The sequence below is a fragment of the Lepisosteus oculatus genome, chromosome 12, assembly GCF_040954835.1.
Source record: "Lepisosteus oculatus isolate fLepOcu1 chromosome 12, fLepOcu1.hap2, whole genome shotgun sequence".
In the NCBI taxonomy this organism is placed as follows: Eukaryota; Metazoa; Chordata; class Actinopteri; order Semionotiformes; family Lepisosteidae; genus Lepisosteus; species Lepisosteus oculatus.
Window position 1 is genome coordinate 29,123,743 of NC_090707.1, and position 72,089 is coordinate 29,195,831.

A 72,089-nucleotide genomic window follows, 5' to 3' on the forward strand; every position below is an offset into this window, starting at 1 on the left:
ATTAAAAAACAAATAATGCTGCTCCTGGAATCTGACTGGCTCACACCCTTCTGAAGTGGTGCCATAATCTCTGGTATATGCACACTCCAGAATTTTGACTTTTTACTGTGTGATAAAGACATTTTAAAGACTACTTCTTAGCGTAGATAAGAAAGTGTATCTGATACACATCTTTTTCTGTTGTCTTTGTTGTGCTCTTGAGGATTCTTGTGATATTTTGAGCTCTGGTTGAATAATAAATGTCGGAGTTTAAATCGTTTTCGTTGTTAGAAATTATGAAACGCTCTGTTAAAAGCAAGGGAGTTTTTATGTCTGTTATAGTAAAAGAAAATGCCTGACGAACTAGGGATTGGACAGTTTTTCAGTGCTTGTACAATCGATGGAAATGTTCAAATAAATGTGCTAAAGAAATAAACAAAAAAAGTCAGTTATTCCTTTATCATATTGGCTAGGTAATGTCCTGTCCTTGTTAGTTAGATCAACGAAATGCTGTGGTGTTACTTTTTGTCAATGAAAAAATAAAGTATTTTTGTTTAAAATGACGGTTACAAAGAATGTTGACCAGCATAATACTTTGAGTTTACAGCTTGTCCAAGGTCATTCATTATTAATACTATTAGTAATATCTTCGGTAAAGGCTTTGATGCATAAAATGTTTCTGCATAATTTAAAATATTTATGATAAAGGTAGGTTTTGTTCTTTTGCCCAACTGAGCAATCTTGCTTTCATAAAATATACCAACTTTTTAATGACTGATGATTAACATGCTGTAATACACAGTTTAAATTTAAAAGCTCAAATGGTGTACATAAGAGGTTAAGCTTTATTGGCTCCTTAAGAAAATGGTTATTGAGCATATCTGGCCAACCAGAATTGACTGAGTTCAATTGACTTTTCTTGCCACAACTCCAGAAAGGAAGATAGACGTTAGATGTTCATTTTTATGTGGTAGACCCTGTGCTATCCTTAAGCAGGGGATCTGTCACGCCCACCAAATTATAATATAACAAAATTATTGATATATTATAGACAAGGGGTCAGTAATAGAAATACTAAAAACATGCAAACAAAAACATGTTCATGAGCTAACCTAGAGTTCCATCTGCTTAGACCAATAAAAGTCAGTTAAATCCACAGTCTACATCTTCCCTTACAAAATTAGGGAAAACAAGTACTCGGTCCTTCTAATCAGATTGACAAACTCACACTCCATGCTTCATTCTGTCAGCTTTTATATAACTCTGCAGCCCCTCCTACTATTTCAACACTGTACAGTACCTTTGAGATCTAAAAATAATAGTAAAGTGCAAAACAGAATAATGTTGATTATATTCAGTACTTATCGTTGTATACGTTTCCCTTCTATCACACTGATGTTAAAAAGTAGACTGGGGAACAATGCACACATGTACATGCTCAACTATTTCACTCCAAAGGATAGCAAATGGTAACTTTGGCCTTACCAAAAATCAAAGTATTCTCTTTAACATTATCTCTAACATGCATGTTGAAATAGAAATTAAGTAACATTCTAGCATCAGGAAATATGAAATGTTAAAATACTTCCTTTTTCTTTCACTGTAATATCACTCCCTCTCCTGCCTTAGTCATGGATTTACAAAAAAATTCAAAACAAAGATCAACAGAAAATATAATACAACATGATAAGTGGGTTATTAGAACTATAATGTTTGCAATTCACATCTTATTGCACTACACAAAGCCTTATTCAAATAAAAGGTAACATTTGAGATGAGCCAAGAGCAGGTAAATTTAAATGATCAAATGAGGTGCTTCTGGTGAATTACTATGGTTAATTAACTTCTTGGAAATTCATTATAGATTTCAGCCAAGGCAGCACAAAAGACAAGTACAGAACAGAGGAGAAATGAGACAGGAAGGAGAAGGGGGAGAAAAACAGAAAGGAGGCAGAGAAAGGAAGAAATACCATCTACTGTACCTTCTCTCCCTCTAAGCTTGTTTCATGCAAGAGGAACTTTTTCTGATCAGTCTTGGAATACAAATTAAAGCTATGTAATCTGAATCTGGTTTCATAGAGCTTGCTGCCCTGTTTAATGAAATTCTGATTTTCTGTATTAAAATACAAAACAAAAAACATTTTCTGCTGGTTTGGTGATGACTTTTTAGAAGATGGAAATAGATTCACATTTGCATTTGGGCATCCATGTTGTAGGGATATGTAGTTCTAAATAATCATATTTATTTAGCAGGGTTTGTTCTTTTTGGTCTGTTAAGGCATTACATAGTATTTCAGGCTATAGGGCAAGCATTCTGGGTTTTATGGGTCTTTTGAATGAGGCTTGCGTCTACTTCAAGAGTTTTGACTCAGTGATTTTATTACACTTTAGTTTCACCAGACAATATTAAAAACTTATGTGCCATTTCTCACACTGCCTTCAACTGTTACCTACTAATAACATACATTTACATGTTTATGTAACCACTCTCTATTTTCTTCAACACCCCCCCCCCTCCCACACACACACGGGTTTTGTAACACTATAAACTTTATATTGTAAAGTTCAATTTCTGAATGCACAGGAAGAGTTTAAACAGTAACGTATCTTAACAAAGGTGAGCTAGTGTTATCTGAATTTCTAGAAGGAGCGGGAAGCAGTAAATAGTTCAGAATTGAATCATATAAGTAGCATCATATTAAATGAAGATAACAGTATGTTTAAATTTTCAAGAGCTGAATAGCCAAACATGTGACCAACACTACTTAAGAGACAGACTGCATAAAAGTGGGAGATAGCACCGTTCTATAGCAACATGCTGTTGCTCTGTTTTTCTTGTTATTTCAAGTGGAAGATTAGATTTGAACTTTCGGGTGAGTTTGTTGTTGAAAACAGGGGCACAAATTATACCAGAAGGAAAAAGAGGCAAGTGAGCTGGGGTCCTGGCATGACTGCGGCATCAAATGCATCAGACTCCTTTACCAACTGTATTTCTCTCCAATCTCTGGTCATTAGCAAACAAGAGAGAAGAGATGTCCCTTCTTGGTCATGACATGATTTCAGAGTCTTCTCTGTGATGTGTTTTAGTGAAACCTGGCTTAATGCAGGCACACCTGTGTAGTGGTCTAGCAACCTGGGTTTTCCCTACATTAAGAGGATCAATAAGAATGGATTTTTGTGAATAATCAAAATCAGTGTGTGATTATTAAATATACATATTTCAATACTGCTCTCCAGAACTTGAAACTAAAGTATTTCATGCAGACCATTCTAACTACCCAGAGAGTTTGCTTCTGTTATCTTGGTGTGCATGTACATTACACCTCAAAAGTCCTCTACATCAGCTCCTCAGCTTTTGCCAAACAGATTACAGAGATGGAAAATACATACACAGACTCAATGATTTTCATTTTGGACTATTTAAATCATGTGAATCTTTAGAGTGTTCTTCCTGGATATAAACAACAAATTAACATTACAACCAGGAGGGAAAAACTTTAGATGAATGCTACAGCATTATCCCGGATAACTGACATGGGTGTAAATGAACTTTATGGATTTAATTTTTTTTTTTTAATCAGACAGAAGGGAGGTAGTCAATGTATAGCAGAATGTCTCACAGCCACTAGTTTTAAATACAAGTGGCCACCAAGGATACAAGGATATCGTGTGTCACCACATATACACTCCTTGTACGCTAGTGATTGTGTATCTATTACCAGATGCGTGTCTACTACCAAATGTGATATTAGTCAAGTTTGCAGATAATACTACTCTGGCAGGGCTAATAACAAAAATGATTAATCTATGGTATGTGCAGAAAAAAGGTTACTGTTTTGGTAAAACAATCTCCAGCTCAATATTAGTAAAACCAAAAAGAAGTAATCTTTTCAGATTTCAGATGTGACAGATATGATTGATGGTCAGATAGTAAGGGTAAACTGTCTCAGCACAATCTTCTCCGCCTTGAATGGGAAACTAATGAACATAGGGTGTGTCCAAGGGAGTAAATCATTGGGAATGATTGGATTTAGTATTTTGAGTTCAAGAATTCACTACAATTGTACAGTTTGTAAATATTATTTTGTATTATGTTCTATACATAATAATTTTTAATCTACTGGCTATTTATTCCTCAACCACCTAATCATTTACTGAATATTACAGAATATAACTTCACTTACACTAACAACACTTTTTAAAAATGTTGTGTTAAGGTGATGTCAGGACTCACTCATAATGTAACCATATCACCTCTGTTAACCTCATTTCTATTAACATCTCCACTGAGAATTACAGTATCAAAGCCAAGGTGTTGTGTGTACAGATGTTTAATGTACACTTGTGTGTACATTTCCCCAAAAAATATTTATGGAATGTACATATACTATATATCATTACTTAGTCATATATTGAAATATCCAGGCATCTACTGTATTTTATGAACTAAAAATCTGAATGATATACTTTAAATATATTATGTACAGAACCATAAAAATGAAGGGATCTAAATCAAGAAATGTATTTGTGTTTGTCTGGTTCCTTTAAACTTTATAAATTCACAATGTAGGATTTATGATTCACAACTTGTCATTATTTTTATAAAAAGGACAACTGTTCATTGACTCCCAACCATTTTTCTCATCTCAGTATTTAATTCATTACCCTCATGAAGTAGGTATCAGTATGACACTACAAGCTAATTGGGAACCAGATAGTCTAGATAACACTATGTTGCTTTCAAATCACAAAATATGTATGGCAAGGACTTCTCCTGTTTCAAATGCAATAATCAGTTATTAGGAGGGTTTACTTGTTCTCTCTTTAGAATTATTAATAGTTAATTAAATATCATTGTAATAAGTTGTATGCATATGGATTCCAGATCACATGGCACAGTGGCACAATGGTTAGCAAATGGGTTCAATTCCTGCTGTGCTGTCTGAGTGGAGTTTGCATGTGTTCCAATTTCCTCCCACACTCCAAAGACATACTGGTAGGTTAACTGGCTTCTGGGAAATTGGTCCTGGTGCAAGTTTGTATGTGTTTGTGTCTGTGTGTGCCCTGTGATGGACTGATGTCCCAACCAGGGTCTATCCTACCTTGTCTGTTGCTCGTTAGGATAAATAAAGCACTTAAAAAGTGGATGGATGAATCTTATATAATTTCTGAAAATGAATCTGTACATTTTTTATCGTATGTGAATTAAAAATCAGATATTTGAAATATGCAGGTGAAGAGTCAATTACTACAAACTAATTGTCATTTGTATTCTATTACTTTGGAAATGCCAGGTATTGGCTGCTTATGAGTGATATTTTTTATCTAAATGGAGAAACAGGCTGATTCCTTTTTTATTTTATGGACAATTGTTTTGAATATTTTATGTTTCTGAAATAAAAGTAAATATGGCAGCAATTTTACCCGAAACTCTGTTAAGAATGATAAATAAACATTTCAGCTGTGCATTTCTGCCTGACGCCTGTTTCCGTAGGATAATTGAAAGTCTGTATAAATCTCTTGAGACAGCTCAGATGGCCATGCTAGGCATGCAGAAAACATGGCTAAATAAACATACTTCAACTTCTGTGAAAATGATTCAACTTAGCTGGCATATAAATTGTGTAAAGTAAGAACATTTGAAATAATGAAAAGCCCAGTAACCGCACAAGAATTAGTTACAGGTAGCTTCTCCCACACGCAAGGGAAACTCAAAATTCTCAATTCATAGTGAGCTTTTTTGTTTTATAACAAATGCTAGAGTAAATCTCCATTGTATGCGAAAAACACAAAATATTAAAATTATCTTCTGTTAAAGGAAATGTTGCTTCAATTAGAAATAAGTAAACTAAACTGGAAAATGGAAGCATATAGTTATTAAAATTGAATGTGATAATAACGGCAACAAAGCAAGACGTAGCATTGAACATATTTGTTTTTACACACCCTTATCTCCTGTAGTCTATTACTACACATAGATAAACTGAGTGCATAAAAGTACAGAAACAAAATTCACACTTCATATTTCAAAAGATGTTGGTGGCAATAATTATAAATGTTTTTTTGTGCAATAACTGTTAAATTGGAAAAAAAGAAGACATGCATTTAGACTTCAAATTCATTAAAATACTTAATAGTTTTCATGAAATAAGACAATTAAGATAAATCTAATGTCTGATGTTGTAGAACTTTCTTAATTTAAAGAAATTGTAACTATTGTCTGCATTATTTTTTAATATTGAATATGCCTAGTTAAAAGCATTAACAGTTTTAGTAGTCTGAATACAGCTAAAACAGAAAAAAATTACATAAACATTTACAGAGACAGTTAACAAAAGGTCCAACTTGTATCAAAGCATTATCATTAAACTTGAGAATTCATAAAAACCAAACAATATCCGGACCTACATCAGCAATATCAGGAAATTAAGTGTTTTACATGTAACTACCAATTTAATTCCAATTTTACATATTGGTAGACATACCATAAAATACTGTATATATTTTTTAAATGTAATTTATGAAAAAACGTAATTTTCTAAGGAATTAGATAATCTACTTCTTCAGCCGAGGCCAACAAAATACAGAACAGTTCACATTTTAAAATTTCATTTTAAATGTCATCATTTGTTTAAAACATGGAACTGGTATTTGTGCTAAAGAAAACTCACTTAAATACATTCTACAGTATTTTGATAATTTCTGCCATGGTGGCACTTGAATCGGAGCTAATTGCATTTCAGCACAAAGTAGTAATTGCTTTGCCTTTTATACATCTTTATAATCATCAATAAGAGAAACTCTTTGATTACTAGATCTACCATGCATGTATTATATTAATGTATATAAATACATTTATATTTATATCTATATTTACATTCATATGTGCAATACGATTGTTCTGTGTACTGTTCTGTTCTAGTTTGTTCTTTGTGTGTCCTGGACTGTGAGTAACTCTTTTAGTGCACCCCTCACTGTACTGATTGTATTGTATTATTATTATTATTATTATTATATCATTCGTTACACTGTGGCTGTGTTGTCTGTGTTAAGCTATTGTTGCACTACAATTTCCCTCACGGGATTAATAAAGTATCTATCTATATGAAAGCTGAAGAAGATGACATGTGTTAGATTAGAACTCATACCAGGTAGGCCAGAAATTACAATACATTAAACATGGATAAGTGTGGGAAAGATAAACCAAATGTCTGGCTAAAACCATTTCCTATGATCTTTACAACACAGATGATTCCATAAATGTGTTTCTATTGTATGTAAAAGAAAGCATGTCTTTTTTACTAGACAATAAGCATGTCATTAAGAATGCAGTAGTCCTGAGTCCAATAAACAGTCCTAATGCTTACTTATTGTCCCCAACAGCATAGTTTAAATGTGATGGTAACCCAAAAAACACTGTGATCTGCAGTGGAGGTGGATGTGTGAATGTGTGGGCATGCTTCTCATGGTTTGGACAAGAGCCACGTCTTGAGAAGAGAGTCTTCTTGGGAGGGATCATGAATGCTAATAGCTAAAATATTATATTTGTCAGTTTTGGAACAGTATACAGTACTCTGAGCATTAATAGAACTTGATGGTGAGAGATCATATACTTATTAAGAACAAGAAGTTTCACACTACAAAGCTTTAAGTCTACCACCTTAATTAAACGAAATTGGGTTTGAAAACATGTAATGGTATGTTCAGCGTTCAAGCCTCAATCTCATACAAGTTAATTCCAATCTGTAGGATAAACGTAAACCATGAATCAAGAAGAGACTGCAGTGGCCAACATTAAATATGGTACTGCAAACTGTATGACTGGTGGAATGCCAAAGCATTCCTATGTCCATCAATCAAATGTAGGCATTTATGAACCCTAGGGGTGTTTCACGGATGTTATGCTAACATAGCCTTTATTGACATCTCAAAAACTGTTATTTTTCCAATCTCAACATTATATCAATAACACTACATTTAAACATCATGCCCACAATGGGATATATTAAAGTCACATTACGCAAAGATCAAATCAAACATGAAAAAATTACAAGTGAAATTATGGTAATCAGTGCTGTGACCTGAGGTCACCTGAAGAATTTCAGGCTTCAAATAAAATGATTTCACGTTGGTAATAATCATTATCAGAACGGCTTCACCTCCAGTATTATTCTGAACCACTTGATTAAATTTGTTGTCTAAGTAGATTTCATGAACGCTAAGGTGATTAAAATCTCCAAGAATTACAAGTCCAATATCTGGATATTTAGTAAGAAGCATATCAGATGAAGCTATTAAATGTTCAATGAGTTAATTCTGGTGCAGTGATTGAGGTGGACAATACACCACACATACGGCAATAGCAGATATGGAACGTGGTATTCTCAAAGGTCTCACTTTTACCCACAAACATTCCAGATAGTCAAGAACACTGATGCAAGTTAAGGGAAATGATGGAACACAGTCTCTAATATACAATGCCACACCTTCACCGCGATGAGTAGTTTGACTTTTGGTAAACACATTATAGCCCTTTATATTACAAAAACTCATCAGGTAATTGGGGAGTAAACCACGTTTCTGAAATTGCAGCCAAGTCCACTTTATTTTTTATCAAAATTGACTGGAACTCATCAACCTTATTTAAAAGTGATCTAGGGTTCATCATCATCAAGAAAGTTGGTAAAATACCATAATTAGACGGTCGATTATTCACTATCTTGACTTTGATTAAGTTTGGTTGTGATTTTAATATATCCTCGTAGTCCCCAGATAAAGGTTGAAGCTCTGTGAAGTCAGATCGAGTGCGCGTGCGTGTTGCAGACCGGGCAGCTAACGTGGTGTCGTTTACCCACACGGTGGTGGCTGACAGGAGTGTAGTTAGAGTGGAGAAATGAGCGACACTGAAGCAAATGTTGTGCTGCCAACGACCAGCTCGAGGACAATTACATCGTCGATAAAAAAGGTCATTCAACTTCTGTAATTTGGAGATATTTTGGCTTTTTACGATCAGACATAAAACAGAGCACTTTAAACTTTGCAGTCTGTCTGAGCCATCTTCTATGTGTGTTTTATCACACTGCAGTATTTAATTTTTCTATTAAGATATTTATTTTGTAAATTTTACTCATGCATATTTTGACATAAAAAAGACTTGAATACTCTCTACTTCAGATTTGTTTAATGTTTCTGCTGTTTGGCAAGTGTTTGCTGTGTTCTTAAAATAAAGAGTTGTTTAATTTACCAATTAACTGTCTGGTATCTTCAACTTTCACTCAGGAGAAAAAAAATTGCCTTTAAACTTGAAAGAAATAATGATTTGACATTTATTGTGATAATAATTTTCATATCAGTCGATATCGATAATCGTGATAATGTTTTTGGCCATATCGCCTAGCCCTACTTCATATTACTTTGTACAAGATTGTCCACTTCCAAAAAGTCTATCAAAAGCTGTTCCTAAAAAGCCTGTAAACAATTCTCTAAAAATATCCACTGGATGGCCACTCCAGAAAAAGATATTTGTTAGATTCAACATCCAATTTAACATGCACAAATGCACAAGGCGGCCATCTTAGGTGCCATCATCTTTGACGCCATATGTTGAAAGAAGCTTCCTGCATGAACTCCACACAAAACAATAACAAAATGTGTTCTTGTCTAGGATAAATCCAATAAATCATTTATTTTATATAACATAAAATGCATTTGTAAATGGAAAATGCAATCAACTGTTCAATAAAACACAGAGAAAGTTAGTATGGAAATAGTATTTTCATTCAACATTTTATCAAATCTATTTCACTTAAAAAAAGCAAAGTTTATACAGTGTCAATCTCTTTAAGTATAAATAAGCTGAAGCTTTAATAATAGAATTGTGTTACAAACTGTTACGTCCCAGTGTGTGGTTCATGTGTGGTTTTGTTGCTATGTTCCACACTTCCTGACTTTGATTGTTCTCCCTCCCCCATTGGTCCATCATTACACCATTGTTTCCATATTACGTTATCTTCAAATAACTCTCAACCAATCAGAACTAAGCTTATTCAGTATGTTACTTGGAGGTTTTCAGAATGAAGGGGCCTTTCACTTGACTTCAGTTCTACTCAGCTCTGCTTTGTTTTGCTTTGGCTTAGTTTCTCTCCTTTTTCGTTTGTTTCGTTTTGTGTGTGTGTGTTTTCTTATAGCTTCTGCTTTTGTTGGTTTCTGTTAGTCTCCTTGTACTTTAGTTTATTTGTGTTATCCTGTATTTCGCTATTATCTTATCTATAACATGTTATATCAACCTCTGTATTCTTTTGTACCCTGTTCCTTGTGTCTACTCTTTTCCCCTTATTTGTATTCGTAGTTTACCTGTGTATTTGTGTGATCTTTTGTGTATAGAGTTAGTTTAGGTTGTTGGGTACATTCTACACACGTAGTTGGTCTCTGTATTAGTAAAACTAGTTTAGGATGGGTGAGTGCCTTTTGTCTTGTATGGTTTTTGGGTATTTAGTGAAGGTAAGCTAGGGCATTAGAAGACGCAGAAGACCGAGTGTTTCGGGTTTTATTTTGGTAGTTAGGTCAGCTTTCCTTCACTTTATTAGCCGGCTCCATTTTGTTTGTTATTTTCTTTTCTTTGGCACCGCTCTAGTACCCTTTCCCTGTGCGTTATTATTATTTAAAATCACTTTTGCACAAAAAAAGTTTTGTCACGCTTCCCAAGTCCCTCACCAGAAACCCACCTGCATCCAAAACCATCCTAAATGTTACACCCCTTTACCCCTAGACACGTGGGGTCGTAACACAAACATTTTGCAAAACTAGCTGGTATGGAGTATTAAAGAAGATTTGTCTCCTAATTCTAAAGAAAGTGAGAGATGAGACATGATGATAAATACACCCCTACTCTTTTCGAGAAACACCCTGGGATTTTTAATGACCACAGAGAATCAGGACCTCGGTTTTACGTCTCATCCGAAGGACAGCACCTGTTTACGGTAACTATGCTGGGGCATTAGGACCCACATGGACCGCAGGGTGAGCGCCCCCTGCTGGCCCCACTAACACCTCTTCCAGCAGCAACCTTAGTTTTTCCCAGGAGGTCTCTCATCCAGGTACTGACCAGACTCATACATGCTTAGCTTCAGTGGGTTGCCAGTTGTGAGTTGCAGGGTGATATGGCTGCAAATTTAAGTATGCACTGTGACATACTGTCAATTTACTTTGTAGTTCTTTGAAGTTTGTAACCTTTCTATAGCAAGGCTGGTTTTCGCAAAGCTGTGGCACTGTGACCCCAGTGCCTTTTAGTCTTGCATCAATCTTCTGAAAAACTGACATTTTCAAACTGATCTTGATCCACCCACCCACACCCTGGTACGCCTTGCAGAATTGGTCCTCACACTGAACGCATTCTCTTTCAATAATCTTTTTTACCAACAGGTCAGTGGAGTTGCCATGGGCACCAGAATGGGACGCAGCTATGCCAACATTTTTGTCGGCTGGGTTGAAGAACGCTTCTTCGCCTCCTACACTGGCACTGTCCTACACTGTCCCTGACCTCTACAAACGATATATTGATGACTGCGTCGGTGCCGCCACATGCTCCAACGATCAGCTTGAGTTCTTCCTGCACCATTTCACCAACTTCCACCCGTCCCTCAAATATATGGTTAACATATCTTCCACCACTCTTCCGTTTCTATACATCCACTTGTCTGTCAACTACCCCCGACTGTCCACTTCAGTTTATTACAAACCCACGGATTCACACAGCTACCTCCTGTACAGCTCATTTCACCCCAACCACACTAAAAACTCTCTTCCTTTCTCACAGTTCCTTAGGTTACGACGACTATGCAGCGACGATATCGACTTCGAGAACCAAGCCCTCGAAATGTACTCATTTTTTATCAACAGAGGATATCCCAGCAGTGTGATTGACAGGGCCCTTGCCCGAGCCAAAACCCCCCCCCGGACCATCAACCCGATCAGGAACTCCCGCCGTAACAACCGCGTTCCCTTGGTGCTTCCTTACCACCCTAACACACTTCCTATCCCCAGGACCATTAACCAGAACTTTTCCATCCTACAGGATGATCCCTCCATTGGGGCCCTCTTTTCTGATCGCCCTATCATCTCATATCGCTGACCACCTAATCTGCGTAACCTCCTTGTTCACAGCTCCCTTGACCGCCCTCAACAACCATCCACACCAGGCACTTTCCCTTGCAACAGAGCTCGCCGTATCACCTGCAAGTACACAGCCACCACCACACTCATTCAAGGCCCCTCAGGACAATTCCGGATCACCCAGACAGCATCTTGTACCTCCAGCAACCTTATTTACTGCATCTCTTGCAGTAAATGCCCAGCCATCTACATTCGAGAAACAGGAAGGAGACTCGGAGACCACTTCAGAGAACACGTCAGGGCTGTGAAGATTAAAGATCTCTCCAAGCCCATTGTTTCTCATTTCACCTCTGACGGCCACGACCACACTAATCTCTCCGTCTGTGTTCTCAAAGACGGTTTTCCGAACTCATACATCAGAAAGACCACCGAAACTAAAATTATTCTGCAGTTACAGAATTCTCCCTTCCCTTAACGACAGATTACTGTTCTTTTAAATTTTCTCCATTCATTGGAAGTTTCATTTCACACCTCTCTGCAGCCATTCTGACTTCACACCTCTTGATTGGCCTCTCTTTCTGTCCCCTGCTCCCGCCTCTCACTCCTCCTCCCTCCCAACCTTTGTTCTCCCGCTACTTTACCTTTGCCTACTGCCCTGTCTCTCTCACACCTGAAGAAGGCTCCACGGCCGAAACGTTGTGTTCTCTTTCTTCTTTTTTTCAGCATGGAATAAACCTATTACTTGTTCCTTTGCAGCCTACGCATGCTGACACAGCTAGCCACCTGAACTATTTTCAAACTGGTTTGTTTTCTTTGTTTTCCTGATTGTTCAAGCTGAAAATGTATTTTTCTTGACACATCTTCTCACAATCCACCTTTGATTATGCCAGTGATAAGCAGATGATCGTCTTTACTCAGTGTGTGGTAATTGTCTTTTATTGTTTTTGTATAAAATTAAAATTAAGTATTTTGGATGTCTGTATAGATTAGAAGTTCATTTTAGAAATTTCAACTGAACTGAATTACCTGAAACTGAGCAGCTGACATTTCATTATGAAATCATTTATACAATTAAATGCATTTTTAATATGGAATGTTCATAACTGCAAAGTGCCCATTATTAAATTTTACATAAATGTTGCATTTTCAGTGTAAGTAGTTTTAGCACTCACAGATCCAAAGGTTAATACACGGATAAGGTAGCTATAATCATTGCCCCAGCATTACAGAATTTAGAGGGACAGAGTGCAAATTATCACTATGAGAAATTACATTTTTTTTGTACAAATAATGTTGGTATTACCATTTGTTAATTAACTCAATATCCTAGAACTTAGGCTGTATACAGATGCACCCATTCAAAGTGCGCAGTACAAACCTGTACCGCAGGCAACTCACTACGTCATACCACGTCATAACACGTCATACCGCGGTACGTGATTGGCTGGCCAAAATGACCGACAGGGGCACTCATGGTGCGTTGGTCGGTCGTGGAAAGATTTAATCATTTAATCTCTTTACTGTGCATGTTTTAATCCGCTTAATATTTAATATTTATATGGAATTTTACAACTAAAGGGAAATTTTAGCAAAAGAAGAGGAGCATAATGCATCTGAAGGTCATAAACGATATTAATTTAGGAACATAAACATATTACTGTATGTAAACTGTACTGTATATATGGTAGTTTAAAGAAAAACTACACACCAGTCTTCCATTTCTCCCTAAACATTTTTAGCATCAAAGTTTTATAAAATGGTCCTCAAATATGCGATTGCTGTATAGAATGAATTTTAATTTTAAAAATGTATTTAACATGAAAATTAAGCTGTTTACGTTCCTCCGCCTGAGAATATAGTCCCTCGTTGCTACGCAACGCAGAAACACTGCCAAAAGTAACTAGCAAAGAGAGGACATTAGCTAGCCAATATGATAAAGGAATAAATGACTTTTTTTGTTTATTTCTTTAGCACATTTATCTGAACATTTCCATCGATTGTACAAGCACTGAAAAACTGTCCAATCCTTAGTTCGTCAGGAATTTCTTTTACTATAACAGACATAAAAACTCCCTTGCTTTTAACAGAGCATTTCATAATTTCTAAGAATGAAAATGATTTAAACTATTCAACACTTATTCAACGAGAGCTCAAAATATCACAAGGATCCTCAAGAGCGCAAAGACAGTATAAAAAGATATCAGATAATTGAGAATCCAAGCTTTTTTATCTACGCTAAGAAGTAGTCTTTAAAATTTCTTTATCACACAGTGAAGTCAAAATTCCGTCGTGTGTGTACAGTATATGAGAGAATACACCATGGCTTCGAATGTGTGTCAGCCAATCAGATTTCAGGACCAGAATTATCCATTTTAGAATAGGGAATATAGTGAGACACAGAAGATATTATTATTAATGTTGTGCTTTCGGGCTTGTGGTGTATTGGTCATTAGTGAAAAGATTTAATAATTTAATCTCTTTGCTGTGCACATTTTAATCCACTTAGTATTGAATAGTTATATGGAATTTTACCACTTAAGGGAAATTTTAGTAGCTGAGCATAAAAAGAAGAGGAGCATAATGCATCTGAAGGTCATAAACGATTGAATGATTAATTTAGGAACATAAACCTAATATGTAAACTGTATATTGCTGGTATTGGTATTTTAAAGAACAAATACACACTAGTATTCCATTTCTCCCTAAATATTTTAAGCATCAAAGTCTTACATGTGGTTATTTCGGGAACACTTTTACGTGCTCCTTCTCACCATATTACTGTACGTTTATATACTTTGTGAAAAGTGATCGTTTTAACCTTTTCTGCGAATATGCTCGTTATTGGAGGAAACGAGGCATACTTTCAGAATTGGATTAATAGGGAATATAATATGGAATCAAGTATCTAAAGAAATTAATAACAATATAATTACATTCATGCACTGTAACACAAACAGTAGTATATGATAACCTGATAACTTCTTCCAGATCCGGTCAAGAGGGAACGCTGGCATGTTTGGCTGCCACTCCTCTCACCAGTTTTTCATTTTTTATCTACTTATTTAATTTTTTTTCTTTTTCTTCTCAGCGACACTGATTTCTAATTTATCTATTTTCATCTGCTCCACGTTACAAATTCACAAACGCGACTTCCACTTGCATCGTGAATTTGCTTAACTGAAGACCTTCACCATTTGCTACCGCCTTCTCTGGATTTCCTTCCCGTCTTGATACATCGATCATGTCTCTGAGGTACACTGCACTGCAACTTCTTCAACTAAAACAAAGCTACTTCCTGGTGAAAGACACATTCGATTATTGTCATTTTACGACCAAGTCCATCCCGTACCGGCGCCAACCTTAAAAATCTTCTCTCACTACCGCACCTGGAACACACTCCGCTTCCCCCAGAATCCCAGAGACTGGCCAGATCAGCGCTACTCAATACCCGTTCCATAAACAATAAGGCTCTTCTCTTATGTGACATCAAAGAAAACAAAACTGGACCTTCTGTGCTTAACCAAAACCTGCACAAAGAAAACGATGGACTCCTGTTCAACCAACTAGTTCCTCCTGGGTATAATAATATAATAATAAACTATAGCGCCTTTAAAGGTGGCTTCTCAAAGCGCTTTACAGGATGACAATAACAATAAATAAGAAGAATACACAAGATAAGACACAATTACAATTACAACAATAACAATAGAGGAGACCGTGGAAGGTGGTACTAAGATGAGCAGAGGGGTGAAGAATGGAACCAGTTAAGTAAAGGCTTTTTTGAAGAAGAGGGTTTTGAATCTGGATTTGAAGGAGTTTAGAGAAGGTGACTCTCTGATATCCTTGGGCAAAGAGTTCCATAGCTTGAGGGCATAACAGGAGAAGGCCCTGTCACCCATACAATGTAGACGGGCTTGGGGGACAGTAAGGAGGGCAGAATTTGAAGAGCGGAGGTTGCGAGGTGGGGAGTAGGGCGATTATAGTTCAGACAGGTATTGAGGTGCCAAGCCATGCAGAGCCTTATAGGTGAGCATGAGGATTTTAAAGTCTACGTGGAATTTGACCGGAAGCCAGTGCAAGGACTCCAGGATAGGAGTAATGTGAACACTTGCTCTAGACCTGGTCATGATTCTGGCTGCTGAATTTTGGACAGACTGCAGTTTGTTCAGAGTAGATTTAGATACCCCAGCGAGTAGAGCATTGCGGTAGTCAATTCGAGAGAATACAAATATGTTGATCAGCTTTTCAGCCACAGTTAATGATACACCTGATCTTCTACTCAAAAGATTTCAGTGATTTGTGTATATTCTAATCGCAGTGGGGGCAGGGTGTGTGGGGACAGGTTAGGTTGAAATTGCATTGGGGATCTGTGTTCTTCACACCTGAAACATTTTCTCTTCTTCCCAGTTTAACTGATCTTTTGCTGCCTACACATGCTTACACAGCTCCCTAGGTAAATTATCATACTTGACTGAGAAAGCTTTAGAGAACATTTTTATTATCAACGAATTATAAATACGACATTTACGCTGGCGTTATTAATTTTTCACTTGAGTGTATGGAGGAGTGTCAGCTGTGTCAGCCTGCTATATTTCGGCTGTGAATCCTTCTTCAGGTGTGAGGGTCTTCAGCTCAAAATGAAACGCTTGGAGTTTGTAATGTAGGGCGCTCTGAATGAGTTAAACTTTAATGCAGGAAAAATGTATTTCCTAGAAGCTATACTGATTCTTATGGAAGCCCGTTTCCGCCAGGGAGTAAAAAAAAAACGCGCTATGGTATCTCTCCAATGCAGTGCAGTTAAAGAAATATCTCTGATGCTGTTCCTAAATTAATATCGTTTATGACCACCAGACGCTTTATGCTCCTTTTCTTTTTTCCCAATGGATTGAACAGGGAGAGGCATTTCATGATGTACTTTTCACTAATGAAACAACAGTGGCCCAAAACATCCACCGAAGGTTAGCCTATTCTACTCTGAGAAGAGTAGAGGGGGTGGAAAGTGCCCACGGTCATTTAATTTTTATTAAAATTTGCACTGACTCCCTTTGGAAGATGTGGACATAAGAATATTCGTGCATGGTACGATAATAGCTAAAAAGGGAAAATTTGATATAGGACATTTTGACTAACATTAAAATTATTTAGTCTTCAGGCGCTGATTTGCTTTCTTAAAAATAGTCTATATTCTCAGTGTATCTCGGTATCTGTTCAGTATGTGTTCCCAGATATTTAAAACTTTCTACAACGTCTACAGACTAACCATTGAGTACTATTGTCTGCAAAGATTGCCCATCATCAGTTTAAGCATTGAAAAGAATGTCTTTAGTCTTTGTAACTATTTTCAACGTGCTAGATTGGCACTAGTTTACAAAAATATTGATGAGTTTAAAGTAAGTTTGCTCATCTAGAGTCCCACAAGAGCTCTGTCATCTCCATATTTAATAAGACTGGTTGTGCAACTCTGAATCTACATCTCATTAGTATATATTGAGAACAGAAGAGGTCACAATACACAACCCCAGGGAGCGCCTGTATTTAAAACCAGTCCAGCTTAAAAAACACCTTTCATGTGGACTGAGGTTCATCTGAGGTTGATCTGTAACAAAATCTTTAATATTCCCATTCAAGTCATAAAGAACTTGTGTTGAAAGCAGAGTTAGCTAAGTTTATTTACATTTGCATTTCCCATCAGTACAGAAACTATTCAAAAAGCTTAGAACAAAGGCATCATCATCTATCATCTTCTCTTCCGTCAAAGAGCCTTGCAAGAAATCCTCATTCAAATCAGCTTCAGACACCAAATTCTGACTAGGTAATCTGAACATTGTTATAAAGAATTAGCCATCTTCTTAATTTTAGAAACTTCCAATTTCTTGTATTGAGGAATTCACAGGATAAAAACATTCTCTTCTGATCTGGTCATTTATCATTGAAAGATGGAAACTGGTTCCCATTTACTTTTGGACATATTGGTAAAAAGGAAAAATTACTTAGGACACAGGCTGTTTCTTTCCTTGTAAAATATGGTCAATTGGCATATTTGGATTGCAGAAGCATAATTCTGATTGTCTAGGGCTATAGAAAATAGAACTCCATAATGCACAGGCCATTAATACCTAATGTGTCATAGTGAAATTACTGTATAGTTATTTTATTTTTTTAAATGTGTCTTGTCCAGGTTTGATCCTGATGTATTACTCTATCATGTTATAAAGTTAATAGTTATGAAATTTCTTAAACAGGTTTACTCGATGCTTGGTTATTTACCAACCCCATTATTATAACACAATATAAAATTTATTGATGCAACAACATAACATGCATGAGAAACTAACACGCGTATTATACTAAACCGGGGTGATTTAATTACAGGTATCTGTATGAGGACCTCTGCTCTTTTTATTTTATAACAGTTATATAGTTTCTATATAACTGGAAAACCAGTCAGGTTTGCAAATGCTATCAAATTAGGAGGATGAGCAAACACATAGAACCAACAAACGAATTAAAAAAAGATTTAGATAAAATTCAAGATTTCATCTTCAAGGCAAAAACACCAGACAGATTATGCTTTATAGAAAAGTGCAGGGTACTGCACATGGATTTTAAGAAAAATATGTATGCTGTTATATCATTTCAATCTTCTAGACAATTTTGTGTTTCTAGAACATTTTGGTTACCATACAATAGAAAAATATTAATGTGAAGTACAACTATATGCATTCTAGGACAAGATGAAGGAACTGAACTGTCTTATTTTTTAACAAAGACACTGAGAGGACCTATTTCAAGTATTCAAAAATTCCAAGTCAACCCAGCTCAGTTCTTCTGAATGAACAGTGAAAAAAGAATCAGAGGACATAAGTGGAAACTACATGTAAGTGCACTTACAACCATGGGTGTGTTATTACAGGATCTTTAAATTAGGCGGATCCAGGCCAACACACATCTGTAACTTTCAAAACAAACCCTAGTGCATTTATTCACAGAGAAAATCAATAACACCATGACCTCCACAACCCAAAAAAAAAGCCTAAACTCTTCTATCTAAAAATCTTCTTGAAGTCACCATCTAACACAGCCAAGCATCTAAATTGTTATCCACTCAAAAATACAATTCACAGAAAATGGCTACAAAAATATTAGAATGACTGTTAAGTATCCCACAGTTTATAAGATGAGGAAAAAAAAAACATGAGTAGAAAATTTCATGAACTGGAATTGCTTTGTAACTTAAGATTTTTTGGTCCACTTTTGATAACAGACAACATGCAGGAAATGATACTGAAGAAACAAAATGCTAACACTGAAAATTCAGTGTTAAGAATTAAGTGGTAGTATGATTGGCTAGAAGGGATAGAAATCCAGGGATTTGGGTGATGGGAAGTTAATACTTTTCGGTCTTTGTTAGGGTAGATTAGATAAAGTGATTTTATATTGAAAGAAGTTTAAAACACAAGCTTGGTATTTTAGATTTACCATGACCATTTACCATTAATAGCGGTTCTAATATTTACTAGTAAAGGAAAATTAAAAATCACATAGGAAAGATTCAGTATCTGTGAGTCAGAGAACACAAGACTCTATAGGAAAAGTCAGTTCTTTAAAGATATCACTTCTATAACAACCAGCAAATCATAATAGAAACCAGAGAGCCTTAAAATAGTACACAATCAGCTTAAGATGGAAAAGGCTGTGTGAGAGTCACTATTGAACTAATTGGGTTGCCAGTTTTACAGCTGACCAAAGTAAGTAGGTTAATAAAGACCATTAGTTATCATCAAGAAATACTGTATGGTACTCAAATTAGGCAGGCTCCATCAGGGGTAGAACTAAATGTATCTGCCACCTTTAGATGGGAGGCGGAGGAATGTCACTAAAGAAAAACTTGTGTGCTAGCCCTCAACAAGGGTTTTGTTTATGTTCAGAGGCTTCACTTAGCATCCTACTAGATACATCAACTCCCACACATGGTGGCAGAGTGGGCTTGTGTCCCTAGTACCTAACAAAAGTACCAATATCCAAGCATAGCTGAAACAAAAAAATTTTTAGAAAGAGCAGGTAGAGGTAGAATTATGCATGAATTGGTGTAAGCATCAGTGCATGCTATGAACATCCAAAAGGAGTCCAATAAGATTCAGTGAGATGTGAACAGAAAGTTGGAGGAGGCTAATAAGTCACAACTGGCAAGGTATAAGGTGCAGTTAGAGCTACAGAAGGAAGCTACCCAGACCATGATGTTTTAGTTACTTGTGGAACAGTCACACAGCTAGCTTAACCCACATAACTACTGCAAATGATCAATCCAGAGGAAGATGAAAAAGTGTGTATTGAGAACATTTGATACATGTTAAAGTAGATGGAAAATAAAGTCACTATCAAACAGGCTGCCAGGTTTGTAGCTGAATAAGGTTTATGCAAGTCAGTAGATTAATAGTGAATGTGGTTAACATCAAGAAACACCCTTCATCAATTATGGAGTGTCCATCAATAGTAGTATGGGGTGTGATCCTGCCTTATTAAAAGTTTTTAATCCATATTCTGTGGACATACAGTACACAGGTTTCTTTCCATATGAATTACTATATAATGGACATTCCAGCAATACATTGCAAAGGAGATGAGGCAGGTTCTCATGGAAATTTAAAGGAAATGTTTTGATTATATACATTTATAAATTATATATATATTTATAAAATTATTATAAACAGAATTTCTCAGAATACTGTATATGTACATTTTACACTTTTTCTCAGTGTCCCAATTACTTCTGATTCATAAATTGTTTTCATGTTTCAAAAGCAAGATTATTGACTGTGTTCAATTTTTACATTTTCTACAGTACTGTTTGCATTGTTTTATACAGTGACTTTTTTATTATTTAGTTGTCTTCTTAGAAATGTTATGATATTAAGCAAAATATCACCATGCAATCCTATACCCACATTTTCCTATAGTATGTACTCCTATTGAAGGTATACTGTAGTCCCAATTTCTAGGCCAGTTATTAAATCTTCAAAATAAAATTCATTGACAGCTTACAAATTTACAAAGCAAAAATACCTGGAAATGTCAACTATTCTGCGATGTAAAAATGGAGGTTTTACAAGTTACTATTCACGTTACTTTTATTGTGGTTTGAAATGCACTCATTAATGCTGATTCTTTCTAATCCCAGAATATACAAATATCATTGTTGTTCCCCTTTAAAAAGAACACAAAAAAATGTATTTTGAAACAAAACAAATAATCCCTGATTAACAAAATAATGGTGGAGAAAACAAATTATTTATGAATTTATTCTCCGTATCTTTCACTGAAGTTGTTTTCATTTTCTTTGAATAGTATTTTACATGCATTGATGAACATACACAGAGACAGAAAAGGAATGCTTTTAGTGTTAATGACTGCAAAACAGAGGTGTGCATTACCTGGCAAAATAACTGAATTGCTGAATCAAAGCAATATCCAGTTTTCATAACACACAATAACAGCATTTATTGTCATTTAATTAAAAACAAAGATTTGTAAAAAATGACAACTTTCCAGGAACTATACTGCAATTTGTTAAATTAATTTAATTTCAATAATGCCTAAACATAAGTTACTTAACGAACACTCTTTATATAAAGTATTTAATTAAGAGTTTTTATATTTTAGCATTTCTTTCTAGCAAGATATGTTACCATGTACTGTAGAACCAAGAACACATTAAAATATATTTTCCACAAAGACAGAATTTTTTGTCTGGGAAAGAAATCTGTCTCAAAACAGTACGACTGATGCAGGTTTAGCAAAGTATGGAATTATTATGTGGTACTTTTCAAAGTGAAATGTCACAGAGAACTGCTAGCAACTATTGTTGAGATCATACAAGAATCTCGGGAAAGTATTCAACATAACTGACTCATCAGGATCAGTCCCATGTAAATGCACTGTGGTCATCTTCTGGAATGAGTAACTACTTGAAGTTAGATTTCCTGCGTTAAGTTTAAGTTATGCCATTTACAGTAACTTAAATAGCTTATAGACTTACACAGTCTGATATTACATCAATCACATTAGATTTATCTAGAACCAAAACAGTTTCTCATAAGCTCAGTCCATAAAGTCAATATTTTGAAATAGTGTTCATATGAATACCTATTTTTTATTTTAAGCAACAGGATGTATTTTTGTATGGTATTGTACAAAATAAACAATTAATTTATGGAATCATATTGTAACGCTTTGGGGTTCACGTGGGTGCCCTCGCCGCTGCCGCATCAGGTTGGCCCCCCAGCCTCTTGAGCCAAAGGGTAATCTCCCGTCAGCCTAACGGCTGCGGTCCCTGCTACTCACAGGGAAGGTTGGCGATTTCACCACTCTGGTAAACCAGTTCTCACAAGCAATGGACGCCGTATGCGTTACAATATCATACCTTCATCTAATTCAAATTTTCAGCAAGCCTACAAATATTCTTGAAAACATATAGTAACAGACATGTTTTACTGCATTTCATAACATTTTTATTGTAGATTTTGGCAATCACAACTTGAGGCACTGACACACTGAACAAAGCATGTACAGCATAATATTGACTTATTTGTGATTAATTTTATTGTAATTTTCTCTCAAAGCATTTCTATGCAGCTTACTGTAATCATTTTCACACTTGTTTTTAAGCTTACTTTAAAACATCTAATAGGCTTTAACTAAATGGTCTGGAAATACAACCTTACTAGGGAATAAAATATAAAATATAAAACAAAAACTGACTGAATTATATAATCATTAATGCAAAAGGGCTGTGGCAAGTCTTTTCTGATTGCAAAAGAGCAGTACCTGTATGTTTGTAGAAGTTAAAGACTTTATGTATCTAATTCAGATCAAGTGCTTTTCACAAGAAAAAAATGATACCATCTGGACATAACCGAAGAGTATGAATTCCAGTTGTCAAGACAGCTCATCTCTTTTGAAGAAGTATTAAACAGAAATACATTTTCATTTTGCTCTGCAGCAGCAGATACAAGAGCAGTGCAAAACCTGATTTATTTCAACCGGTTTTGTCCCGCTCACCTGGCTGAGGAAATGGCAGCTCTGGCCTTACAGTCAAGACTACCAAAACCCCAAATACTGTAGGATTAAAGCATCCCAATGTGGTCCAATACATTAAGCAGGACTCCTCTGGACAAAAGCATGGTACCCAAAGAGAAGTGACACAACAAGAAGAGAGACATATCTACAAAAGCATCTGCATTTCCACAGAATTGAGTTTCCGAAATTTGACAATTAGTGTACGACACCTAAAATTGAGATAGTTCAGGTGGGTAGCTGCGTCAGCATGCGTAGGCTGCAAAGGAACAAGTAATAGGTTTATTCCATGCTGAAAAAAAGAAGAAAGAGAACACAACGTTTCGGCCGTGGAGCCTTCTTCAGGTGTAAAATTGAGATGTTTATTTGCATGACAATGATCATAAATTTGCATGACAAGTTCTAGAGTACGGGAAGAAAGTGCTAAAGGCTAGAAACATTAAAGATCTAGGAAACCTAAAGGCCTAGGACACAAAGTCATTGTCATCCACAAAATAAATGTGAAAAAGCAGGCAATTCTGTTGTAAGAACTTTATCACATGACAGTCTTTTCAGAGACTTAAAAATCTGGTTATGAAACACAGTATCCCAAAGCAGGGCAGTAAAATGGGTCTGCACACAAAGCAATTCCTGTAAAACATGACATTTTGAATGTCATCTCAACTATTGTTTTAATTTGAGAAATATTTTCAACTTTACTATACTTGCATGTGATTACAACTAAAGTTGGACCAAGCAAATAAAGAGTCTGTACATGTACATAAGCTATCAAAAATACATTTTATCCTTTTTTCTATTTCTCCTTCACAATAGGAATTTTAAACTCCTAGTATGTATTCTTAATGTGAATTTCTGAATTTACAATTAGTTAATTTCTGTAATACTTTTAGACACAATTATTGATAGATTCATTATCTAGGATTTTTTATCAGTACATACTGGAGACAAAAGTGTACAATTTTGAAATAACATTATTTTGAAATGGAATGGGTAAATTTCATGAAACGCCCATGTACTCATCGTCCATTCTGAAAATAAAACTTAATAACGAATCTCAGTGGGCTTCTTCTCTTGTAAAGCACATTATCTTTCTCCATCTAAGATGTTAATGATTTATTTTGTGTGATCAATGTACTACATATGTCCACAATGCGTACATATAAACCTTGCAAAGCATCTATTTTGAAATGAAACAATACCCACATCTACAGTATGTGTTTTAACTACACTCAATTGATAAGGTAATTCTTCACTCAGATTTTTCTCTGTTTTTCAGCCCACTCTGCCTAGTTCTCCTTTGCATTGATGCTTGATGCTTTACTGTATTAGACTGTTAATCACATTATATTAAGTAAATGTTTAAAGGAGCTTTGGTACATCACAAAATAGTCCATTTTCTTAATGCACACCAAAAGTTTATTAGAAATTACAGTAATGTACTGTAAAACATAGGGAGAAACTGCTGGAAGAGTGTTTTATTAGTATGTCAATAGATGAGTATCATAGAAATCCAATTTAAAAGCATGACTAATTTAGAGAAGAGAGCCTTTTTGAAGTAACATCATATTGCTTCATGTAAGGAACGAAACTGCCAATTCAAAATCCATTGCACAATATTGATGAATATTCAATAAAATAAAATTCCTTACTGTCACAACAAAATTATATCAGCAAATGTTAACATTCTAAGAAAAAAAATACTTTAACTTTACAAGTCTAGAGAAGGCCTCAAACATAATTTGTATTTTTTTAAAGGCTTTACCTAAGCATACGTAACCATTTTTCTGTGTAAGATTGTGAGTGATCATTCTATAATAAGAGGAAACACATCATTATCACCAAATAATCACTTAATTTAATATAGGGGGTTAGGGTATTAATTCATAAGTTCTACTCCATTCAGAAGTAGATCATGACACTTAAATAAGAAGCCAGAGATAAAATCATATCCAAGGTTATCTATCCTTGGAGGTACAAAACACATAGATGTAACCCAAAGAGCATTCCTAACTCCCAATTCATCACTGTCTCTATGATAACACTGTATTTAATATTTGTTTATAATTTCCTTTGTTTCTTGAAGAAACTTTGAAAACAGTAATCTGCCATCATTGGACAGAATATGTCTTCACTACGTCCATGTCTCAGTTTGGGGTGACAGTACAATGTTTGTAGCTTTTTTCTGTAAAACTGAGAATGACAGATCTAACAACGGGCATAAATGGAGGTTGGGAACAATCCGAAATATGAACTAAGTAACTAATTTACATGAATCAACAAATTAATAACAAAAATGATACATCAAATATGTTAAAAGTTTTTTACCAAAATGGGCTTGTTGCTCAATGACAAATGCAAAATTAGATAAACTGACTGAAGCTCAGTTTTACCCAAGGACAATTCATGTCCCATTAAACTAAAAAAGTAGACATAAAGCTAATGACAGTTTCCTTAACAGCCAATGCTGATGACAGTAGGAATGACAGGTTTAGTCATGTAATTGTCAGGCTAATCACTCTCTAATACCACTCTCTATCACAATTATGTTAATACTAAGAACATATTAACTTTTTATGAATTGAAAGTACAGCAAAACATAACAATATTGGCATATGCCTCATTAAAAAGATCAACAATCACACCCTTAGATATCATGTGTTGTATTTGTTTTTGTTAACCACATAAAAGAGTGCTCTGATTATGAAAAGGGTCCATGAGACAGTGTATACAGATATATTTTCATGCATCAATGCATTAATTTCTTGGGTACTGCTTCTTGCTATTTCACCTTCAAACTAAGGAAACTGGGAATTACCTAAAGGGCTGAATGTGTCCACCACCATTTGATATTTTTTATGTGGTCACATAATTTAGTTAATTAGTTTATTTTATAAATATCAAACCACAGATGCACTATATCAGTCCTTGAGATCCACAATCTAGAAGAATGCTTAATGCTTCTAGATCTCTTTAAATCATCAAAAGCTGAACATTTTTAAAAAGTGTTAAACTGGTCCAGTCCAATTATGATAAATGACCAGCTCAATTTTGTTAAGAGGTAAACAGACTGGACTTGTGTACCTTATGTACCCCTGGTTTAAATAGTATTTTTGATTAAACAAATTAATCAACTTACTGTATGCTTTAGAAAGCAACTCAAATCTTCTTAGTGTATCATTTATGTTCAGAAATATAGCACTTACCAAGTTAAATTTGTATTATTTATCTGTATCAGTAGTATTAGTATACTACAGTAGAAAACTGTTAAATGGGCAAATACTTGCAGGATCAATACTTGATTTTTTTTTAACTTTAATTTTTTGCAAACATACAAATGGTCAGAAATTACTGTGTTGGATAGTCGTCTTCTCATAGGAACCACAGAAAAAAAAAGACCAACATGAACGCGCGTGCCCACGCGTGCTCACACACACACACACATAATAAAAATAGCACTTTGTTAATTTGGATCATACTGCCTTGTAGCCATTTTTTGGATGCTAACACTAGCAGTGCTGTCTGTCAGGTTTAACAGAACAGCTAGAGCCAGTGGCAGATAGGGTTAAAATACATCCAGATTTTCCCAGCCATGTCCTTTATTTTGATCCTTATATCTCCGTCTGGGGGAAATTTTCAAATATCCAGAATTGTCTGGGATTTCGACCCCATTATTTTCACTTTGAACAATAATTAACAAAAGTTCTAACAAAAGATTTTCAGAAAGAGAGAAAATTTCTTAACTAAGGTGTCAATATCGGTCTTTACTCAGTCTGTGCAGTGCAGAAGCATTCCCCCGAAAGGCTCCCTATTTTGTTTCTCGTCTTCCTACCCTCAAACACAATGCCAAAACGAAAGTGTAAATTCACAGCAGTGCTTTTTTTTAAAACTTCAAATATAGAAACCCTAGTGGCCGATATATAATCGTCCTCGTTCCTCAACGGTTGTGTGTGATATATCGTAGCTGGCATCAGTACTCTTGGGATCTATTCTTTTCAGACGTGACTTAATACTTGATTTTTGTAAGGTATTCATGTTCGATCACTTGTTCTGTTGGCGAATGTGGTGCTAAGCTGCGTCTCTGAATGCTCGAGAGGAACACTCAAGTATTAGCGCACACTGTATCAACATAGCTAAGTACTTGGACTTTGCATTTGACACAAACTAATTTTATTAAAATAGAAAATATGAAAACCCATCTCAAACTTTCCAAAACTGATTAGGTAAATTAGAGATGAAAATGTACATAATTTTTAAATTATTCAATTTTCAATTCCCAATTTTTCAGTGCACACAACAAATTTCCAGGGTCATCTGGCATACCACCTGGAGGCGCACTACATAATACCAGTTGTATGCGTACCACAGTTTGAGAACCACTGTAATAAATGCTAGGAGTTACCATTTATCATATTATTGTGATAATAAAGCTTACCATTAATGATGGATATAAATGTAACAACTGTTGAAACACACTGTTGAGAAGAAACAAGATAGATAGAAGATAGGCATTGTAATGCTATATATCAAAAGACGCTTTCAGGTTTATGAACTAGAACTAAAGGATTCAAAAGTCTTGCAAATCTATATTACAGTTTCAGGAGTATGCTTTCAACTACCAATTGTAGTTGTAGATTGTAATTCCACACTGTATAAATGGACATAAAAAGCACTTTTTGCTTGAAACTTTCCCCACATAGATTGGGAAAAACCTTACAGGAAAGTCAGCAGCAGAAATAAAAACTGTAGACATGGTTAATGTTTATTAGAGTACCTACAAGAGAAAATCCTTGAATAGATCTTTTAAAACAATCAGGATAGAGTGAGTCAAACAGAAGTGAGAGAACCATTAGGGAACAGTGATCATAATATGGCGTTTCAAAGTATATTTTGAAACTGAAATGGTTCAGTCCAAAGCAAATTCTTACAATTTCTGGAAAGCTGGCACTGAAGGAATGAGAAAGAGTTTAAAAGAAAATCAGATAAGAAAGATATGGAAATGGATGCAACAGTTTAAATTTAACTTAAAATTTAATTTAGACCAAGAGGTAACAAAAAAACAATATCTCAAATGGTTCAACAAATTAATTAGAAATGAAATAATAGCACTTTATAAAGTGTTAACCAAATCCAATTAAAGAAAAGGTATGCAATGAATTGGTAAAATGTATAGAAAGGCTATTAGGAAGGGCTGAGAGTGAATTGGAAAGGGATACTGTAATGGAAGAACAAAATAATACTAAAACATTATTTTGGTATTACCACAGCAAAAGAACCATTAAGGATGAACTAAATTATATTTGGGCAATAATGGAAAAGTGAAATGACTGTTCTACAAAATGAATATTTCATTCAGGTATTCACTAAGAAAGAGGGGAACAACATGCTTCAGGCATTGGAGGGACAACGATCTTTATTAAATAGTATTCACATAAAAGAGGCATGATTGGTCATGTAGTACTCATCCATAAAATGGGTGACACAGCTTAATTCATGGGATACACAAGGGCTCTGTTCCGCAAATCTTTACGTAACACAAATCTTACATAAGTCAGAAGTGACCCTTTATTAGCCATTGCATGAACGCACACAGAGAATTAGAATTACAATTCATGATATTACAGCAATCCTCCACTATTTTCCTATTTTCTCTAGCTGTGTGGGCGAGTGATGAAGGAGTAGAACTGCAGGCTCACCAGGGTTTATTGTCCTTTAATACTTAAAATGTGTGTGTGCTATTCACGGAAGAGAGCAAAAGAGAGAATGTAGCAGCAGCAGCTAGCAGGCCGTGAAGTAGAGAGAGAAAGGGAACTTCCTCCACTTATGTAGGAGAAGAAATGAAATAACAATGTGTAAAAAAAAAATTAACATATAACTAAAATAATTAAACACCAAATGTAGTACACTCATAAAATAATACAGTAAATACATAAACATTTAAAAGACAGAATTGATCAATTCTGTACATTTTTTAACCTGCATTGTACCTTTCAATAAATAAATACAAAATAAATAACACAGTAGATTATATAATAAAATCATTTGGATGTTTCCCTGACATGATTGCAATACAGGCTACTCACAGTTTTCAGTTAATGCAGTATTTACCACGCATATGCAAAAGCAAAGTAAGACTTTCTGTAAAACAACCTTGGTTGATGCTGCTACACGTTAAACTTACAACTCCATGCTATTCATCTTTAGTAGAAACGTACCATACAACTTGTTCTTTATGTATGTTATGCAAACGTTCAATAACTAGAAATGTTTATTATAGGACCCATAATAAAATTATAACTGGGCAAACAATTTGAAGATAAATGTTCAATGTATACACATACAGAGTTTAGCATGCAGGTAACAAAGACAAACCACATACAAAATGGAAAACAACAAGATAGAAAAGTTAACAAATTAAAGAGATTTAGGTGCTTATGTTCACATATCATTTACATCATCTAGACAATGTGGTAAAGTAAAATGTCAGTAAATATTATTAAAAGCATAGAAATATAACCACATTATAAATATATATATATTGATGCTTTAGAATCTGTCCAGAGAAGAGCAACCAGATACATTCCGAGGAAATGTCCAATACCGTCAGGCTGACTGAACTAAACATTTTACTGTTGAACAGAGAAGATTATGAGGGGACCTATCCAAAGTTTTTGTTTTTGATTAAAAGCACTGACAAAAACAATCTAGCAGGCTTCTTTAGAATTAATAGTGAAACAAGTGGAAACTGTGGAAGTGTATTTAAAACTGAGAAGGAGAGGCACTTGTTTACTCAAAGGCTTATGAAAGTAAGGAACAAGCTACTCAGCAATGTTATTGAAGCTTTCATTAAATGGATGGATGAGATTCTTGGATCAGTTAACTACTACTCTCATTAATAATTACACTTATTTTTTTTAAATATATGCATGTAATTAATGAAAAATAATTTATATTATATTCTACTTAGCATTCATATTAACCTCACGATCACAAATACAAATTACTTGACCATAAAGAAAAACTTGAAACAATTAATTTGCTTCCTAATACTTTTGGATGGCACTGTATGAGAGAAGCTAAAATGATGTATTGTCTAGTAAAGGACTGCATACTGCAGAGAGACAGAAACTGAGCTGGTATAAGTCATTTCAAAGTCCTGACTACCTGGTATTTGAGGATCCTAGGCATGATCTGTAAGAGTATCTGTGATAACAGTGGTGTACTGGCTGAATTCCATTTTAGCCCTGGACTAATTTCATCCACCCATTAATTTTCTAATCCCCTTTATCCAGGGCTACTTGGGGAGCTAAAGCCTGTTCTGGCAAGCAACAGGAACAAGGCAGGATATACCCTAAATTGGTTGCCAGCCCATCACGGGCACACATAGACAAAAACACGCAGACACTTCTACCAGGGCCAATTTTTCCCCAGAAGCATGGTAACCCACCAGTATGTTTTTGGACTTTGGGAGGAAACTGGATAACCCAGAGGAAACTCATGCAAACATGCGGAGAACATACAAACTCCACACAGATAGCTCCCCAGGTCTGGAATTGAACCCCAGGACCCCAGCGCTGAAAAGTAGAAATGCTAGCTCCTGCTTTAATTCAATTTGTGAAATTATTTTTTGCTTCTCTACCTAAGATGCTGTGTTTGTGGGCAATGCACTTCAGTGGCAGATGAAGTAGATCCTATCTTACATTTACTGCAAAGTGCTTTGGGAGAATTTGAAATAAAAAGTATAATAAAAATGCAAAATATTTAATGATCACATGCAGATTTAATTAACCATATGCAAAATAATTAAAGGCATCACATTAGGACTAATTCTAAGAATTTGCAAAACCATTAAAGAACTGGTTTACATTTTTAGACACTTGACTACATCCTTGCAATCATGATCTCTAGTTACAGAAGTTCAGAATCCCACATAAATAACAGTGTATGCCATCCTTGTATAACCTGATCATGATGAATAATATTATGATCGTTATTATAATAAATAATACAGATCAGTAAAATATAAAAAACAAATATAGCTAATAATAATATTCAAACACTGCTTCTGAACTCATTATAAAAGTATGTTCTGTCCATGGGAAATATTTCAAAACAAAATCGGCTCCCTCGCAAGTCTGTTTAATTTGCTTACAGTGCTGCCTTAATCAAAATGTGGTGAACGTCTCCATAAAATATTTCCAATGCAAAGGCAGTAACACCTTTAAAAGTAACTTAAAACAATTAGAAAGGTAACCGGACGAGTTACCGGACATATACAGTAGTAGTATCTAATAATTTAACAACAGTAATTTTACAGTACTACAGTTCAATCTACGTGTTGCGGAAACATAAGTCAGTGTTACGTTATCCTTTTTAGGCGTGACTGAACCTCCTATAAGCAAGACAGATATTATTATTCTTATTTGAATTATGTCTGGTTGCTTTAGATATAATGACATGTTCGCCCACTTAGAATCCTAAATTGTGTTTCTATATATACATAGCTTGAATAGGAGAACAGTGACCCCTAGTGATAACCAAGACAACACTTCGAATTTCTCTTAGTTTAATTTCGATTTGAATTTAAAAAAAATAAAAATCTGTACATTAATAGGAAGTCTTAATAAAGCGAATGCTGTTTTAGTTTTACAACGATCCCTTCTACCTAACAAAAACGCCTGAAGAATTGCCTTATATGATAAGTCCCTAGGCTGGTTCGGTTTGTCTAAACTAAAAGAAATCACATGATACCACTGATAGTTTTATTATCTGTGGTAATTCTAACAAAACTACCAGAATTACATCGATGTCCATTTAATGGATCCACAACATTTTAGGTTTTAACAGAATTTAGCGCTATAAAGGGGAATCGTATAATCGGAGAACGTAGTACTTTCTAGGCAGGGAAAGAGGGCGCTTCACCTTTTCTACAAATACATACGCATTGCCAGATGACAATGAATAAAATCTCCGAGTTATTGATGTAATACCATGTTTAAAAGGAAATACGTTATTTCCTTTTAAACATGGTATGTTCAGTTCATTTCAATACTTATTCCATTGCTTTATATATGATTTGAGATTGATAATGTACCTTTCAGGCAATTTCAGACAAAAACAGGTTCATCTATAAACTTTATTTGCCTAAGGTACTTAACCTTATTTGTGTTAATTTATCACAATTAACACTGGTTTCCAGATAAAATCACGCAATCATCAAGTCGACAGGTTAAAAATAGATATAAATTAGAATTTAATCACATCGCCTGAAATTCAGGCAATTTATGTCGTTAACCTTTTTAATATTATCGAACAATTAAGAAATTACAATATATTACTAAATTTTTAAACAATCCAATCGTTTTCCCTATAATCTTAAAGACTGGCACCAGCATACTCCTTGAAAAGTCATAGTTGGTTTTGTTATTATTTTGCTAGCTTTTTTTATTGAAATAGAATAAGAAAGTTTCAAGTTTCGACAACAGAAAAATGTAAATAACGACAAGAAATAAAGTCAGCATGAATAGAGTAGTATTCCATGAAAAGTTAAAAGCAATAATAGCAGTTACATAACACAAAAACAAATGTATGCATTTAGTTATATTAAGACCGATTCTCTTATTAACAAAATGCCAACCTTAAACGGCTTAACCAAGATAAATATATCATGTAACAAGACTGACAAAAGACAAAAACATAAATACAAATACTTGACATCTATATTTAGTAGAGTAAAATAAGTTTGGTGCTTAAATACGTAAGACATCACATGAGTTTTATCTATTTACCGCGTAATTCTTACATTAAAAGGGACGCTTTCATTTACACATAATGCTTCTTTAACTCGCATCAAAAATAAAAAATAAAATCAAGTTAGAATTTTAAAACATGAAAGCTATCCATAATGACAAAAACACAGCGCAAGTAATCATTATGTCAAATCACTGATGTACTCACAGATGTTCGCTGCCAAAGCTAAGGTGCACGAAGTAAACACCGCTATGCTGAACAGATAGGACCAAGACATGGACCTGGATTCCATCACTGCCACCAGATAACGAATATCCAGACTGGTAATATCCCCACTCTGCGAGAAAATAACTCCGATGTGTGCTTCTAATTGTTTAGTTCCAGTGGCTCCTGTACTGTAGCCTGCCGCAAGGAGTGCCACTGATGAAATGGTAAGGACACTCCTCCACAAACCCTCTTAAAGACGCCGCTTCTCCCAGAACCACGCGCTCCTGTTACTGTGTTTCTTCTCTCATTGGCAAATATTCTTGTTCCGCTGCAAGCCTTTGGACAGCTCCGCACAGAGGGCTGGATGAGGCCCGCCTCCCAAAACCTGAACACACCTTCACTGAAATTAAAGAACATTTCTCCAGCAAGCTAAATGCGCAGAACACATTTTCTTTTCGAGTCAGTATTTTTTAAAAACTAAAGGTTTGCATCTGAGTGTATTCGGAACTATAATTATTCTGGTGCACAGTCGGTTGAGGTGAAGATTGTGAAGATTACTATTCGTGGTGGATCATTCAAAAATAACATGGAATGCTTTTTATTTTGCTAAATTCAGATTACTGTATCGATACACAACAGCGGGACAGGAGCGAAATCTCTATAACAGAATATCGTAATTCAGCTATTGTGAGCACCATTGATATTTTTATAAAGTCACTTTATTAGTGAACGTGGAATAGTCACAATTATTATACAATAATAAGTGTATTTTCACATAAATAAAGGTTATAGTTTTTTTTTAATTCTTGACGCACCGTGGAGAACGAGTGGTACGTTAACTTTCAAGCCCAAAATGTAATAAGGCTCTGAATGATTTCGTGGCGATATACAGTATCAATTGCGTTACGAATTCTCGTGTCGATATTGTTAAAACGATTAAAAAATCATGTTGTCAGAAAATTAGAAAGATAGATTCATGAATAGATATACCACAGACAATAGTTTTCACAGGCAAACGTTTGCTTTTTTTGTCTTTGTGCCTTTGAGTTTTTCCGCTATTTGCTATTGTTAAAAAATTAAACATACAGTACTAAACGTGGTATAAAACGTTCAGAGCGGTGCCTCTTAAATGTAACTACCAAGAGCCCCGTACGCGTTCATTTCTTTTAGAATATTAGAGAAATATTGACATAAAGGACAGTGGAATTAGAGTTATAGCGATCAGTTAAATTGTGCTATACTTTCTACTGTTTTACTAATGTGATTGCATGTCAGTTTAGTTGTTATTAGTAACTATCTTTGCTGGTCTAATGTCCTTCAAAATGACAACTCAATAGTTTTCATGTTGGTCTATAATAAGACTGTGAGAATCCATTTGTGGCTCTTATGACTAAAGATTTGTAATTCTGTAACATGAGAGAAATATTTCCTCTGTGAATATTACTAATATTATTTAGTGGTCTGACTAAACAGATGAATTTAAGGTCTACTACACAGGGTGCTGATCCGTGTTTGAAAGAAACGCCTAGTAGGTGAAAAAATGTGATGCCGAGTCTTTTGTCATTTACAATGTGTTATTTGAGTGATGATATATTTTCAATTGTAACTAATGTTGCCTTTTGTCTGTATAACTTGAGTGTTTACAAGCATTAAACGTCTTAAAAATAAAGCAGTTTAAATTTTTATTTTTATTTTAGCAAAAGTTCTGTTTTGCTTTGAAATGATTGTATTTGTTCCATTTGTTGCCATTCAGTAAATTGTTGTGGCAATGCTGTGTGTATGGTATGTGCATTTGTTATGCCATGGTACAGTGTATATCAGTTGTTATTCTGGTAGTTCCTGATTACATGAACCACCTACAAATTAACTATAAAAGGAATGATGATCAAGAATTTGGAGACAGAAAGCAAACCATTTAAGTTATCTATATCTGTTTAAAAGTAATGCCTTGATACCTACAGTAATAGAACTGGCCTTCCACTTATTTTTTACTTGTAATTGTAATTCAATTTTTTTGTGTCTTCTATCTCTATTGTAGTTTTACTCCTGTTTGCGAGGGAAGATTTGGAAGGGATATGGGAATGAGATTAGAAATTCTGTATTTTTCTTTTTCATAAATTCTTCTCAGATGATATATTGTACCTCAATATTACACCCTGTAACATATGTAACTTATGCATTGTTTATTTCTGTTAGTTAAAAAAGATAAAAATACAACACAAGTCCTAAGTAACTGAATTAGTTTTCCCCAAATGAATGGTGTATTTTATCTGATGAGCACTCACAGGTAATGCCATATTTAATCTTTTCCCCACATAATTCTGATGAAGTTGTATGGATTGATTTGACCTGGAGTGACCCGGTTATGAAAACAGTCAATGAGATAAATGTTTGAATGTAACATCAATCCTAAGGAGAGGTCAAACTTGCAGTCAGACTTAGGTGTAGTACTTCATGCTTGTTGAACGGCTAGATTTCTATGTACAGAATACTGTATGTTTCATTGCTGAATGATAAATTTATTTAATACAATGATTTGAGTAAGGAGGGCACAATGTGGTATCAGCAAAGGATCAAGTAGTGATAAATTCTACACTGAAATGCAAAGAAAAAACACTATGTTTCAGATGTACAACCTTCTTCAGAAAATGAATGCTTTTTCATACACCTGAAACAAATTCCATAGCTGTTATTGTCATGATCACTCTGACCCTTTTGTATTAAAGTTTTATGCCATACACCTGTCCCTGGTTTTTCCCTGTATTATTTAAACCCCATTGCCTCCAAAGCTCTACACTCAGCATTGGAAGACAGATGCTGGGAAGCACGCCTACCAGCTGGTCCAGGAGAGATCCAACGGCATAGGTTTCAGAACAGCGTCCTGACCATCTGAGTCTGGGGCACAGAGTGCCTGGCTCGGTTATGATTTTATCTTCTGTATTCCTTGTTTCATCTTTGGCTTTGGATCTCCCGGTATTTGATTTTGGACTATGCCCTGTTTTTACCCAATTGGACTCCACTTGGACTCATTCGCCTTCGCCACGCCCCCCGAGCACTGGCTCACTGCCGTCACCTGTCTGTAATCCCGTCCTGTTCCAGCTGTGTTTTCCCTGTTGTCCTTCTCCAGTCACTTCCGGATTATACTGTCCACATAGGGTCCGAAACAACCCACTTTACGGGTATCTGGACCGGCTCCCGTGACAGTTATATGCTTCTACTTGTTTTCCAGTAGTATTTATGCTTGTTCATAAAATATGAAATTATCAATTTAATTGGGATCATAAATGAAGAATCTTTTGCTATTTTAGTCCCACAGTTTAGAAAGTGATAAACTTGTTGAGTTCAATGCACCTAACACAGTAACACAGCTGTTGCTTCTTACCAGGCATGTTAGATTCAGAGGGAGTTTGGTTTTGTTCTTTGGCCAGCAGACAGAATGTATTTGCACTAAAAAACAAAGGGTTGAACAATAACATCAAATGTTAACTTCTCAGATTCTGAACCCGTGAATGATGCAGTAGTAAAATTATGTCCATGTTTTGCTCTTTGAATTGGGGAGACATTTAAATCAAATGTGTACTTATATAGAATCTGTCATTTGACTACATTTATACTAATATCAATCCTTACATAAATTACTGCTCACACTTTAAAATGTATACTTAAAATATATTTTTTCATCAGATTTAAAAATTATTCCATATTTGAACATGGTTTTATGTTCAGTGTTTAAGCAAGGCTGAATGTCTGCTGGAAGTGCTATAAATTGACAGTACACAACACTACTCACAATTAATCACATATTATAAAAGGATGCCACTGTTATTGTGCCACTGTGCCGTCTGCCAAAGTGCTGTATTTCCATGAGGAAGTAAACTGAAGTCTATTTCACAATGTGAGCACTAAATATCAATGTTTGGTTTTGCAAGAATAAGTTCCAACACCAGGTTATAAAATCCAGCATACCTAAGGTCACCACAACTTAGAGTTTTTCATGACACCTTCTGCACCCCTAGTCATCCTTAATCTTAATGGGAGATCCAGTTTAAAATAAAAAACTGAAGACAATTATATTTTGTTAATGCAATGATTAAATTAATATTCAAGGTGACAATACTTTTTAAAAGGTGTATTCAGAGTAAGATGTATACATGAAATCTTATGCATTACAAAATACCTCACATCTACCCACAAGCAGAATGTGGACACTAAATATAATTTAGAACTGGTTAATTAACTTGTTTTAATGTGAAAGGATAATTGGATCAACTAATTTGAGCCAAAATGGTATTAAGTGTATACAATGGTGTATACAGCAAAATGGCATAGTTAGACAAGTCATATTTGTACCATGTCCTTTATTCTTTCAATGTCCTTAAAAGAGCCTACAGGCAGCCATGAGGTCTATTTGAGAGTGTGAACTGAAACACAAACAATCTACCTGTTGATGCATTACCTGTTTGGAATTGGTTTGTTAACTTTATTTTTAATTATCAAAGTTAATTTGCTAACTTTCATAGCTTTCCACTAACATATTACTCAATGGTTTATTATTATATGGTATTTACAATGTTATCAAGACTTACCAATGAGCGTTTGATGATGTGCATTATTCCTTAATGAATTTGTTTAACTGTTATGCTCCTTTTTATGCTAGATTGATTTGCTGTTTTAATCCACAGTGATTCAGATTAATTCAATGTCTGTTTTTAATTGTACTGTACCTCAATGAAAATAAGACTTTCTAGATTACTAAGAAATGACTGCATTCATACAGTCACATTTTTTAAGTAAATGTATACATTTAAGATTTTGCATTTAAATTCTGACCATTAAGCTGTGAGAAACATCCAAATGGAAATTAGAGTAGACAAAATCTATTTAAATCATACATTTTTTACTTATTTCTGTGAATAGTTTTTAATTTGACATGTATGACCAACTCATAAGCTAAATTCTGAGGAAATGCTGATGGAACTTCTTTGATCTCAAATTTTGGTTGATGAGTGATTTGATAAAAACCTGCAAATATGTAAGTAATAAGACAACATCTTCATATCGGTAACTTCATACAACATACAAACTAAACTGTGGTTCAGCAGGCAAGAGACTATTTTGGTTTCTAGGTGTAAAGTGATCAGAAAGCACATTACCTCACCTTGGATGGGACACATTCCCCCAGCAATGTGGGTTCCTATTTACACAGTTGTGTGGATTGGAAGAAGTAAGTTGAAGTACCTTACTCTAGATGCAACATCAGTGTCTGCAGTGGGGACTTGAATTCAGAATCCACCAATTATGAGTTCAGAGACTTACTACACTACATTGCCCCCACAGTATCTTGAACTTGAAGCTAAATGTACTGTATATGATTTGTTCTTTCCATATCACTTCCTTTTTCATGTAAAGACTATACAGTATTAGTATATAAGTTTTCTTTTCTGACTTCTTACTTGCATAATGTGGTGCTTAAATCTTAACCACCACTGCAAGTACATTCCGTCTTGGATCTAAAGAAGCTATTAATAATTAAATATAACTTACTGAGGGACATTAAGATGTAACAAATGAGTACTGTAAGCAATATCATTTGTTGCTTTTAATGGTGATAAACCTTAATTATGTTAACATGTAAAACATCTGCCTTAATAATGAGACTGTCAACATTTTAATATAAAATTTAATCAGTGCTGAGAATGCATAAAAATAGACTAGTAAGGTTCAATGTACTTTGGACATAAAAAAAGAGAAATAACTTAAGATCTCTTTGAAGATAGCATGATGACATAGTGGTAGGTTACCGGTTAGGACTATTTCCTGTGTTAGTGTGGATGTTTCCAAAGTATTCCAGTTTTTTTTTGTACCGCATAAATAATGACAGCAGAATTACCTATGCTATATTGTCCATTCCATGAGCTTCTTGTTCACCCCATACTGTCAAGAGTAGCTCTGCTACAGAAATAACTCCAAAATGACTGGGATAACTTAAGATGAATAGATTACCAACTAAAATGAGATCATACTGGAAATAAAGAAAAATGTGAGTTGTACAACCCTAATATTCTTTAAGTTATGTCAATAATGACTTATAGTACATACTGTATGTTAAGGATTCAGCCAGTGAAACCGAAACCAAGTAGTGAACCCACTTGCGGGAGCCGATAGAGACAAGTCGTGATCCAAATACCATAGGCGAAGGAGAGAGCCGAGAGTCCAGGGGAAGCCAGTTATACAAACAGGGAGAGAGTAGCCAAAGCCAGACCGTAATCCAAAACTGTAGACGAAGGAGAGAGCCGAGAGTCCAGGGGAAGCCAGAGAACCAAACTAGGAGAAAGCAACCGAAGCTGAGCCGTAATCCAAAAGACGTAGTAAAAGGGGATAAACCAAAGTCGGAACCAGAACAGTACAAGGAGGTAGAAGGCGTAGTGCAACTAAGTAGCTCGAAAGGGAAACCAATACTGAGCGAGGGGGTAGGGAAAGACTAATGCTTAAATACCAGATGAGACGGAGGTGTGGTGGTGAAAGCGTACACTGATAGATGGACTAATGAACTAAGGCTACACCTTCTTCTGCCTCTTTCGTTGCCGAGAGGCAGGGATCGTAACATTACCCCCCTCTCTACGGGCGGCTCCCGACGCCCTAGCTGGACGATTAGGGAAACTCTGATGAAAATCTCGGATCAGGTTTGAATGCAGTACATCTTTTTCCGGTACCCACGACCGCTCTTCTGGACCATAGCTATCCCAATCCACTAGGTATTGCAGGGATCCACGAGACCATAGGGAATCTAAGATCTTATTTACGGTGTAGGCGGGGAGTCCATCAATTACTCGAGGTGGTGGGGGTTTTTGTTGCGGTGTAGACAGAGTGGATCTGCGAAAGGGCTTAAGGAGGGAAACATGGAATGTAGGGTGAATCCTGAGGGTAGGAGGCAAGGCCAGCCGATAAGTTACAGGGGTAACCTGGGTGAGGACACGAAAAGGACCGATGAACCTGGGAGCAAGCTTGCCAGAAGGTTGCTTTAGAGGAAGGTTGTGGGTAGACAACCAGACAAATTGTCCACGTCGAAATCTGGGTATGGTTCGACGGTGCTGATCCGCCACAGTCTTCTGCCGAGCTGCAGTGTGAAGAAGGGCGGCTTTAGCCTTCTTCCAGAAGTCCTGCAGGTTAGTGATATAGTCCTGAACAGAAGGAACTTCTGTGTCCGGCGGGGAGTCTGGGAAGAGAGGAGGCTGATAACCTAAGGCACACTTGAATGGTGACATGCCGGTCGAGGAAGTATACAAAGAATTATGAGCATATTCTGCCCATGGAAGCAATGACACCCAGTTATCTTGGGGAGATGAGATATATGCCCGTAAGTAGGTTAGCAGTTCTTGATTCATATGCTCAGTTTGACCATTGGCCTGAGGGTGGTAAGCTGAAGTAAGCGAAACTGAGGCTCCCAGTGACTTACAGAAGGCCTTCCAAACTCGTGAAATAAACTGGGGGCCCCTATCGGAAACAATGTCTTTAGGAATGCCATGAAGACGGAAGACATGCAGTACGAACAGGTCTGCTAGTTCCCTAGGTGAAGGCAAGGAAGGTAGGGGAATAAAATGGGCTGATTTAGAGAAACGATCTACTACTACCATGACTGTCGTGTATCCTTGGCTTGGTGGAAGGTCAGTAATGAAATCAACTGAGAGGTGGGTCCAAGGACGGTCGGGGATAGGTAAGGGTTGAAGAGGGCCTGCCACCCTGATGCGAGAAGACTTAATTCGGGAACATATAGGGCAGGCTTGGACATACTCCTTAACATCTTTAACCATGGTTGGCCACCAGAAATCTCTAGAGATGAAATCCAAGGTACGTCGGAATCCAGGGAGCGGCGAAGCAGGAGTCATGTCCCCATTGTAAGACAGAAGATCTGACTGGGAGAGAAAAAATAACTTGTCCTGAGGGCACTGAGGAGGTACAGTTTGTCCAGCCAAGGCGCGTCTAACTACGACTTCTATGTCCCATCTGACAGCTGCCAGGAATTTACCAGAAGGGATGATGGGTTCAGGAAGCAGGTCAGCCTCATGGGGGTCATGGATCCGTGAGAGAGCGTCAGCTTTGATGGTTTTAGTGCCTGGAGTGTAGGTGATAAGGAAATTAAATCTGGTGAAAAAGAGGGACCATCTGGCCTGGCGAGGACATAGACGTTTGGCCGATTGTAAATACTCCAGGTTTTTGTGATCTGTGTATATCAAGAATGGATGATGAGCTCCCTCCAGCCAGTGCCTCCATTCCTCCAATGCTAACTTAATAGCCAGAAGCTCATGGTTACCAACATCATAGTTCATCTGTGCAGGGGATAACTTCTTAGAAAAGAAGGCACAGAGGTGAAGAATCTGTTTTTCTCCATGACGTTGAGAGAGAACAGCGCCCACACCATGGCCATAAGCGTCCACCTCAACAACAAAAGGCAAAGAAGGATCAGGGTGTTTCAGGACGGGGGCAGTAGTGAAAAGGTGTTTCAGGTGCTGAAATGCCTCTTCTGCTTGAGGGGTCCATTTACCTTGTCTGGGTCCTTTGCGAGTTAAAAAGGTTATGGGAGCAACCACCAAGCTGAAGTTTCGAATAAACCTTCTGTAGAAGTTGGCAAAGCCAAGAAACCGTTGTATGTGTTTAAGGTTCTTGGGTGTGGGCCAATCAGTAATTGCGGAGACTTTATTTGAGTCCATTTCTACCCCTTCTGGAGAGATGATCTAACCTAAAAAGTGAATCCTAGAAGCATTAAAAGTGCATTTCTCCAGTTTGACATAAAGTTTAATCTTTATGAGTCAGGAGAGTACTTCTCTGACATGGAGAACATGATCCTGGAAGGTATTAGAGAAAATTAGAATGTCATCAAGGTATACCAAGACAAACCTTTGTAGCAGATCACGAAAAATATCATTAATAAAGGTTTGAAACACTGCCGGGGCATTTACCAAACCAAAAGGCATGACTAAATATTCATAATGTCCAAAATAATCCAGAATATGGATTAAATTATAGGCCCCTCGTAGATCCAGTTTGGTGAAGATCTTGGCCCCATGCACAGACTCAAGTGCTGCCGGAATTAGGGGCAAAGGGTACCGGTTTTTAATAGTGATCTCATTAAGGCCACGATAATTGTTGTAACAGAAGAAATAAGGTTCTTGATCCCGAGATGAAGTAAAACAGATGAGTTTATTGCATGCAAGGAACAATAAAGCCGAAGTCTTGTTTCCCGCAAGAAACAACAAAACCGAAGTATGGTTCCCCGTACTGTTACAAACTTTTGGGTTATATAGTGTCTTCTTCTCCGTTTCTGACGTCACTCGGTCTGATGGTAAAGAGGGGGGTTCATGGTATTTGGCCAGTTTACGATGTTCTGAACAAATGGTCAGTTTAAGATTACACCCAGGGGGGTTCCTAGCTTGCATCTGCAATCCTTATCAGTTAACCCCCTTTCCTGCCATAAACCCCAGCTTGTGACTTAAAAGTCTAAACTTCATACAGAAAGGATTAAATTCAAACCCCCGTCTTCACATCTTTCTTCATAATCAATACAGGGACGGAGCCCACCATCCATCTTTTCCACAAAAAAGAAACTGGCACAAGCAGGTGAAGTAGATGGGCGTATAATTCCAGCCTTCAGAGAATCTTGTATATATACTTTCAGGGCCTCGGATTCAGTATTGGAGAGCGGAAATATATGACCTTTAGGAGAATAGTTCCTGGCAAAAGGTCGATGGCACAGTCATAAGGTCGGTGGGGTGGGAGAGCCAAGGCCTCTTGCTCATTAAAGGCTTCCTGTAGATCAGAATATTGGGGGGGTATCGTAGGAACACCATAAGGGGGCGTTTCCATGAGTGCAACTCTTACAGGCAGACAACAGCAACTACCAATACATTGGGGTCCCCAAGATAAAATTTCTCTACGGGACCATGAAATGTTAGGGTCATGCTGTTGGAGCCAGGGAAAGCCTAGTACAAGGGGAAGGTCTTCCACATGTGTGGCGCCAATTTGCAATCTTATTAGTTCAGTTTGCCATCTTATAAATCCTGGAGACACTGGGGAACCATCAATAGATAGTAATGAAACAGAGTGAGGAATCAGAAATTAGCATGCATAAAAAACAGCAATTCTGTCATTGAGCCCTAAATGAGTTAATAGCAACTATGGTTTCATGGAGGGCTTCTCAGATAGTTGGGCATTCAGGTTAACTGCCAGGTGAAAGGATTTGTAAACATATTTTGTTAAAGCAAGTCAGTTTTTTTCACAACACATAAAATACAAAAATACATTTTTCCAAGAAAGTTTAGCCTTTGTCACTAATGAAACCACTAAATAAAGACATAAATATAGAAATCTTAAGATTTTTTTTATTTAATGTTGGTAGCAGGGTGAACTGTCAGGTTGAGCTAAGTGTATATTTTGTTGCAGAGTTGCTGCAAGATGTTAACATTGAAAAAGGTATTTAGAAATGAGTTATTTCAAGATGAGAATTTTCAGAATAATTGAAAATCTAGCAGGATAGAGAAAGCACAGAAAACTGGCAGTTAGATTGATCAGATTAGTATGAAAAGTCATTTAGCAAAGGGAATGAGAAGAGTGACAAACTAGTATACTTTAGATCTTTTTTTCTGATCCAGGGAAAATCTGATCATGTTTCTCTATAATAATAATAAAAAACTTTATTTTATATATCACCTTTAAAAGTGGCATCTCAAAGCAATACAGTAGATGTAAAAACAGTTATAAGGACCACGGAGTACAAAGTAAATACATATAAGAAGGACAAGCAGTTAGAAGTGCTACCAAAATTAGAAAATGAAGCAGATACAGACACTAAGTCTGAAAAGAAAGGTTTTGAGGTTAGATTTAAATGCACTCAGGGTAGGTGACTGATATCACTGGGGATACAAATCCAGAGCTCTGGGGTGCAGCTAGAGAAGGTCCCGTCACCCTCAGAATGTAGATGTTCTTGAGGACCAGACCAGAGTCAGACAAACAAAGGTGGGGGAGAATACAGATAATAAGCCATATACTGTAGGTACTGAATGAGGATGCGGAATTTGAAGTTGACTCGAAACCTGATAGGATTCTCGCTGTCATATTCTGAACATATTGAAGATTGCTCCATGTGGATTTAATTTCCCCAGTGAACAGGATGTGCATTTATTAATTCTAGAAAAAAAAGCCTTTCTTGATTTCTCTAGTTCTTAGTTTCTCTAGTTCCCTTTAAAATAAACTATTATTCCACAATGCAGAGTATTAAATGACCAGTATTTACACATGATATTTGTGATTTAAAGAAATTAACTAGAGTTAATTAATTACTAGTTAATTAAGACTAGAGATGTTGGTAAGAAGAAGATAATTTTGGGAAAGCTAAGGAATACACTGATAACTAGAACACTTCCTAATGGGGTAAGGCATACTTTTGATGAAGATGATGAAGTTAACAGACTGTATGTTTACATAGATACTGAAATGAGGGTTGTATTTAAGATTTTGTGCAGTTACTAGCATTGAACTGTATGTTGGATGCACATGAATTGAAGGAATGGGCAAACATAGCTGATGCGGATCCACAGAGCCAGCATATTAAGATGTTTAGAATTAGAGGCAATTTGTTTAAATAACTAGGTATGGATACTGATGTGCAAGAGAGGTGGAAAGGCCAGCACTACAAAATATTTTATTCTCAGTGAGATGCTGCCATTTCATAGTGGGTTTCTAACACTGTGTATAGTTCCATCCATTTCTAATCTCTTTATCCAGTACAGAGGATTTGGAGCTTATCCCAGTAAGCAACGGACACAAGGCAGAATACATCCTGGACATAGCGCCAGTCCATCACAGGACAGACAGACACAAACACACACACACCAGGGCCAGTTTTCCCATAAACCAATTAACTTACCAGTATGTTTTGGAGTGCGAGAGGGAGTCAAATCACACATATGGAGAATGTAACCCATGTAACCCAGAGAGAACATGCAAACCCCACACACACAGGATGGCAGGAATTGAACCTAGGACCCCAGTGCTGCAAGATAGCAATGCTAACCACCGCCACCATTATAAATGGATGGATATCTTAGTTATCTTTCTAGTTCACAGGTTTCCATGCATAATTTAATTTTGAAAGCCACTGAGACATCAGGTACTACTGTTGTATTTATGAAAAAGAAACAAAACAAAAAGCATACCAACAACTGTGCCATCCTACTCCTTAGTTAATACATTTTACTATTCATAAACAGTTAACATTGTTAGTAAAATATTTTGAATTATATTTAACCCTATTTTTTCTTTAGTTTTGTATTTAACTTATTATATGATAGTCAGATTTAATGTATATTTGAACAATGAAAAAATATTTTTACAAGGTGCGGGGGAAAGTGCAACAACTTATTACAGTGCTAAATTTAATATTATTGATTGCTAATAGTTTATGCTAACACCTAACTTTCTTAATTAGATGTATTTAAAACAGTGAACTTAGTGTAACATACCATTCAGAAATACAATCGAGAACAGTTTTGTGGCGTTTGTATGGATAAAACGTTTCTAAAATGTATAACGTAACAAAATTAAAGACGATTAAAATCTGTAATCTTTCCACTTGTAATGTCATTAGACAGAACAACAAGTTTCTGCTTTGTCTAAGGATGGTATCAAAAAGTAGTCTAAGTGGTGAGAAAGCTGTGCTTAATGATAATTAAGGGACTTAAAAGTAAAAAGAGATGCTTCATATTGCTTGATTAATTTTAAAAACTAAGTTATAAATGCAGACGCGATTGCTGTCATAAGCGCTCCAGGCAGCAGAACGTTCGTTCTGTACAGCTGAGCTCCGCGCCTCCTCCTTCTCTCGGTGCTGCGCCCCTCACAGACGGAGCGCAGTGGGCGTTACGCTATTTTCGGAGCCTCTGATTGGGGAAAAAAAGCCCTGCTGATGAGTTTCACACAACAGGAAGAGAAAAGAATGGGATTTTTTCTCTTCGAAACGTGTGTTGTCTTTATGAAATTTGTGTATTTTAAACGTTTAATTAAGAAGTAAAAACCTTACAGCGTACACAAAGATTCTGAGCTGATCACGAGGAAGAAAAATCACCCATTTTTCGTGCATAAAAAGTGGTTTTTAACTCTCTAAACCTGTTTTTATAGGTTTTAAAGTCATGCAATGTCTAAATTAAGCTGGAACACATCATTATATCTCATTTTTTATTTCTTTTAAAAAAATGTTTAAAATCGTTTGCCCAGCCTACTCCAAGACGAACATAAAGCAGGGGAGTCAGCTTTAAAGTGTCCTAATTTTCCACAGTACATACAGCGGCCCTCTCGTCTGCGTCTCTCTCTTTCTTCGGGAGTTAACCAGGCGGGGCAATTTCCATAGGTTTTTCCGAGACTAGAGTGTTGGTAGGTGGTGGCTGAGGAACCTCTTGTATCTGTGTCTGAGATCTTTCTCTATTCCTCTGACGAATTTTAAACTCTAACTCCAACACCTGGGAAATTACTTCCTCCAAAGTTCTGCCCGACTGGCATAGTTACCAGGTGATCTTTTATTTCTTCACATAATCCTTGGAGAAAAAGAAAAATTAGGACCTCATCCCAGTGAGTCTCTGCTGCTGCTACTTGAAAGTCTATGGCATAATGCTGTGTAGACCTGCGGCCCTAGCAGATAGATGAGAGGCGGTAGGCGGAGTCTTGTCCAGCTGAGGAATGACAAAAAAACCCCTTAAATTTCACTAAAAAGAGATCATAGTCCTGTACCTCAGGAGCCCCGCGATCTAGTAAGGCAGTTGCTCATTCCAAAGCACAGCCAGTTAACAGAGAAACTACAAAGGCAATCTTGTCTTGTGGAGAAAAAAAAGTTACCGGATGGAGCCTGAAAACCAGCGCACACTGTGCCAAGAAGCCCCGACATTTCGTAGGGTTGCCGTCAAACCTGTCAGGGGGTGTAAGTGGAAGAGGTCGAGGAGCAGGTGTAGAAGCTGGCAGGGGCGGAGCCGAAGCAGCAGCTCCAGTGTTACTTTCACTATTACTGGTAGGCGGCATTGCCGACAGGTGCGCTGAAATCTGTAGGACGGAAGCCTGTAACTGGAGTAAAGCTTGCCAGTGCTGATCCAAAACCTAGCGAAATTCCTCTTGCTCCGCTGGGTCCATGTTAAGTGGCTCAGTATTCTGTTAAGGATTCGGCCAGTGAAACCGAAACCAAGTAGTGAACCCACTTGCGGGAGCCGACAGAGAGAAGTCGTAGCCGAAGGAGAGAGCCGAGAGTCCAGGGGAAGCCAGTGATCCAAACAGGGAGAGAGTAGCCAAAGCCAGACCGTAATCCAAAACCGTAGACAAAGGAGAGAGCCGAGAGTCCAGGGGAAGCCAGAGAACCAAACTAGGAGAAAGCAACCGAAGCCGAGCCGTAATCCAAAAGACGTAGTAAAAGGGGATAAACCAAAGTCGGAACCAGAACAGTACAAGGAGGTAGAAGGCGTAGTGCAACTAAGTAGCTCAAAAGGGAAACCAATATTGAGCGAGGGGGCAGGGAAAGACTAATGCTTAAATACCAGATGAGACGGAGGTGTGGTGGTGAAAGCGTACACTGATAGGTGGACTAATGAACTAAGGCTACACCTTCTTTTGCCTCTTTCGTTGCCGAGAGGCAGGGATCGTAACACTGTACTATGTTTCTCTATGATGTGAGTTACATTGATACTTATTGTACTAGAAAATATTTCTCTGAATTTCTATCGGAGGAAAACACAGTGAATGATATCTATGTTACATGTGTTTCGGTGTCAACAGCATGTTCCATTGATTTGGAGAAACTATTTCATTAACGCATATCCACTCGACAACAACAAACATAATCTGCTGTTTTACAACTGGCTGGTTGTTAGCCCAGGAATTACAAGAAGAGTTGCTGATGTTGGCACTTCAACTAAGAGTTTTTTTAAAAACATTTGTGCATCTTCTCTGTTTGAGGTTGTGAAATAATTGCAGATATGTCAAACAGTTACTGGCAAAGGCATGTACTACATATTCCTTATTGATTATAATATTTCCACTATATTCAGGAATGTTCTAACGTGATCCAGTGCACCGCTTAGTATGCTATGAAGTTACTTAAACCATATGAAGAGGTGGTTTAAATTAGTCCCCTACTTTACTAAACTCTAGAGGACAGCAGCTGTTACTTTGGGTTTGTTGAGAACAGGTTTTGTATGGTTCTGCAGGATAATTTCAGAGGTTATATTCATTGCAATTGGTCTTAAGTTAGCACACTTGTTTAGCAAAGAGTTGCATGTTTACCAAGGCATGAAACTCTAGTAAGTATGATACTTTGAGTTTATTGCAGCTGACCCTAAGTGACATTGGACGAGTGGCACTCAGCCCCTTATTGGCTAAGTGTTAGGAATTAGTGGTGAGGACTCTATGCAGAAAACCAGGGTGATCTCCAGAGGCGTAGACGATAGAACAATCCGAGGTCTGAGAGCCAAAGGTAGATAAGCTGGTGCAAAAGTACAAAACCATAAGCGAAACCGTAAGCTGTGAGGAAGCCATGAGTCGAAACCAGATCGAGAATCAAAGTACCAAAACCAAAAACCAGGAGACGTAGTCGAAAAACTAACCAGGAATAGGAAGCCAAAAACCAAGTTGTAAGTAATCGCGAGATTTGAAGTAGCTCTAGCCAGAAGGAACCCTAATACTGAGCACAGGGGAGAGTGTGAATCAGCATTAAATAGGTTGAGGTAAATGGGCTAATTGGGAACAGTGTTGGAATGCGAGGTGGAATGACTAGTCCTCTGGGGACGTGGCGTGGCGTAACACTAAGTGCATAAAGGGGAATGTTTTTAAGCAAATAATTAAAACAGCTCCTAGGATTCAGCAATCAATTTAACCCATAATCAACAGATGATGTCACCTGAAGTAGAATATGGAGGTTGTAGAACAGATTCACAGACTTGTGTGACAGACAAAATGTGAAAACATATACTGTAAGATGTTTGATGTTATGAAACAATCACTAATCTAAAATGTTTGATTTGATCTCACTCCTCCCCTTTCATCCCCTTTGGTTTATTTCCATGAAGTAAAATTCATAGATGCCTTCATCTAGATGTAATTATTTCCCCTTAATATTAATGTTTCCCCTTAACAAACAGTAGCTTCCAATTCATTTTGCTTAGGCCTATGGGTTAACTTCAATTGAAAAGTAGAGTCTGAAACAGATTGCTAAGAGGCATTAGCTTAGCAATTCCAATTCCCACAAAACCCACTGGACAGGTTCCTGGTATCTGCATCACTTCTTTCATTGTGTGTTTTTGTACTGTAAATTTCTTTGAGAAGCCACAATTTGCTATATCAGATAAAAAATAATAATTATTATGTATTATTTCCAACTATTTTCTTATTTTAGTGACAGTCCTACCGCTAGGTAAGTGAGGTGTTTTCTCCTAGGTTAATATGAATTAATGTTGTTTTTTTGCCTTTTCTACTAAATTAACCTAATGCAGGTTAAAAACCCCAAAATGCTTTTATCAATTTTGGTGAACATTGGTGAACATGGGTGGAGCACATTAGCCCCTCTGAAATGAAATAAAACATTTTGTTAGTGTTACAGAATAGTATGACTAGCTCAGTAAAGCACTAATGGGTTATGGGCATTAATGGGTTAAATCAAGTGCCCCCCTCAGCAGATTTTCAAGGAAGGTGACCATGAGGTGTCCCTCAGAGTCTCCGTGGATTCCGTAAATTCGAATGTTATCTTTGCGTGATCTTCCCTCCTAGTCCGTTAGTTTCATTTCCAAAGTATTTTGTCGTTGCAAGAGTTTCATTATTACAGTTTCTGTTGTTAAGACCCTTGTTTCCACTTCTTCGATCCATCCCTCTGCTTTATCCAGTCTCTTATTAACCTTGCTCAGCTCCTGTTTAATATCTGTAAGCTGCTGTTTATTGTCCCATCTGAAGTCTCTAAGTTCCTGCAATATTTTCTGAAGACTGGCATCCATGCCATTATGTTCAGAACTCGTTGAGCTGCTTGGACAGTGGTCAGAAGTTGCAGTTTCGATATTTTCCGCTGTCGGTAGTTTTCTTCTGCTTCTCCTGACAGCCCCTTCAGCCATAAATATTATTTTCCAAACGTAATGTGAAAAATAATGTTTTTTTCAGGGCTTTATTACAAAATTGTTGGGAGGTGATCCGTATTACGCTGCCATTCCCATCTGCATCCTAACCAGAAGTCCTAAATCAGGATTTTAACTCTCCCTTAAATGCATAAGTAGAAATTAATTTGTTTTTAAGTACAAATGATTGCTTCATAATGTAATTTGCAAAGGCATCTTCTACTACTGACTCTAAATTCTTAAACCTGTTAAGAAATACCTCTGTTAAATGGTATGGATGGGCAACAGCTGGCCAATGATCTGAATGTGTTTTATATCCGCTTTGAGTTGAAATCTACAACCACCATCATGGGCCCATTCTAAATTATTTTACTAACTGGTGCAACGAGTTCTTCCTAAAGTTAAATGTTTAAAAAACAAAGGAACATGTTATTGATTTTAGGAAAAATACCACACCCCCTCAACCCACTACAATTGATGGTCAGCCTGTTGAAATTGTCAATGACTTTAAGTACTTGGGACTGGTCATTAACAAAAATCTAAAATGGGACAAATGTTGTGATATGATCTATAAAAAAGGCTAACAGAGACTCATCTTTCTTAGAAAACTCAGGTACTTTAAGGTGGATAAAACTATTCTTTCACTTTTCTACAAAACATTCATTGAATGATTAACATGCTGCTTCACTTGTTGGTTTGGCAACAACAGTACTTGTAATTGTAATAGGCTGGGTAAGTAGTGAATATAAGTGTTACTCATTCCACTCGCGTCTCTGTCCCTTCCTGCATTCTCACGCACACAACCTTTAACAAACGCTCACGCTGCAAGTAACACGCCAATCACCGTTCACTCCCATTCCTATTTTAGTTCTCCTTTTTCCTCATTTCCCCACTCACTATTGCGGATTCTCATCAAGCTCCCAAGTGTGCGTTTATCTATTGCTTTTCTTTGGTATTTGATCTCCTTGCCTTCTTCTCGTTCTCAACTTCACCTTGTGTTTTGGATTGCGGCTTCCTGGTTGTACCTCCGTGTTCTGACATACCCGCCTGCTTCCTGGATTCGACTTCGCCTTGTGTTTTGGATTGTTGATTCCTCGTTTTCTCTCAGTGTTCTGACCTACTCGCCTGCTTCCTGGATTCATTCTTCACCTTGTGATTTGGTTTGTTGCTTTCTCGTTGTCTCTCCATGTTCTGACCTACTCACCTGCTTCCTGGTTTTTGTTTTTGCTTGGCGATTCGGCTTAGTGTTTTTCTCTGTCTCCTGAGTCCTGCACAGGATCCATTCACCCTATCAGCCCCATTCTGACAGAATTGTGAGCCAAATCATGGATCCAGCTGACCAGAACAACACTGCTGCCTTTTTACAACAGCAGTCCCGGGCTCTAGGACAACTGACCACTGCAGTTCAGCCCCTAGTGAATCCAGCAAAACTCCTTTGGTTTCCCCTTGACAGAGAGAAGATTGCCTTCATGGTCTCCCACCTTTCCGGTTGAGGCCTGGACTGGGCTACTACCCTTCTAGCTCAGAATCTTCCCGTGACTGCTGACGCCAACCAGTTTTCTGCTGCCATGCAGTCCATTTTTGGTCAGCTCCACTCCCACCATATAGCCATCTCCCGTCTCACCTCTCTCACCCAGGGTTCCCGGTCTTTTCAAGATTATGCTATGGAATTCCGCCTTTTGGCCTCCAAAGTGCCCTGGAATGAATAGGCTCTCATCCACCAGTTCTGCCAGGGCTTGTCTTCTGCTTTTCAGGACCACCTCACATACCTTCTGCTCGACTTTCCCTCCTTGGAGCACCTTATCTCCCATCTGGCCGAGATTGACGTCAGGCTCCAAGAACAACGCTCCTGGTTCAGCCCCCTCCCGCCCGACCTCCTTCTCCTTGCTGTCTTCTGAGGAGCGACGCCGCAGACTCTCTGAGGGGTGTTGCCTTTATTGCGGGGCAGACGCCAATCTCCGAACTTCATGCCCTGTCTGCCCCCCCTGTACTTCCCTGCCCTCTGCCAAGGTCGGTATCCTTCCCTCTTCTGCCTCTTCTGGCCTTTTTTTGCCCACACTGGTTTCTGGGGATGAACTCCAAGAATCTCTTCTGGCTTTTATTCCACACTATGCATCGGTGCCCTCCACACCGAGAGCATCCAATTCCTCCTCCTCCACTCTCCTTTCCATCTTCTGGTTCTTGGATACCCTTGGTTGAAAATGCACAACCCCCACTTTTCCTGGTCCAACGTTGAACTGCTGGCCTGGGGATCCAACTGTCGTCATCGTTGTCTTCAGCTGCCCCTCAGACTTTCCTCAATCCACATCTCCCAGGACGAAACCATCGGGATCCCTTTCTTATATTCCGACCTGCACCTAGCCTTCAGCAAGAAAAGAGCACTCTCCTTGCCTCCACACTGTCCCTCTGATTGCGCCATTGAATTATTACCTGGAACCCTGCCTCTGAGAAGAAGAATCTACCCTCTTTCTTCGAAAGAATATGACGCCCTGGAATCCTACATCCAGGATTCCTTCAAATCTGGCTTCATCGTTTTCTTCGTCTCCGGCATGTGCAGGATTTTTTTTCGTTGAGAAGAAGGATGGATCCCTGGAGCCCTGCATTGATTATAGGGGCCTGAATGAGATTACTATAAAGAACCGGTATACCCTTCCCCTCATTAACTCTGCATTGGAATCTCTTCAGGGAGCTTCTGTCTTCACCAAACTTGACCTTCATGCCCTTTGGTCTGGCTAATGCTCTTGCCATATTCCAGGGCTTTATGAATGACATTTTTAGGGACATCATTCAGAAGTACGTCCTGGTTTACCTCGATGATATTTTGATTTTTTCTCACAACATGAATGATCATATCCTTCACGTCCATGAAGTTCTCACCCGACTCATTGATAACCACCTCTATGCCAAGTTGGAGAAGTGTACTTTCCATAGTTCCAGGATCCACTTTCTGGGATATATAATCTCCTCTCCGGATATTGAGATGGACCCTTCTAAGGTCTCTGCTGTCCTGAACTGGCCCACACCCAAGAACCTGAAACAAGTGCAGCGTTTCCTAGGCTTCGCCAACTTTTACCGCCATTTCATCCGAAACTTTTCTGTTGTAGCACCCATCACCTCCCTTACTCGTAAAGGCCCTGGACAGGGTAGGTGGACCCCAGAGGCTGATAGGACCTTTCTTCGCCTCAAGCAGAACTCCTCAGCCCCAGTTCTCCGTCATCCTGATCTCTCTCTCCCATTTGTGCTCGAGGTTGATGCCTCCGCTCTTGGAGTTGGTGCCATTTTATCTCAACGCCATGGTCGGAAGGGTACACTCCATCCCTTTACTATCCTCACTGACCACAAGAACGTGGCCTACCTGCAATCTGCTAAATGCCTCAACCCCCGCCAGGCTAGGTGGTCCCTGTTCTTCTCCAGGTTCCGTTTCTTCATTACCAATACCCCAGGCTCCAAGAACTTCAAAGCTGATGCCCTTTCCCGCCTTCACGACCCCACTGAGTCCGAAGACCCTCCAGTGCCCATCATGCCTCCTGACAGGTTTCTCGCAGCTGTGTGTTGGGACATTGAAGACCAGGTGAGACGGGCACTCCGAAACCTCACAGTTCCCCCCAAGTGACCCTAGACCGACTCTCTGTTCCTGATTCGGTGCACTCTGCAGTTCTTCAATGGGGCCATGACTCCCGCTTCGCCACCCACTCTAGCACTTGATGTTCTATCGAATTCATCTCCAGGGACTTTTGGTGGCCCTCCCTAAAGTCCGACATATCGGAATATGTGCGATCATGCCCCACTTGTGCTTGCTTCATTGGGCCTTTCAGAGTACTCTCCCCTGTTACACCCATCTCATACTGCCTCGCCCTCCCTCCCACCCTCAGGATTCACCCCACCTTCCATGTGTCCCTCCTGAGGCCTTACCACAGATCCCCACTTTCTGGACATCAACCTCATCCGCCTACCCCCCTATACTCTCCCATATATGGCTCTCCCACCTATACTGTGAATAAAATCTTGGGCACCCGATGGCGTAGAGCCATCCGCCAGTTTTTGATTGACTCAGAGGGTTATGGTCCAGAGGAATGTTCCTGGGTTTCTGAAGAGGACATCCTGGATCAAAACCTCATTCGAGACTTCCTTCGCACCTATCCCACTCTGGCTACTGGGTCGTCAGGAGCCGACCCTGAGGTGGGGGGGTACTGTTACGCATTCCACTCGCGTCTCTGTCCCTTCTTGCATTCCCATGCGCACACCCTTTAACAAACGCTCACGCCGCAAGTAACACGCCAATCACCGTTCACTCCCATTCCTATTTTAGTTCTCCTTTTTCCTCATTTCCCCACTCACTATTGCGGATTCTCATTGAGCTCCTAAGTGCGCGTTTATCTCTTGCTTTTCTTCGGTATTTGATCTCCCTGCCTGCTTCTCATTCTCAACTTCACCTTGTGTTTTGGATTGCTGCTTCCTGGTTGTACCTCCGTGTTCTGACATACCTGCCTGCTTCCTGGATTCGACTTCGCCTTGTGTTTTGGATTGTTGCTTCCTCGTTTTCTCTCAGTGTTCTGACCTATTTGCCTGCTTCCTGGATAAGTTCTTCACCTTGAGATTTGGTTTGTTGCTTTCTCGTTTCTCTCTGTGTTCTGACCTACTCACCTGCTTCCTGGTTTTTGTTTTTGCTTGGCGATTTGGCTTAGTGTTTTTCTCTGTCTCCTGAGTCCTGCACAGGATCCATTCACCCTATCAGCCCCATTCTGACAATAAGTGGCAAAATAATCGGGAATAATCAGATCAGTTTGAGCATCCTTTACAAACAGAGGGTGACTAAGAAAGCAAAAAGCATCAGGGAGTGTGTGTCTCACCCCCTCCATTGTGAATTCACACTTCTCCCATCTGGGAGACACTGCTGTATTCTCTTCCCTTTTGATAATGTGTATTGTCATTTTGTTGTGTTTGACTGTGCCGTAAAACAAATCTCTCCTAAAGGACAATAAAGATCAAATCAAATCGAATTAAATTGAAATTAGGCAGAGTTAGATGGATGATCAAAATCCACAGAAGAAATATATTTCTTTTTAAAATTAACTCTAAAGCATCAAATTGTGTTAATCCCTATATAATCAATTTCCAAAGCCTAGGAAATATGGCCTACATCTGCATCTAGTGTTAAATAAATTATATATATTTCAAAGTCAATGCAGAAAACTATTGGGTAAGCTATTGTTTTGGTGGAAGCTTACACTTGCCAAGTGAGTACTGATTTATTAGGAAGTCTGTAGAAGATTCCAGGATTTTGGCACATATAGAAATCTTGCAGCATGTCAAAAATAAAATTAATTCAAAGTATAACAATACTTAATGATGCTTTAAAGAGGACAAGTGTGTACATGCTTTGGAACAGCATCAGTCTGACCCAAAAGTGAAATATGGCAAGCTAATTTGGTGATTTCTAATGTGAATGTGTATAAGCAACATTCAGTCAGGTTAACACTACAATTGTGAAGATAAAGTTACAGCTAGGGGGATCATTCAATGTAAAAACAATGAGTTTAATCAAATTGTTTTGCATAGATGTAGGTGAGTTTACAGGCAGATAAACAAAGATGATCAAATGTATTTTTTGGTGAATTACTCTGGTTAATTAGAAGAAAGGGATAAATATTCAACACAGAGAAACTTGAGAATAAAGAAATAGAAGACAAACAGAGGGAATACAAAGGACTAACAGACAGAAGTAACACCGTAACCCTCATCTTCCTCTAAGTTTGTGCCATGTAAGAGGACCTTGTTTTGATTGTCTTTGAGACAGGATTATGGCTAAGTATTTTGAACCTTTGTTTTAGGGAAATTGCTGTCCTATTTAATTTAGGAACTCCTGAATTCCTCTATTGAGGAATACCTAGGCTAAAATCTATCTTCTAATATAGTGATGTATTTTTAAATTAAATGCATTCTAATTTGCTCTAACAATCATGTTGTAGGAAGGGAGATTTAGTGCTGGATCATATTCTTTTATTTAGGACACAGGGTATTTCACTTGTTGGCCTGTTTTGGCATTGTAGAGTATATGATTAGAGTATATTGACTAGCTGAGACATAGTTTTGTATGTAGTGTAACTTGCAGATGATTTTTTTATTTAGTTTTGTGTGTTGTCTAGTTGTGTTTATTGTTTTGCTAACAAATATGTCTTGGCAAGTTTAACTTAAAAATGTATTACTCTTTTTCCAGAGCTGTGCCAGAGAATATGAAAGTACTCAAGTGCCTCAAATTATATCTGTCATTCAGGTTTATTTATTTAAATTTTGTCCTGACTCCTCTATTTCGTAACATATTGTAACAGACTTTTTACATTTTAAAGTAATGCCAGTCACAGCATTATACACAATTTAACAGTGATTGTTGTGTTTGTAAGTTAAGAAATGTAAACTAGAACTTTTTGATGACATGGTTGGCTGACAAACGTCTGTCCGGACTGGTATGTAATCAAATCCTTGTGTTAAAAACATACAGCTACTTTGTCAGAAGGAAAACATTTCAGCACAGCGGTCCAGCCAGTAGCTTATTTTCAGATGGAGATGGATTATCACAATGCAATATAACAGGCTGCTATTGTCTGAGGTATCTTCAGCTACAGATGCAGCCATTCAAAGTGCGCGGCACAGACACGTACCGGAGGTAATTGGCTACGGCCTCGTGCATCGTGACGCGCGATGATGCAAAATACGGCGGTACGTGATTGGTTGACCGACAGGGGGCACTCGTGGTGCATTGGTCGGTCATAGAAAGATTTTAATGTCTTTACTGTGCCCGTTTAAGTATTGAATATTTATATGGAATTTTACCACTGAAGGGAAATCTTAGTAGCTGAGCATAAAAAGAATAGCAGCATACTGTAACGCATGTGAAGGCCATAAACGATATTAATTTTGGAACATAAACATACAGTATATGGCTGGTCTTGGTACTTTAAAGAAAAAATACACACCGGTATTCCATTTCTCCCTAAACATTTTAAGCATCGAAGTCTTTAACTAACGTGATACCGGAGTCAACAAGCATACTTTTAGAATTTGATTTAAAGGGAATATAATATGGAATCACGTATCTAAAGAAATTAATAACGATATATTTATATTCATGTACCGCAACACAAGCGGGAATCCAGCCGGAGCCATGACTTTTTTTTAACAAACATTTCTTTGAAAAAATAAAAGGTTTCCCTGGGTCAGAGATTAAATAAAACTTCACTCGCACCAAACAAATTTATATTTCTAAATATCACAACATGATCGAATTTAAGTCATTTTAATAACAATGAATAGTCACCTATGCATTACAATATAAACGTTTATATTGATTTAAATCACATCCAGGTCCAGGACTCGCACGATATGGAAATCAGATGCAGAGCCCGGATGAGCGTCAGCGCCTGGCTTTTAAGGTGGGCTGGGAAAAGGGAGCAGGTGCATAGAATAAAGTCTCACGTGAACGGGCTGGAGCACCCCTTAAGGAGGGGGAACTATAATCGTGACACACAGAGCCTCAACAACAGATGACAATTTCCTTAGTCCTTCCTCAGTCTTCCTGAAATTGTCAGATTATGAGTGAATAAAAGCATTTTATTAAAAACACGTTTGTGTTTGTTTTGGAGCTATATTATGTATTTTTCATAAGTAAGATATAATGATGTGTTCCTTCTTACACATCGCACGACTTTAAAAGCTAGAAAAACAGGTTTCGATTCACATTATCTGGCGAGCCTTGTTTTGTCAAAGAACAGCACACTCTCTCTCGCTTGCCCTAAACAGACAATACACAGGGGGGAGGGCAAGCAAGAGAGAGATGGGGGGGAGGGGGGTGATATGTGAATATGATAATGTGAATTCCATCAAGTGAGGCACCTGTGAATTTGCAGTATGCCCAGAAAGAGCCGCATCCCATCCACTGTTCCTCCAGAAAGCTTATGCAGAAGTGAAGGAATTAAATATGGAATAAATATGGAATTTAATATGGAATTAAACCGGTTTCACAGGTATTTTAAAAGTAGAAAAGGGCGAGATTTCCAGCAAAAGACACCCCCCCCCCTCCAAAACCCAGTAAGTACAGTACTTACTAGTTAAGAAAGCTAGGTGTTAGCATAAATTATTAGTAATCAATAATATTAAATTTAGCACTGTAATAAATTGTGCTAATAATAAATTCTATTCTACTCTGAGAATGTAGGGGGAGGAAGAATGCCCGTGGTCTTTTCACTTACTGCAATATTATGGACAATCAATTGAGTTTAAAAAAAAAATCAACTTTTTTTTACAGCTGGTACAGCACCCACCACGCCCACGCACCAGCATTATATTCTCATTTACGGGTAGAATATGTTCATTGTCTTCCAATGAAAGAAGGGTTCCTTTCGCCGTAGTCGGGAGACATTAGAAGCTTGCCACGCCTGGACTGTTACACCAACGCATTAGCATGTTAAAGCAATTTCATTGAGGAGCCTAGCTTTCTTAACTAGTAAGTACTGTACTTACTGGGTTTTGGAGGGGGGGAGGTGTCTTTCGCTGGAAATCTCGCCCCCTTCTACTTTGAAAATACCTGTGAAACCGGTTTAATTCGTCACAGCCAGCACTCCCGCAGAGAGGGGGTTGTACTTGCAGTGTATCAGTATAGATGGGAAAGCCAGAGCAGACCGTTACGCTGCCCCCATGTTTGGGGTGCTTATCATTCTCAGTGCATAACAAGGAAGATTAATAAACATAAACATAATCTCATGGTTAAATAGTCAAGTCTAGCCATGTGTGAGTCTATTCTCACAGAGCTTCAACAGCAGATGACAACTTGTGAGTTCGATTATCAGGTTAGTTAAAGACTTCGATGCTTAAAATGTTTGGAGAGAAATGGAATACTGGTGTGTATTTTTTTTAAAGTACCGAGACCAGCCATATACTGTATGTTTAAGTTCCAAAATTAATATCGTTTATGGCCTTCACAGGCATTACAGTGTGCTCCTATTCTTTTTATGCTCAGCTACTAAGATTTCCCTTCAGTGGTAAAATTCCATATAAATATTCAATATTTAAACGGGCACAGTTAAGACATAAAATATACATATACATACTGTATACAGTACAGTTTGCATACTGTAATATGTTTATGTTCCTAAATCAATCTCTTTTATGAGCATGTGAAAGGCATGGTGAATCGATTCTCAAAAATTACTGTACTTTGCATGATTGGAAACAAATGCGTGATTGCGAAATGCTGTGGTGTTACTTTTACAAAGACAGTGAATGAAAAAAAGAATGTGGACCAGGGCAATACTTTGAGTTTACAGCTTGTCCAAGGTCATTCATTATTAATACCATTAGTAATATCTTTGTTAAAGACTTTGATGGCGACAGCTCAAACATAAGAGGTTGAGCTTTATTAGCTCCACCTTGCGGAAATTCCGGATACTATTATTTTACTTGCGGTACCACGTGGTATTATGAGGTACTATACGAGAATTTACAGTAACTCGCGGTATGCTGCGTCAAGCACACTGCAAAATAATGCGGTATCGCCCGCTTGTTTTGAATGGCTGCATCTGTACAGACATTTGGCAGTGAACCATAGACCAGATCTTATATTGTCTCTACTTAGTTAACACCATCAAAAAAGGGGTAGTGATGAGAATATGTAGAATATCTATGGTCTTCCAGAGACCATATCTATGGTCTTCCAAACCAATGTTTGCTGAAAGTAACACAATAATTTTAGTTATGTTTTGTATTGGAGTTACATTTCATGTAATAAAGAGTGCATTTGAAGAGGTGAAGAAATTTGCCTTTGCTATCATGGTCCTGGACCTACTATGATCCATCACTACCAGTCATACAGTATATTCCTGTGATACCTCACCATATGGCAATGAGGCTGTCATATAACAAGATATGAAGGATTATATAGAAAACTCAAATTTTGGGATCTTTTCAGCAACAGGAAGAAATAGTGCCCTGACAGAGAAGTCCTATGTCTAGTATGTAGTGTGAAGCATTTTAGTCAGTACTTTTATGGCAGATGGTTTAACAGTGCAGATATATTGACATAGCAAATTGTAGATGTCAGAGTGATTTTACATGTCAGGAGTGTACAAATACACCCGGAAAACCGGGTGATCCATCCGAGATAAAACAAACACAAGGTTAAAAACCAAAATGGGATCCTGTACAGGGACGGGGAATAAAAGCAGGATCATGAGGCCAGGTGCTCTGGGTCCTGGACTCAGATGGTCAGGACGTCGTGATGGAGCCTATGCCATCAGGTCTCTCCTGGACCCGCTGGTAGGCGGGTTTCCGGGCGTCCATCTCCCATTGTTGAGCCCAGAATAGCAAGAGCGCCCAGCTTAAACAAGGAGGGGCAGGGCTGGGGACAGGTGCATGAAATCAGCAAAATAAGAAAGAGCTGGAGCACCCTTAAGAGGAGGGATTATGATCGTGACATTTTCCATTCATGTAGTTTGCAAATACAAATAACATAAGATGTTTTAAGAAAATAGGGTTTGCAGTCAGTTTTCAAATGTAGACATCACCTTATGGACTTTTTGGCAATAGATAACACTGGAGAGGAAGGATTTTTTTCCATACTAGTGGCAATAAAAAAGCTGTTCCACAAAGGCTGAGGTCTAGCACGAATTAGGCTTATGATTCTAATTCCAATGAGGTGTCACTTACTTTTGTCATCTGGATTCAAGGGACATGAGGATTTCTCAGCTGTGAAGATCTATTTTTAGGTAAGTCTATTTTTAATTATCTACAGTATATTCTATATTCAGATGTGGGCACAGAACTGTTTTATGTTAAATAAGAAGTAAGGTTTCTGTAGTATTAATAACCTATAGGCCATCATTGTGAATTTGATTTAAATTGGGAAAAAGTAAAATAGTTGTAAGCAAGGATATCACAATTCCTTGGCTGAAGTAAGTAATCTGGTCTGGCCATGCAGCAATACTGTTTTCAAACAAACGTTGTGACATGAAAATGCAAATAGGATATATTACTTGCACCACTATAGAAAGTGATTCACAGAATATGTTTGTACTTACGTAAATCTTCAGGTGCCACTTCTATGGTTTTTTGTGAATCTCCTATCTGGGTGTTGGTGTTCCCATATTGGCATTAAGCATCCTCCTGCTGTCCATCTTTTTCTTAACATACTGTAGCAGCATGTATTTTTTCTGCTCTTTGCCCCTGGGAAGATAAAACTCTGACAACACTCTGGGACAGGATCTAATTCCAGGGATGCTCAGTTTTCTACTGAGGAAAAAAGTCTTTCTTTCTTTATCCTTATATCCTACCTTCTAGGATTTGACTGACTCTCATCTCCTATACTCTGAAGTGCACCCTGGATATAGTATTTTTTTGGATCATCAAATTTATTCTTCAATTGCACTGGCTTCTTTTATTTTGCTGTCCACTTGCTACTGCAGCACTATTGCAGTACTATTGCAATCTGTCTGGGAATTTATTTGTCTAGTGGGCAGTACGGCAAGGTCAGCTGTGTTATCCATGGGTGACTGTGCTTTCTGTGACTACTTCTGTGAGTTCTTCATTTATTTTAAGCTCCAGTTTTCTCTCAAATGTGTCAATACATCTGCATCAGTGCTGGATTAGGACCAGATCAGTTATTTTCATTCAGTTAGCTTTTTTCTCTATCACCAGGTTCAGGGCATGACATCTCCTTCACAGACAGCATTTCCCTCCATAGTGCTACTTTCTTTCAGCAGCACAGCTTCAGAATGTTTGTTCTGTTTTCTCTAACAGCAAATCCTAGTTGCATACTGTCCCTTACCTTTTGTCTTTCTCTGAGAAATCCTTTGTACACCTCCCCTATTGTCACGGACGTCCAAAGGGACTAACCGTGGGGAGCAGGAGAGCGGAAAAAGACCCATATGCGTAGCGGCGAGACGGGAAAAAGGCCCGGGCTCATTAGTGCAAAGAGTTCAGGAATGCCGTATAGAAACCTATGCCCTCAGGGAGCGGACGTGGGGCGCCCTGGTGCTAGGCGGGTCTCAGGACATCCGAACGTCATTGCTGAGCAAGGACAGAGTGCAAGACCCGGAAATATATAGCCCAAGGGAAAGAGAGGGACAGGAAGGACAGCAGACCGGAAACTAGGGACAGGACAGAGAAGGAGCGCCCTCTGGTGGCAGAGGGCATGACACATATGCTTACAGACTTGCGGCTTGTGCAATGTTACTATCCTTGAGTTTAGGATACATTTTGAAAGTAAATGCCAGTGCTGCCTGAGCTTCCTGTTATATTGGGAGAAGGATTCACTCACTTGTGATCACTACATTAATAGAGTAGATGGAATATGCAGGTGCCTGTTGAGCCATAAGGGAAAGTCCTAGTAATAAAATAAGTAAGAGACTATGTTACAAAAAGACAATGTTTTAATCACATTAGTGTTGGTCTTTACTCAACCCAAGCTATCAATTTCCCCAGAGCTTAGGTGGTTAATGTGAGTAGATCTTCCTAAACTATGCTATAGTTTAAGAGAATCTACCATGTTTATGATATTATTCTGTCATCATTGCTTTAGAAAATTGCAAAGGAACACAAAGAGACATTTTCTGGAGAACGTTTGCATGAAAATCTATTTTTAATAATTCAAATATGAAAAAAAATTAAAGTTATTTAGTTTCGGACAACTCACTTGGTCACTTTACAAGTTCCCAATTAATACCACATGCACGGTATAAGGCTCAACTAAAGTCAAAAATGTTTTCTCTGATGTTTATGCTGTTGGGTAGTAAATTATTTCAGTATGAATTAACCTGTTGAAATTCCTGTCAGCTTGAACAATTGTGTGTATGACTTGTGTATGACTCATTTTGATCATTCGAGGAAAATGTAATGCTGTACATCTTATTTATGCTGTTTGCATAATAGTGTTGCATAATCATGCAATTACTGCATGAGTAGTTCAAATCGTTTTTTAAACCAGTTGATTTACCCATTGAATCTCCTTTTCTATGTCATCAAGATGGGCTAATTATTAAGTGAATAGTCTGAGATCAATTATACTACTCAGACTGGCTTGTTACTTTGGTAGTCAACAGCTTCAATAGATACAGGTCATAGTTGTCACGACCACCAGCCAGCTGAGATCAACACGTAAGCGAGCCAATCAGCACCAGCAGCGGATTACTACTAACAAGCGCTGCCGCACGAGTTAACACACCTGCAATTGCTCTACCGTGCGGCACGCCGGGTTATTTATACCATTCTTACCTGATTCCCGTTGCTCGGTATGAAGTAAGAAGGAGATAGTAATAAGAAAAGCAAGATACTACTGTGAAATGAGTTGTTGATTTGAAGTAAAATACCTTTGTAATAAATTATTAATACTGAAACAAATGTATCTATGTATATTAAATAAAATGGCAATATTTATGCTTTCTCTTTAAGAACTTATAACTTTGATATGAGGGGATTTAGTAATTCAATTTCAATTTATGGTGGTGAAATATAAACTTTGCTTTATGCTTCTAATACCAAGCACAGAACCCATGCAAGGTACACACAAATTATTATTTTGAATGTATGCAAAAGCAAAAAAATAAGATTGCTTGATTCATATCTGTAGCTTATATCCTGAATAATTAAGAAAACAGGGTATCATCTAATCTTTTCAGACATCTTCGTTGTTTGGTATTTGGCACATTTTGGTGATCATCTGATATTCCTCAGGATTGCTTGGAGGTCTTATGCTGACAGGAGAGGGTAAAGCAGTCTATTTAATTTTGCTTCCCAGTCAAGCTGAACTCCTCATAATCTTGTAATACTATGATTTTTCTCCAACATTTCTTTCTACTTCCAACGTTAGTTTCTACTTCAGACTTTTTATCATATTCAGACAAAGACAATCCAGTCTGCTCAATGCTCAGTCTGATGAGGCCCTGATATACTAGTTTGATTTTTTTTAATATCCTGCCTCCAGGAATGTGTGATTAATGTCCCTCATGAAATCTTGGCAAGATACTTTGAATTTGTTCAAAATTCTAACTCTTTATTTATGATTTAAAAAAATACAAACACAGCATTACTTCCTTGAATAAATACAGTACGGTAAATATTAGTAACTGATGTGGTGACACATCCAACAGTTTGTTTAGTTTTTTTACCAGTAAAAAAGACAGCGGGCACTGGGTTCAATACCTTGGGTCTTTTCTGAGTGGAATTTGTATGTTCTCCCCGTATTCGCTTAGGTTTCCTATGGTTGTTATGGTTTCCTCCCACATTCCAAGACAAACTGGTACAGTAGGTTAATTGGCTTCTGGAAAAGTTTGCCCTACAGTAGGTGTGAGCGTGTGCATGTCTGTGTTTGTGCCCTGTGAGGTGTCCACTCCAGATTGTATCCTGCCTTGTACCTGTTGCTTGCCGAGTTACGCTGTGGCTCCCACATGACCCTGTATTTCATTAAGCAGTTAAAAAATGGATAAAGGGAAAACAGACAGGCTTTCTATTTCAACCTAGACTAAATTTTCTGTTAAGCAAGCAGCTGAAGGTGTCTTAGCTCATTCTGCCAACACTTGACAATCCTCAACCCATGGCCCAGATTTCAAAGTTCTTTACTATTCTTTATCATTTCTTTTTGTAATCAAAACACTGAAAAATTCTCTTTTTGTATGTTAAATAGCTCTGATACTTAAGACCAAACAACTTATATTTGTTATAATGCATTAAGATACTCCCTTGCTTCCTAAATTCTAAGGAAAATCATGTGTTACTGTATTATTCATTAACTTACCGAAAGAATGAAAAAACAGTTGTATGTATCTGTTTTGTAGTATATAAATGATTTTAAGCTATATTTGTTTTCTTGTAAAAGAACATTCTTAAAAAATGAAGATTTTTGGGCATGATTTTTTTTCCTGCCTTGCTTAATTATATGGACCTTCATTCTTGTCTCAAGCACCAGTTTTTAACTCTTCCAGTCCTCAAAGTTGCCATGCCAGGTTGAGTTAACATTCCTAAATGACCATATTGTTTTATGACCAAGATGTTTTTGTGTAGCCTTATTTTTCCTAATCCTTCTTCAAGGAGAAAAAGACTCAGACTGATTTAGAGGAGCCACCTTTACTATTGTTCTCCCTGGTGAGAGAAACACAAAATTTTCTCTTTTTCTTATTGAGGTCTGAGGACAAATAACACACTTTTACTGAATAGAATGACATACTGTCTATTTATGCTACTGAAATATACGACCTTTGTTGATACATAAATAAAAAAATGAAAGTGTGTCAAGCACTAATGACTTATTTAAGAAAGTAACTTAAAATGGTGTCAGAAATGGACACTGCTTCTACAGCTGCGGGAAAATGTAAGAACAGTAAGACAACATTTTAATTCCTGGGCTTTATTCTAGGCTTTATGAGTGATAACAACAAGCCTTGGAGAGTAGTGTAATAAATCATGAAATATGTCTATGGACTTTAAGGATATAAATTACCTATAAATTACCTATTGGAACAGATATCTATATAATTTCTGATACAAAATATTTTGGCCACGATGACACCAAAACTTTAAACATGAACTGCAGTCTTAGTGTGTCAGCTTAAAATTGCACATTTTAGTGACCTGTCATTCAGTATCATAGACAGGACCCCTCCGGTCTCCTAGATTTTTTGGTGGCACCCTCTCAGGTAAGCCTGATGGTCGTCTGTTCAGTAATTCTTCACTCAGGATATTCAGTCAAAGAAGTCACTATTGTTGCTATTCAACACTTCATCTTATCTCATCAATTATCACTTATTCTCATATATGGCATGTGGCTGAACAGTGGTGGCTCGGCTGGAAGGTCCGGCTACCTATAAGGCAGTTTATCTGTGAGACTAGAGAGAAAGATACTCAGCTGTATGTCCCAAACTAGATGGAAACATAGTGGAGGACTAAATACTATGCTCTTGGCTCTGCCAGTAAACACTATGTTTTAATAGTTAGGCAACTGGAGAAGAGGAAAGTCAGTTGGAATTTCTTAGCCCTCTTTAAGAAACAATGAGATACTGATTTATTGACTTCTGGTTGGCCTTATTTGTATACTGTACCTTGGATGAAGACCAGAAAGTAGGAAGTTCAGCCAGGTGGTCCTTGGCTCTGTGTCACAAGAGTGGCAGAGATGGCCTACTTTGGTGGTAGATGTCTGGCAATGAATGATGTCTGGCATGTTGGCACTGTAGGGACAGGAAAGGACACTGGGCGAGGTACAGTATGTTCATGTCAAAATGTGACACAGAATTGTGGGGTTTTGGGAAATAATAGAAAAATAGAGTGAAAAGAGAATTTTAGTGAACAGAGTCTGGGAGCTGAAAATGAAAGGAAATATTAAAAGTACAGTGAGTGGCAAAAAATAATCTACAGATGGATCCACAATGAGCTAATTTAATCATTTATATATCCATTTTCTAACCTTTGTATCTAGCACAGGGTCACGGTGGAGCAGGGGCCTATAGGAGTAATCATGAGAGGATTTATTGTTTCTCACATACAGTACTTTGATTTGAGCAATTAAAACTGAAAACGCAGACACGGCTAATGACAAGAGGAAATGCCTTTATTGATATGGTCTTTATGAATAATAAGTAAGAGCAAATAAGAAATTGGAGAACACCACCATTAGAGAACTTTGATCATAGTATACTTCAAAGCATATCATATTATTAAAATGAAAAAGTAAATTTCAAAAGGTTTACAATTTCAGAAAAGCAGACACTGAATCAACGAGACAGAGATTAAGAGAATTAGAATGTGATAGGCTACAACAGTAGAGAATGGACTGTAATGTGAAAGATATTCTGCTTAAAGCACAGAAATTCCCTAGACTATGTAAAGCATAGAATTGAAAGCACTAGTACAAATGGTTTAATTACTGAAGAAAAAAGCAGAAATTAAGTAGTTTAGTGTTTAAATAAATAATATTTAATTAAAGAAATAGCGTACAAAGAAATGCACAGGTAAAAAAAGATGTTAAAAAGGGCAAGACATAAATATAAATTAACACACAACACACATACATTTCTTCAGTATTATAAAAATAAAATAACACAAAAGGATAAAGAAAATTATCTAATCAAAATAACTAGAAACACTTCACAAACATTGTGGCAAATACAATGTTGAGAAAAAAATTGTATAGCCTCTAGTTTGGTCATTATATATCCTAGACCTAAAATGTAATTATGTCTTTGTGAAAACTTTAATAAAGGATGCAGATAACCTAATTAATTTTATAACAAATTGTCTCAGCCCATCTCCTTTTTACCACCACGAAGTTTCAACTTATCAAAGACATTTGCCCAGTGGATTCCCGTGTATAACTTGATAAATTACATAATTCTCAGGAACTATTTATACAAACATGTTTGATATCCATATCCAATCTATACTCACAACTTTAAATCCAATGTTAATGAATGAAAAATAGATAAGGCACAAGCTGTCCCCTTCAGACAGAAACAATGTGAGATTTTACACACATCTGTCTCAATAAACTAGTTCATATGGAAGTCCTTAATGAACACAATATAATGAATGATCATTAATTCCTGCTGGTTCTCTCCTTTAGTCTATGCATACTCCCTTAAGTGTTCAGTAAAATTCAAATAATTTTACTTGGGGCAACAAACTAATTTGGTAAAATTAGCATGCTGCATCTATGTTTTTCTATATAATTCTGTGTTTTCTGTTTTTGTTTTGGATGTACTGTGTGTGATCTAAAAGCTGTTGATTATAGGATGTTATTAGAAAAAACATTTTGCAACTTCTTACCACAATTAATCAAATAAATAGTTTAAGATAAGTAAGTGAAACATTCATAAATGTATTTTTGCAAACTATCAAAATGATAGCTATTTGCATTTATATAAACGTTTTAGGTGTTATTTTTTTTTTTGCATAAGAATTCAGCTTTAGCATCCAACAAAATTAAAAAAAAAAGTTATTGCATTATTTCCACAACAATTCTCGGCTAAAACTCAGATAAACTAGCTTCTTCATTTTGATTCAACACAATATTTTGTTTCATAATGAAATACTTTGCAACACTAAACTAGCAGATTATGGTGAATATGCTTTAGCAATGTTTAAACAAGTGCTATTTAGTGCCATTGAATCGTGATAAATTTCTAAAAAAAATCCCTAAGAGAGATATACTCCTCTTTATTAAAGCTAATTATTCAGTAAACAAAAAGTACTTTTGGAATGATAGTGGTATTTAAATTTTTGATTATATTGTTGAACTGACACCTTAGAGTAGTAAGCCATTACAATACTTTGACACTGCAAACAGCTGTCCCATTGTTTTCTCTGCATCTCACGTACATAAACATTTCTCCATTGCTGCCTCAGTGTGTTAAATTAAAAAAGTTCCTACTACCTTGGGGTAGATCATTGGACACTTTGAACTTGGAGATTTAGAGAAATCTAAGTAATGAATAATAAGCAATAAAATAAAATAAGATCACTTTATTAGCCATATACAATTTCTTGCATTAGGAATTTGTCTTTTCGCATACCCCAGCTTGCTCTATATGAGACACACAGGCAGGGAGAGAGAAGCTTGGGGTCAGAACGCAGGGTTAGCCATTTATACAGCACCCCTGGAGCAGTTGGGGTTAAGGGCCTTGCTCAGGGGCCCAATAGAGTAGGATTCCTCTGCTGGCTGCAGGATTTGAACCAGCAACCTTCCAGCCACAGACACAGATGCAGATCTTTGGCCACAGTGCCACTGCTCCACCCAGTAACAAGTAAATAGTAAAAAATCTAAGCATTAAATATCACTTGTTGGAGAGATTTGGGGATTTTTATTTACTGTAACAATCATAAACTGGAACAGTTAATTGAGAGAGCACTTGACGACTTTTAGGAACAATAAAACATAATAATTTACCATCTCACACATGGATTCTAAATATACAATATAAAATTTATTGATATAGCCAAAACATGCATAACATGCATAACATGCATAACAAGCAACAAATGTAATAGATCATATTGTTATTTTAGTTTATAATATAGGCTCCCATTGATTTTGTGGCATCCATGGTGCAGAGAGAGAGATTTAACTGCAGGTTACTTTTATTTAGTTAGAAGGCAGCTCATCTCTTGTGTGGCTTCTGTAGGCATATTAAGAGTTTAGTGCTTAGTAGCAGTCTGGGCTTTTCTGGGTGACCAGAATGTTAGGCCTCTGAAATGCCTTTTCTGTAAATACTGCATATAATGTACTGTAACATGTTTTGTTGTGTGTTGTGTCACTGTTTTAAAATAACTGAGTTAGAAATATCCATTGTATGTGGTACAGTCTAGCTTGTAGGTTCTATCATTCTCATATAGTAAAAACACATTATATTCTCAGACACAAGTAAATATGCATTTATTTCATGAACTAAATAGCAGTATTTGTTAAATTAGTTCTTGAGAATTACATGATTTTTGAAGGTACAATCAACAATCCACTGGCCAAAGGTCCCTGATGAGTTTAAACTTCATGCTGGTAAAAAGGAGATGGGCTGGGTTTCTGTAGCAGCTTCCATAGGGCCTCAGCCAGCTCTGCCAAAGGTAGCATCTTGTGTATTTCACAGAAAACATTCTGTGCACAGTTTGTCCTCTTGAGGTTCACAAAGTAGACAAAAGGAGAATTCAGTTTGTCAGTGCTATAGCATTTGTTCAGAATATGCTTGGATAATCTGGATGCTGACAAAAAGTCCAACTGTCTATTTTCGTTAATCAGAACAAAATAACCTAGTGATCCTGAACACAAGATTTCTTCTGTTCCAGGAAGAATAACTGCACTTTACTGACTCTTTCTGGCATGGTGTCTTGGAGAAAACTTTGTCTTGACTTGGACTGCTTGCAGTCACATAGTTATAGAAGTGAATATGCCAGTTTAGAGAGTGATTTCAAATGGATACATCTGAAGATGAGTTGAATTACAGGATGTATGAGGCAACATCATCAGTTGGTGATTGGCTTAGAAGCCAACAGGTTTAGTTGTGGTACCCAGCCTCCAGATTCCCAATTGGTGGATCTTCCATTAGGTTATGCATAACCTGTGAGTTTAAGATGACTTCCAGATGTGCTAGACAATCATGCCCCAGCAGTGGACATCCATTATGGGAGTAAATATCATCACTGTCCTGTGGGAAGATCATTATCCAAAAGACAAACTCTCCTCCCTTACTTTTCCACACACAAAGAGCATTAGGTCATTCTGCGGTTGAGATCACAAAGAGGGGGCCTCTTAAACTACATCCCTGTGCATTTAAAGAGAGGCACCAGGCTACTTGCTCAAGACACATGAAGAGTATTAGAAAAATTTAATAACACTTAATTCTAAGTCAAGTAATGGGCCGTGTAGCAAGATATTGTACATATTTTATGTTATTTTTATACATTTTAATATAAAATGAGTAAAAAAGGTAAACCAATTTTTACTCATGTAAAATAAAACTCAATAATACATAGCATTGAATGGTGTGACTAGTTTAAAGAAATGTTAGTTTAGAAAGGTTTAGAAACCTTTAGAAATCTTAGTTTCTTAGTTTCTGAGACACGTGTAGAATGTTGGTATTATTATTGATAATTATGTACCCTAGCCCATAGAACAAAGAGTTGCAAAAATCAAGCCTTGATGTTATAAATGCATTAATCAAGCACTAATGCATTAAACAAGCACTGCCACATGCAGGTGATATTTCTAAGATGAAAAAAAGAGGTCTTAATCAAGAGGTTAAACAGGATGTTCATAAGATGCAGCCATCAAAAAGAGCGGGGTACACCGCGGTAAAACGCGGTGGGTGTATTGCGCCATAACACGTCATATTACGTCATTTTGCGGTTTACCGTATAATACAGTGGTAAGACAGTGGTATCCGGAATTACCGCCAGGTGGAGCTAATAAAGCTTAACCTCTCATATAAAGCATTTGAGCTGTCACCAGAAAACACCCGGTTTTGAATCCCGATCACTGCTGAGGGACAATCTTTATTCAATTAAGAATTTAATATACTTAGTTGTATACTCTTTAGACTTTTAAATTTAAACTGTGTATTACAGCATGTTAATCATTATACACTAAAAACTTGGTATATTTTAAGAAAGCATGATTGCTCAGTTGGACAAAAGAACACAACCTTCCACCTTTATCATATCAAATATTTGAATTATGCAGAAATATCTTATGCACCAAAGTCTTAACCAAAGATATTACTAATAGTATTAATATTGAATGACCTTGGAAAAGCTGTAAACTCAAAGTATTACCCTGGTCCACATTCTTTGTAACCGTCTTTGTAAATGAAAATACTTCATTGACAAAAAGTAACACCACAGCATTTTGTTGATCCTGTCACCCATTTGTTTTTCCAATTATACAAGGTAATTCTTGAGAATCTCCGATTCACCATGCCTTTCACATTCTCATAAAATATATTAATTTAGGAACATAAACATATTACTATATGTAAACTGTACTGTATATGGCTGGTCTTGGTATTTTTAAAGAAAAAATACACACCAGTATTCCATTTCTCCGTAAACATTTTAAGCATCAAAGTCTTACTGTGGTTATTTCTGAAACATTTTTATGTGCTCCTTGCTCCTTCTGACCATGTTACTGTACGTATATATACAGTACTTTCTGAGAAATGTGATAGTTTTAAGCTTTTCTGCAAATACACACGATACCGGAGTTAACAGAAGCATACTTTTAGAATTTGATTAATAGAAAATATAATATGGATTCACGTATCTAAATAAATTAGTAACGGTATAAATATATCCATGTACTGTTACACAAACAGTAGTATGAGACTTTCC